At 46.4% G+C, this 61,357-nt stretch overlaps 2 protein-coding genes across 2 annotated transcripts; one reads left to right on the forward strand and one right to left on the reverse strand.

Annotated features, from left to right (window-relative positions):
- Window positions 1–20,704: 20,704 nt before the first annotated feature.
- LOC124018638 (beta-1,3-N-acetylglucosaminyltransferase manic fringe-like) lies at window positions 20,705–42,862 on the reverse strand. The gene is made up of 8 exons (XM_046333977.1): window positions 42,564–42,862; window positions 31,931–31,976; window positions 31,641–31,743; window positions 30,033–30,186; window positions 24,647–24,732; window positions 23,489–23,654; window positions 23,079–23,164; window positions 20,705–21,932 (listed from the first exon to the last, which is right to left on the reverse strand). Exons 1-8 carry the CDS (start codon window positions 42,765–42,767, stop codon window positions 21,881–21,883), a joined length of 897 nt encoding a protein of 298 aa, XP_046189933.1. The 5' UTR covers window positions 42,768–42,862; the 3' UTR covers window positions 20,705–21,880.
- A 7,954-nt stretch (window positions 42,863–50,816) lies between these two features.
- Window positions 50,817–60,413, forward strand: LOC124018620 (amine sulfotransferase-like). The gene is made up of 6 exons (XM_046333958.1): window positions 50,817–51,497; window positions 53,097–53,101; window positions 58,739–58,865; window positions 59,029–59,123; window positions 59,547–59,727; window positions 60,256–60,413. The coding sequence occupies exons 1-6, from the start codon at window positions 51,332–51,334 to the stop codon at window positions 60,381–60,383; spliced, it is 702 nt and encodes a 233-aa protein (XP_046189914.1). The 5' UTR covers window positions 50,817–51,331; the 3' UTR covers window positions 60,384–60,413.
- The last annotated feature ends 944 nt before the right edge of the window (window positions 60,414–61,357 follow it).

Consider the following 61,357-nt stretch of genomic DNA (forward strand, 5'->3'; position numbering starts at 1 on the left):
CCTGTCCTGTCGGTTCCTTGTTTAGAATTCACCGTGCTGTGATTGTGTATCGCCCTGTCCTGTCGTGTTTTTGCCTTCATCAGATGCTGCGTGTGAGCAGGTGTCTCTGTCAGCTACGGCCTGCGCCTACCCGAAGCGCCCTGCAGTCTGTGGCCGCTTCTCCTGTTATTCCCCTCTACAGACTAGAGGATTTCTGTTATTCCCTGTTTGGACATTTCCTGTTAAGGATTCAGGATTTGTCGTTTTCTGTTTGGACTTGAATAAACTCAGTTTCTGTTAAGTCGCTTTTGGGTCCTCTTTCACCTGCATGACACTCCTTCCCTCTTCCCCATCTGGCTCAGGGAGTTCATTTAGTCTCCAACACTCTCCCTCCTTCCCTCTTCCCCATCTGGCTCAGGGAGTTCATTTAGTCTCCAACACTCTCCCTCCTTCCCTCTTCCCCATCTGGCTCAGGGAGTTCATTTAGTCTCCAACACTCTCCCTCCTTCCCTCTTCCCCATCTGGCTCAGGGAGTTCATTTAGTCTCCAACATCTGGCTCCATTTAGTCTCCTTCCCTCTTCCCCATCTGGCTCAGGGAGTTCATTTAGTCTCCAACACTCTCCCTCCTTCCCTCTTCCCCATCTGGCTCAGGGAGTTCATTTAGTCTCGAATACTCTCCCTCCTTCTCCATCTGGCTCAGGGAGTTCATTTAGTCTCTAACACTCTCCCTCCTTCCCTCTACCTCATCTGGCTCAGGGAGTTCATTTAGTCTCTAACACTCTCCCTCTTCCCCATCTGGCTCAGGGAGTTCATTTAGTCTCCAACACTCTCCCTCCTTCCCTCTTCCCCATCTGGCTCAGGGAGTTCATTTAGTCTCGAATACTCTCCCTCCTTCCCCATCTGGCTCAGGGAGTTCATTTAGTCTCTAACACTCTCCCTCTGCCCCATCTGGCTCAGGGAGTTCATTTAGTCTCTAACACTCTCCCTCCTTCCCCATCTGGCTCAGGGAGTTCATTTAGTCTCTAACACTCTTCCCCATCTGGCTTAGGGAGTTCATTTAGTCTCTAACACTCTTCCCCATCTGGCTCAGGGAGTTCATTTAGTCTCCAACACTCTCCCTCCTTCCCTCTTCCCCATCTGGCTCAGGGAGTTCATTTAGTCTCGAATACTCTCCCTCCTTCCCCATCTGGCTCAGGGAGTTCATTTAGTCTCTAACACTCTCCCTCTGCCCCATCTGGCTCAGGGAGTTCATTTAGTCTCTAACACTCTCCCTCCTTCCCCATCTGGCTCAGGGAGTTCATTTAGTCTCTAACACTCTCCCTCTTCCCCATCTGGCTCAGGGAGTTCATTTAGTCTCTAACACTCTCCCTCTGCCCCATCTGGCTCAGGGAGTTCATTTAGTCTCTAACACTCTCCCTCTTCCCCATCTGGCTCAGGGAGTTCATTTAGTCTCTAACACTCTCCCTCTGCCCCATCTGGCTCAGGGAGTTCATGTAGTCTCCAACACTCTCCCTCCTTCCCTCTTCCCCATCTGGATCAGGGAGTTCATTTAGTCTCCAACACTCTCCCTCCTTCCCTCTTCCCCATCTGGCTCAGGGAGTTCATTTAGTCTCCAACACTCTCCCTCCTTCCCTCTTCCCCATCTGGCTCAGGGAGATCATTTAGTCTCCAACACTCTCCCTCCTTCCCTCTTCCCCATCTGGCTCAGGGAGTTCATTTAGTCTCGAATACTCTCCCTCCTTCTCCATCTGGCTCAGGGAGTTCATTTAGTCTCTAACACTCTCCCTCCTTCTCCATCTGGCTCAGGGAGTTCATTTAGTCTCTAACACTCATCTTCCTCATCTGGCTCAGGGAGTTCATTTAGTCTCTAACACTCTCCCTCTTCCCCATCTGGCTCAGGGAGTTCATTTAGTCTCCAACACTCTCCCTCCTTCCCTCTTCCCCATTCCCTCTCCCTCCTTCCCTCTTCCCCATCTGGCTCAGGAGTTCTACCTCATCTGGCTCAGGGAGTTCATTTAGTCTCTAACACTCTCCCTCCTTCCCTCTTCCCCATCTGGCTCAGGGAGTTCATTTAGTCTCTAACACTCTTCCCCATCTGGCTCAGGGAGTTCATTTAGTCTCTAACACTCTCCCTCCTTCCCTCTTCCCCATCTGGCTCAGGGAGTTCATTTAGTCTCTAACACTCTTCCCCATCTGGCTCAGGGAGTTCATTTAGTCTCTAACACTCTCCCTCTCCCCCATCTGGCTCAGGGAGTTAATTTAATCTCTAATTGTTATGCAGGTGAGTGAGGACCCAAAAGCGACTTAACAGAAACTGAGTTTATTAAAGTCCAAACAGAGAAAACATAATCCTCAATCCTTTACAGGAAATGTCCAAACAGGGAAAACATAAGTACTCTTTAGTTGTTGAGGAGAATTGCAGGATAAGCGGCAACAGACTGCAGGTCCCTTCGGGTAGGCGCGGGCCGTAGCTGACAGAGACACCTGCTCACACGCAGCATCTGATGAAAAGGCAAAACACGACAGGACGGAACAAGGACACAGCAAACAAGAATCCGACAAGGACAGAGGCAGAAACCGAGAGAGAAATAGAGACCTAATCAGAGGGCAAAATAGGGGACAGGTGTGAGAGAGTAAACGAGGTCGTTAGGAGAATGAGGAACAGCTGGGAGCAGGAACGGAACGATAGAGAGAGAGAGAGGGATAGAGAGAGAGAAAGAAACCTAATAAGAACAGCAGGGGGAAACGAATCTGGCTCAGGGAGTTTATTTAGTCTCTAACACTCTCCCTCCTTCCCTCTTCCCCATCTGGCTCAGGGAGTTCATTTAGTCTCCAACACTCTCCCTCCTTCCCTCTACCTCATCTGGCTCAGGGAGTTCATTTAGTCTCTAACACTCTCCCTCCTTCCCTCTACCTCATCTGGCTCAGGGAGTTCATTTAGTCTCTAACACTCTCCCTCCTTCCCTCTACCTCATCTGGCTCAGGGAGTTCATTTAGTCTCTAACACTCTCCCTCCTTCCCTCTACCTCATCTGGCTCAGGGAGTTCATTTAGTCTCTAACACTCTCCCTCCTTCCCCTATCATCTGGCTCAGGGAGTTCATTTAGTCTCTAACACTCTCCCTCTTCCCCATCTGGCTCAGGGAGTTCATTTAGTCTCTAACACTCTCCCTCCTTCCCTCTACCTCATCTGGCTCAGGGAGTTCATTTAGTCTCTAACACTCTCCCTCCTTCCCTCTACCTCATCTGGCTCAGGGAGTTCATTTAGTCTCTAACACTCTCCCTCTTCCCCATCTGGCTCAGGGAGTTCATTTAGTCTCTAACACTCTCCCTCTTCCCCATCTGGCTCAGGGAGTTCATTTAGTCTCCAACACTCTCCCTCTTCCCCATCTGGCTCAGGGAGTTCATTTAGTCTCTAACACTCTCCCTCCTTCCCTCTACCTCATCTGGCTCAGGGAGTTCATTTAGTCTCTAACACTCTACCTCTCCCCCATCTGGCTCAGGGAGTTCATTTAGTCTCTAACACTCTCCCTCCTTCCCTCTACCTCATCTGGATCAGGGAGTTCATTTAGTCTCTAACACTCTCCCTCCTTCCCTCTACCTCATCTGGATCAGGGAGTTCATCTAGTCTCTAACACTCTCCCTCCTTCCCTCTTCCCCATCTGGCTCAGGGAGTTCATTTAGTCTCTAACACTCTCCCTCCTTCCCTCTTCCCCATCTGGCTCAGGGAGTTCATTTAGTCTCTAACACTCTCCCTCTACCTCATCTGGCTCAGGGAGTTCATTTAGTCTCTAACACTCTCCCTCTACCTCATCTGGCTCAGGGAGTTCATTTAGTCTCTAACACTCTCCCTCTACCTCATCTGGCTCAGGGAGTTCATTTAGTCTCTAACACTCTCCCTCCTTCCCTCTACCTCATCTGGATCAGGGAGTTCATTTAGTCTCTTAACACTCTCCCTCCTTCCCTCTTCCTCATCTGGCTCAGGGAGTTAATTTAGTCTCTAACACTCTCCCTCTTCCCCATCTGGCTCAGGGAGTTAATTTAGTCTCTAACACTCTCCCTCTTCCCCATCTGGCTCAGGGAGTTCATTTAGTCTCTAACACTCTCCCTCCTTCCCTCTTCTCCATCTGGCTCAGGGAGTTCATTTAGTCTCTAACACTCTCCCTCCTTCCCTCTACCTCATCTGGATCAGGGAGTTCATCTAGTCTCTAACACTCTCCCTCCTTCCCTCTACCTCATCTGGATCAGGGAGTTCATTTAGTCTCTAACACTCTCCCTCCTTCCCTCTACCTCATCTGGATCAGGGAGTTCATCTAGTCTCTAACACTCTCCCTCCTTCCCTCTTCCCCATCTGGCTCAGGGAGTTCATTTAGTCTCTAACACTCTCCCTCCTTCCCTCTACCTCATCTGGCTCAGGGAGTTCATTTAGTCTCTAACACTCTCCCTCCTTCCCACTACCTCATCTGGCTCAGGGAGTTCATTTAGTCTCTAACACTCTCCCTCCTTCCCTCTACCTCATCTGGCTCAGGGAGTTCATTTAGTCTCTAACACTCTCCCTCCTTCCCTCTACCTCATCTGGCTCAGGGAGTTCATTTAGTCTCTAACACTCTCCCTCCTTCCCTCTACCTCATCTGGCTCAGGGAGTTCATTTAGTCTCTAACACTCTCCCTCCTTCCCTCTACCTCATCTGGCTCGGGGAGTTCATTTAGTCTCTAACACTCTCCCTCCTTCCCTCTACCTCATCTGGCTCAGGGAGTTCATTTAGTCTCTAACACTCTCCCTCCTTCCCTCTACCTCATCTGGCTCGGGGAGTTCATTTAGTCTCTAACACTCTCCCTCTTCCCCATCTGGCTCAAGGAGTTCATGTAGTCTCTAACACTCTCCCTCCTTCCCTCTACCTCATCTGGCTCGGGGAGTTCATTTAGTCTCTAACACTCTCCCTCTTCCCCATCTGGCTCAAGGAGTTCATTTAGTCTCTAACACTCTCCCTCCTTCCCTCTACCTCATCTGGCTCAGGGAGTTCATTTAGTCTCCAACACTCTCCCTCTTCTCCATCTGGCTCAGGGAGTTCATTTAGTCTCTAACACTCTCCCTCTTCCCCATCTGGCTCAGGGAGTTCATTTAGTCTCTAACACTCTCCCTCCTTCCCTCTACCTCATCTGGCTCAGGGAGTTCATTTAGTCTCTAACACTCTACCTCTCCCCCATCTGGCTCAGGGAGTTCATTTAGTCTCTAACACTCTCCCTCCTTCCCTCTACCTCATCTGGCTCAGGGAGTTCATTTAGTCTCTAACACTCTCCCTCCTTCCCTCTACCTTATCTGGATCAGGGAGTTCATCTAGTCTCTAACACTCTCCCTCCTTCCCTCTTCCCCATCTGGCTCAGGGAGTTCATTTAGTCTCTAACACTCTCCCTCCTTCCCTCTACCTCATCTGGATCAGGGAGTTCATCTAGTCTCTAACACTCTCCCTCCTTCCCTCTACCTCATCTGGATCAGGGAGTTCATTTAGTCTCTAACACTCTCCCTCTACCTCATCTGGCTCAGGGAGTTCATTTAGTCTCTAACACTCTCCCTCTACCTCATCTGGCTCAGGGAGTTCATTTAGTCTCTAACACTCTCCCTCTACCTCATCTGGCTCAGGGAGTTCATTTAGTCTCTAACACTCTCCCTCCTTCCCTCTACCTCATCTGGATCAGGGAGTTCATTTAGTCTCTTAACACTCTCCCTCCTTCCCTCTACCTCATCTGGCTCAGGGAGTTAATTTAGTCTCTAACACTCTCCCTCTTCCCCATCTGGCTCAGGGAGTTAATTTAGTCTCTAACACTCTCCCTCTTCCCCATCTGGCTCAGGGAGTTCATTTAGTCTCTAACACTCTCCCTCCTTCCCTCTACCTCATCTGGATCAGGGAGTTCATCTAGTCTCTAACACTCTCCCTCCTTCCCTCTACCTCATCTGGCTCAGGGAGTTCATTTAGTCTCTAACACTCTCCCTCCTTCCCTCTACCTCATCTGGATCAGGGAGTTCATTTAGTCTCTAACACTCTCCCTCCTTCCCTCTACCTCATCTGGCTCGGGGAGTTCATTTAGTCTCTAACACTCTCCCTCTTCCCCATCTGGCTCAGGGAGTTCATTTAGTCTCTAACACTCTCCCTCCTTCCCTCTACCTCATCTGGCTCAGGGAGTTCATTTAGTCTCTAACACTCTCCCTCTTCCTCATCTGGCTCAGGGAGTTCATTTAGTCTCTAACACTCTCCCTCCTTCCCTCTACCTCATCTGGCTCGGGGAGTTCATTTAGTCTCTAACACTCTCCCTCTTCCCCATCTGGCTCAGGGAGTTCATTTAGTCTCTAACACTCTCCCTCCTTCCCTCTACCTCATCTGGCTCAGGGAGTTCATTTAGTCTCTAACACTCTCCCTCTTCCTCATCTGGCTCAGGGAGTTCATCTAGTCTCTAACACTCTCCCTCTACCCCATCTGGCTCAGGGAGTTCATTTAGTCTCTAACACTCTCCCTCCTTCCCTCTACCCCATCTGGCTCAGGGAGTTCATTTAGTCTCTAACACTCTCCCTCTTCCCCATCTGGCTCAGGGAGTTCATTTAGTCTCTAACACTCTCCCTCCTTCCCTCTACCTCATCTGGCTCAGGGAGTTCATTTAGTCTCTAACACTCTCCCTCTTCCTCATCTGGCTCAGGGAGTTCATTTAGTCTCTAACACTCTCCCTCCTTCCCTCTACCTCATCTGGCTCAGGGAGTTCATTTAGTCTCTAACACTCTCCCTCTTCCCCATCTGGCTCAGGGAGTTCATTTAGTCTCTAACACTCTCCCTCCTTCCCTCTACCTCATCTGGCTCAGGGAGTTCATTTAGTCTCTAACACTCTCCCTCCTTCCCTCTTCCCCATCTGGCTCAGGGAGTTCATTTAGTCTCTAACACTCTCCCTCTTCCCTCTACCTCATCTGGCTCAGGGAGTTCATTTAGTCTCTAACACTCTCCCTCTTCCCCATCTGGCTCAGGGAGTTCATTTAGTCTCTAACACTCTCCCTCCTTCCCTCTACCTCATCTGGCTCAGGGAGTTCATTTAGTCTCTAACACTCTCCCTCTACCTCATCTGGCTCAGGGAGTTCATTTAGTCTCTAACACTCTCCCTCCTTCCCTCTACCTCATCTGGCTCAGGGAGTTCATCTAGTCTCTAACACTCTCCCTCCTTCCCTCTTCCTCATCTGGCTCAGGGAGTTCATTTAGTCTCTAACACTCTCCCTCTACCTCATCTGGCTCAGGGAGTTCATTTAGTCTCTAACACTCTCCCTCTACCTCATCTGGCTCAGGGAGTTCATTTAGTCTCTAACACTCTCCCTCTACCTCATCTGGCTCAGGGAGTTCATTTAGTCTCTAACACTCTCCCTCCTTCCCTCTACCTCATCTGGATCAGGGAGTTCATTTAGTCTCTAACACTCTCCCTCCTTCCCTCTTCCTCATCTGGCTCAGGGAGTTCATTTAGTCTCTAACACTCTCCCTCTTCCCCATCTGGCTCAGGGAGTTCATTTAGTCTCTAACACTCTCCCTCTTCCCCATCTGGCTCAGGGAGTTCATCTAGTCTCTAACACTCTCCCTCCTTCCCTCTACCTCATCTGGCTCAGGGAGTTCATTTAGTCTCTAACACTCTCCCTCTTCCCCATCTGGCTCAGGGAGTTAATTTAGTCTCTAACACTCTCCCTCTTCCCCATCTGGCTCAGGGAGTTCATTTAGTCTCTTAACACTCTCCCTCCTTCCCTCTTCCTCATCTGGCTCAGGGAGTTAATTTAGTCTCTAACACTCTCCCTCTTCCCCATCTGGCTCAGGGAGTTAATTTAGTCTCTAACACTCTCCCTCTTCCCCATCTGGCTCAGGGAGTTCATCTAGTCTCTAACACTCTCCCTCCTTCCCTCTACCTCATCTGGCTCAGGGAGTTCATTTAGTCTCTAACACTCTCCCTCCTTCCCTCTACCTCATCTGGCTCAGGGAGTTCATTTAGTCTCTAACACTCTCCCTCCTTCCCTCTACCTCATCTGGCTCAGGGAGTTCATTTAGTCTCTAACACTCTCCCTCTTCCCCATCTGGCTCAAGGAGTTCATGTAGTCTCTAACACTCTCCCTCCTTCCCTCTACCTCATCTGGCTCAGGGAGTTCATTTAGTCTCTAACACTCTCCCTCTTCCCCATCTGGCTCAGGGAGTTCATTTAGTCTCTAACACTCTCCCTCTTCCCCATCTGGCTCAGGGAGTTCATTTAGTCTCTAACACTCTCCCTCCTTCCCTCTACCTCATCTGGCTCAGGGAGTTCATTTAGTCTCTAACACTCTCCCTCTACCTCATCTGGCTCAGGGAGTTCATTTAGTCTCTAACACTCTCCCTCCTTCCCTCTACCTCATCTGGATCAGGGAGTTCATTTAGTCTCTTAACACTCTCCCTCCTTCCCTCTTCCTCATCTGGCTCAGGGAGTTAATTTAGTCTCTAACACTCTCCCTCTTCCCCTTCCCCATCTGGCTCAGGGAGTTAATTTAGTCTCTAACACTCTCCCTCTTCCCCATCTGGCTCAGGGAGTTCATCTAGTCTCTAACACTCTCCCTCCTTCCCTCTACCTCATCTGGCTCAGGGAGTTCATTTAGTCTCTAACACTCTCCCTCCTTCCCTCTACCTCATCTGGCTCAGGGAGTTCATTTAGTCTCTAACACTCTCCCTCTTCCCCATCTGGCTCAGGGAGTTCATTTAGTCTCTAACACTCTCCCTCCTTCCCTCTACCTCATCTGGCTCAGGGAGTTCATTTAGTCTCTAACACTCTCCCTCCTTCCCTCTACCTCATCTGGCTCGGGGAGTTCATTTAGTCTCTAACACTCTCCCTCTTCCCCATCTGGCTCAAGGAGTTCATGTAGTCTCTAACACTCTCCCTCCTTCCCTCTACCTCATCTGGCTCAGGGAGTTCATTTAGTCTCTAACACTCTCCCTCCTTCCCTCTACCTCATCTGGCTCAGGGAGTTCATTTAGTCTCTAACACTCTCCCTCTTCCCCATCTGGCTCAGGGAGTTCATTTAGTCTCTAACACTCTCCCTCCTTCCCTCTACCTCATCTGGATCAGGGAGTTCATTTAGTCTCTTAACACTCTCCCTCCTTCCCTCTTCCTCATCTGGCTCAGGGAGTTAATTTAGTCTCTAACACTCTCCCTCTTCCCCATCTGGCTCAGGGAGTTAATTTAGTCTCTAACACTCTCCCTCTTCCCCATCTGGCTCAGGGAGTTCATCTAGTCTCTAACACTCTCCCTCCTTCCCTCTACCTCATCTGGCTCAGGGAGTTCATTTAGTCTCTAACACTCTCCCTCTTCCCCATCTGGCTCAGGGAGTTAATTTAGTCTCTAACACTCTCCCTCTTCCCCATCTGGCTCAGGGAGTTCATTTAGTCTCTAACACTCTCCCTCTTCCCCATCTGGCTCAGGGAGTTAATTTAGTCTCTAACACTCTCCCTCTTCCCCATCTGGCTCAGGGAGTTCATCTAGTCTCTAACACTCTCCCTCCTTCCCTCTACCTCATCTGGCTCAGGGAGTTCATTTAGTCTCTAACACTCTCCCTCCTTCCCACTACCTCATCTGGCTCAGGGAGTTCATTTAGTCTCTAACACTCTCCCTCCTTCCCTCTACCTCATCTGGCTCAGGGAGTTCATTTAGTCTCTAACACTCTCCCTCCTTCCCTCTACCTCATCTGGCTCAGGGAGTTCATTTAGTCTCTAACACTCTCCCTCCTTCCCTCTACCTCATCTGGCTCAGGGAGTTCATTTAGTCTCTAACACTCTCCCTCCTTCCCTCTACCTCATCTGGCTCGGGGAGTTCATTTAGTCTCTAACACTCTCCCTCTTCCCCATCTGGCTCAAGGAGTTCATGTAGTCTCTAACACTCTCCCTCCTTCCCTCTACCTCATCTGGCTCAGGGAGTTCATTTAGTCTCTAACACTCTACCTCTCCCCCATCTGGCTCAGGGAGTTCATTTAGTCTCTAACACTCTCCCTCCTTCCCTCTACCTCATCTGGCTCAGGGAATTCATTTAGTCTCTAACACTCTCCCTCCTTCCCTCTACCTCATCTGGATCAGGGAGTTCATTTAGTCTCTAACACTCTCCCTCCTTCCCTCTACCTCATCTGGATCAGGGAGTTCATTTAGTCTCTAACACTCTCCCTCTACCTCATCTGGCTCAGGGAGTTCTTTTAGTCTCTAACACTCTCCCTCCTTCCCACTACCTCATCTGGATCAGGGAGTTCATTTAGTCTCTAACACTCTCCCTCCTTCCCTCTTCCCCATCTGGATCAGGGAGTTCATGTAGTCTCTAACACTCTCCCTCCTTCCCACTACCTCATCTGGCTCAGGGAGTTCATTTAGTCTCTAACACTCTCCCTCCTTCCCTCTACCTCATCTGGCTCAGGGAGTTCATTTAGTCTCTAACACTCTCCCTCCTTCCCTCTACCTCATCTGGATCAGGGAGTTCATTTAGTCTCTAACACTCTCCCTCTTCCCCATCTGGCTCAGGGAGTTCATTTAGTCTCTAACACTCTCCCTCCTTCCCTCTACCTCATCTGGCTCAGGGAGTTCATTTAGTCTCTAACGCTCTCCCTCGTTCCCTCCCCTCTTTCTTGTAATCTCTCCTTCACTCATTGCCTAATTTTCTCTCCTCCAATCTTGCCCAGACATTCAGTGTTGTGTGTGTGTGTACAGTATGTAGACATATCTTTATAGTTAGTCATGGCTATGAATATATATGCAATCTTTGTGTGCATATATTCATGTAGAATTTGTTTGTATGTTTACTTAGTCATGAACACGTCCCTACTTCTACACTACATGACCAAAAGTATGTGGACACCTGCTCATTGAACATCTTATTACAAAATCAATACATTAATATTGAGTTAGTCTCCCCTTTGCTGCTATAACAGCCTCCACTCTTCTGGGAAGGCTTCCCACTAGATGTTGGAACATTGCTGTGGGGACTTGCTTCTATTCAGCCACAAGAGCATTAGTGAGGTCAGGCACTGATGTTGGGCGATTAGACCTGGCCCTCAGTCTGCGTTCCAATTCATTCCACAGGTGTTCGATGGGGTTGAGGTCAGGTACTGATGTTGGGTGATTAGATCTGGCTCGCAGTCAGCTTTCCAAATCATCCCAAAGGTGTTCGATGGGGTTGAGGTCAGGGCACTGTGCAGGCCAGTCAAGTTCTTTCATACCGATCTCGTCAAACCACTTCTGGACCTCGCTTTGTGCACGGGGGCATTGTCATGCTGTAACAGGAAAGGGCCTTCCCCAAACTATCGCCACAAAGTTGGAAGCACAGAATTGTCTAGAATGTCATTGTATGCTGTAGCGTTAAGATTTACCTTCACTGGAACTAAGGGGCCTAGCCAGAACCATGACTCCATCAAACGTTACAGTTATCACTATGCACTGGGGCAGGTTGAGTTCTCCTGGGATCCGCCAAATCCAAATTCCTCTGTCGGACTGCCAGATGGTGACGCAAGATTCATCACTCCAGAGAACACGTTTCCACTGCTCCAGAGTCCAATGGCGGCGAGCTTTACACCACTCCAGCCGACGCTTGTCATTGCGCATGGTGATCTTAGGTTTGTGTGCGGCTGCTTGGCCATTGAAACCCATTTCATGAAGCTTCGGATGAATAGTTATTGTGCTGACGCTGCTTCCAGGGGCCGTTTTGAACTAGGTAGTGAGTGTTGCAACCGAGGATCAGTGGAGACCTGTCATTCAGGGCAGAGCCCCACTAGTTTTGAGTCACACATTTCTAGCAACAAAAACTCTAATATATATATAGAGAGAGTTTTTGGGGGAGGGGGCTTACATTTTCTGGATGTTATTCTGACATTAATACATGTGACATATCAGTTTGCAAACAATGTAAAAAAAAAAAAAACATTATAATCATTGAGTTAATACATCCACATTCAAACATGGTCTCTTTTTGCTTTGTTGAGTAAGGCAGCTCCAAAATGCAGGTGTTTCAGCCCAGCACAGTGGTGGTGGCGCAGCCAGCTGAAAATATGGAGTGTAGGGGTTGGTAAGGTTCTCTAGTTGCACCATGATTGGCTCAATGTTCTGTCACTCATGGGGACATTAAGTCAGCGCCAAGTCCAAGGGTAGAGGTCGAAAATTCAAGCTCCTTGGGTGCTGCAATAGAGTTACATTAGAAGTGCTCATCCAAGAAGGCTCAAGGTCATTGGCCATAGATAAAATCACATCAAATCACATTATATCTACAGCAGCTTTGATTGGACTGATCATGTCAACATCATACTTTCAAAATCTTCGCTAGCAGTATTCATCATGAATCAAGTCGACAATCTACTGGCAAATCCTTGTCATATGGAGAGAAATAATGGAGAAGAATTAAAGATGTATCGGTGCCTCAGCCTAATCATTTGGTCTATTTTCCACTCTTGATTCCACCTACTGTTCTGACTTGGTGGTGCACATGTAGCCTATAACCTGTTTTAGAGAAATGTAATTATCGAATGTAGCCGTGGTAAGGTGTTGGGACTGCTGTTGTGACTTACAGTTTTGGGCACCGTTTGTCACCGTTGTAGTGTAATTAATGTAGTGTTTAGTGTTGTGTCATGGCTTTGATGACATGCTTCCCACTTTTCTTGGTTTTGTTTGCCCCACCAGATTGACATGCTAAAATCACCACTGCCGAGGACAGATGGTTTTTACACGCTTCAGCACTTGGTGGTCCCGTTTTGTGAGCTTGTGTGGCCTACCACTTTGCAGCGGAGCCGTTGTTGCTCCTAGACGTTTCCACTTCACAATAACAGCACTTTCAGTTGACCAGGGCCAATCTAGTAGGGCAGAAAGTGATTTGTTGGAAGGGTGGCATTCTATGACGGTGCCATGTTGAAAGTCACTGAGCTCTTCAGTACGGACCATTCTATTGCCAATGTTTATCTATGGAGATTGCATGGCTGTATGCTCAATTCTTTGTATATACATTTGTATATATAGTGTATTTTCAAAATCTGTGTTTGTGAGATGGCGGAGGGAGGTAGAGGTAGAGATAGAGAGTGGTAGAGAGAAAGAGAGAGAGAGTGGTAGAAAGAGAGAGAGAGAGCAGAGCGGTAGAGAGAGAGAGAGCGGTAGAGAGAGAAAGAGAGAGAGAGAGAGAGAGAGAGAGAGAGAGAGAGAGAGAGAGAGAGAGAGAGAGAGAGAGGTAGAGAGAGCGGTAGAGAGAAAGAGAGAGAGCGGTAGAGAGAGAGAGCGGTAGAGAGAAAGAGAGAGGTAGAGAGAAAGAGAGAGAGAGAGAGAGAGAGAGAGAGAGCGGTAGAGAGAGAGAGAGCGGTAGAGAGAGAAAGAGAGAGAGAGAGAGAGAGAGAGAGAGAGAGAGAGAGAGAGAGAGAGAGAGAGAGAGAGAGAGAGAGAGAGAGAGAGAGAGAGAGAGAGAGAGAGAGAGAGAGGTAGAGAGAGCGGTAGAGAGAAAGAGAGAGAGAGAGAGAGAGAGCGGTAGAGAGAAAGAGAGAGAGCGGTAGAGAGAAAGAGAGAGGTAGAGAGAAAGAGAGAGAGAGAGAGAGAGAGAGAGAGAGAGAGAGAGAGAGAGAGCGGTAGAGAGAAAGAGAGAGAGCGGTAGAGAGAGAGGTAGAGAGAAAGAGAGAGAGCGGTAGAGAGAGCGGTAGAGAGAAAGAGAGAGAGCGGTAGAGAGAGAGGTAGAGAGAAAGAGAGAGAGAGAGAGAGAGAGAGAGAGAGAGAGAGAGAGAGAGAGAGAGAGAGAGAGAGAGAGAGAGAGAGAGAGAGAGAGAGAGCGGTAGAGAGAAAGAGAGAGAGCGGTAGAGAGAAAGAGAGAGAGCCCCAGCAGGGCCACAGTGCTGTGCTGTCTCCATGGAAGTAGCAGTGAGGGTTGTTGAGTTGGAACCTAATAAAGGGAGGACAATAAGCACACACACCCCACACACATACACACTCCCCCCAGCCTCATAAAGCAGCTTTGAATAGCCCTGAACTAGCCAGCAGCAATCTCTAAAAGGACTCTCCATCTCCGTTAGTGCAGCACACAACCTCTCAGTCTCGCTATTTCTCTCTCTGACACACACACACACACAAGTTTGAACACAAAAACTCTCTCTCACACACACACGCACACACAAACCATGCACCCATCAGTCAATTACCATCTCAATGAAGTGAACAGCTCACTCACTGATAAGTCAATGGCTCTTCTCGCTACTCTCTCCTCTCCGTTTCTCTCTTCTCTCTACTCTTTATCTCCATCTCTCCTCTCCGTTTCTCTCTTCTCTCTACTCCTTTTCTCCATCTCTCTTCTCTCTTTTCTCTCTCCTCTCCCCTCTTCTTCCCCACTCTACTGGAGCACACCAGCTACATGTGTCACTATGGCAACCTCTCCACTTGACAGCACTTTCTCTGCCAGTCCAGATGAGTCTGACGAGCCACTCCTCAAGCTGGACTAAGTTACCTAGTTACAGTATTTAGCCAATAAGGAGGTCTATCTCAGAAAGAACACCTACTGTAAATGAATCATTCTTTCATATTGCAGCCTATTTTTTGTTTAAGATTCCCACTTAGTTTTCTGCCAGTTTCTTTGTGGTATATTTCTGAGTACTCTCCCTATGCTCTCCCTATGCTCTCCCTATGCTCTCCCTATGCTCTCCCTATGCTCTCCCTATGCTCTCCCTATGCTCTCCCTATGCTCTCCCTATGTTCTCCCTATGCTCTCCCTATGCTCTCCCTATGCTCTCCCTATGTTCTCCCTATGCTCTCCCTATGCTCTCCCTATGCTCTCCCTATGTTCTCCCTATGCTCCCTATGCTCTCCCTATGCTCTCCCTATGTTCTCCCTATGCTCTCCCTATGTTCTCCCTATGCTCTCCCTATGCTCTCCCTCTCTCCCTATGCTCTCCCTATGTTCTCCCTATGCTCTCCCTATGCTCTCCCTATGCTCTCCCTATGTTCTCCCTATGTTCTCCCTATTCTCTCTCTATGCTCTCCCTATGCTCTCCCTATGCTCTCCCTATTCTCTCTCTATGCTCTCCCTATGCTCTCCCTATTCTCTTTCACTCTTGGTCTCTTCTCTCGCTCTCTCATGCTCTAATCTCCCTCTCTTTCTGTTAAGGGATTTTTTAAATCAATAATGACTAATTATGTATACATTTCAATCAGGACTGACTAATCAGAATACTATTATGTTACTGTATAGATATGTATTTTATTTGAATCCTAGTACTGAATATAATGTGTGTAATTACAATCAAGAATTAGAACAATCACTGTCTGTTCCTTGGTAGAAACGAATTAACTTATTGTCAGACTGGCTAGAATGCTTATCTACACAGGAAGACCTTGGCTTGGTCATAAATGATCAAGGAAGGCTTGAGAACTATACTGCCATTGTACCGGAGTGGAGGAGGAACGGGACAGTTTTAAAACTAATGACGTCACTTTTACCTGTGGTAAATTGTATCATGTTCAGTACTCTGGAGAATAAACACTAGTGCAGTTTATAACCTGTGGTAAATTGTATCATGTTCAGTACTCTGGAGAATAAACGCTAGTGCAGTTTAGAACCTGTGGTAAATTGTATCATGTTCAGTACTCTGGAGAATAAACACTAGTGCAGTTTATAACCTGTGGTAAATTGTATCATGTTCAGTACTCTGGAGAATAAACACTAGTGCAGTTTATAACCTGTGGTAAATTGTATCATGTTCAGTACTCTGGAGAATAAACACTAGTGCAGTTTATAACCTGTGGTAAATTGTATCATGTTCAGTACTCTGGAGAATAAACACTAGTGCAGTTTATAACCTGTGGTAAATTGTATCATGTTCAGTACTCTGGAGAATAAACACTAGTGCATGATTTTGAGACTGGTCTCCGCCCATTTTATGCAAATACGTTTCTTACAAATCCTTAGAAATGGACTGAGTGAATTAATTTAATTGGGTATTAAACATATAGGAATTGAATTGCTCTATCACTTTCTCAATTCAATTCTATTCAAAGGGCTTTATTGGCATGGGAGACATATGTTTACATTGCCAAAGCAATGTACACTGAACAAAAACATAAACGCAACATGCAACAATTTCAAAGATTTTAATGTTATAGTTTATATAAGGAAAAGGAAATCTGTCAGTTGAAATAAATTCATTAGGTCCTGATTTATGGATTTCACATGACTGGGAACACAGATATGCACCCTTTGGTCACAGATACCTTAAGAAAAGGTAGGATCAGTATCTGGTGTGACCACCATTTGCCTCATGCGGCGCGACACATCTCCTCCGCACAGAGTTGACCAGGCTGTTGATTGTGGCCTGTGGAATGTTGTCCCACTCCTCTTCAATGGCTGTGTGAAGTTTCTGGATTTTGGCGGGAACTAGAACACGCTGTCGTACACGTCGATCCAGAGCATCCCAAACATGCTGAATGGGTGACATGTCTGGTGACTATGCAGGCAATGGAAGAAATGGGACATTTTCAGCTTCTAGGAATTGTGTACAGATCCTTGTGACATGGGGCCGTGCGTTATCATGCTGAAACATGAGGTGATGGTGGCAGATGAATGGCACAACAATGTATCTTTGTGCATTCAAATTGCCATCAATAAAATGCAATTGTGTTAGCTGTCCGTAGCTTATCCCTGCCCATACCATAACCCTACCGCCACCATGGGGCTCTCTGTTCACAACATTGACATCAGAAAACCACTTACCCACAATACACGCTTTCTGCCATCTGCCTGGTACAGTTGAAACCAGGATTCATCCATGAAGAGCACACTTCTCCAGTGTGCCAGTGGCCATTGAAGGTGAGCATTTGTTCATTGAAGTCGGTTACGATGCTGAACTGCAGTCAGGTCAAGACCCTGGTGAGGATGACGAGCATACGGATGAGCGTCCCTGAGACGGTTTCTGACCGTTTGTGCAGAAATTCTTCGGTTTTGTGCAAACCCACAGTTTGATCAGCTGTCTGGGTGGCTGGTCTCAGACGACCCCGCTGGTGAAGAAGCCGGATGTGGAGGTCCTGGGCTGGCGAGGTTACATGAAATGAAAGTACTGATGAAAGTACTGCCTAATGAAAGTACTGATGAAAGTACTGCCTAATGAAAGTACTGATGAAAGTACTGCCTAATGAAAGTACTGATGAAAGTACTGCCTAATGAAAGTACTGATGAAAGTACTGCCTAATGAAAGTACTGATGAAAGTACTGCCTAATGAAAGTACTGATGAAAGTACTGCCAAATGAAAGTACTGATGAAAGTACTGCCTAATGAAAGTACTGATGAAAGTACTGCCTAATGAAAGTACTGATGAAAGTACTGCCAAATTCTCTAAAACGATTTTGGAGGCGGCTTATTGTAAATAAAAAATAAACATATAATTATCTGGCAACAGCTCTGGTGGACATTCCTGCAGTCAGCATGCCAATTACACGCTCCCTCAACTTGAGACATCTATGGTATTGTGTTGTGTAACAAAACCACACATTTTAAAGTGGCCTTTTATTGTCCTCAGCACAAGGTGCACCCGTGTAATGATCATGCTGTTGAATCAGCTTCTTGATATGCCACATCTGTCAGGTGGATGGATTATCTGGGAAAATGCTCACAAACAGGGATATAAACAAAAGTGTGCAAAAAATGTCCCATTCTGTCTTGTTACCCATTCTGTCTTGTTCCCCATTCTGTCTTGTTCCCCATTCTGTCTTGTTTGCCATTCTGTCTTGTTCCCCATTCTGTCTTGTTCCCCATTCTGTCTTGTTTGCCATTCTGTCTTGTTCCCATCTGTCTTGTTCGACATTCTGTCTTGTTCCCCATTCTGTCTTGTTGTTCTGTCTTGTTCCCCATTCTGTCTTGTTCCCATTTGTCTTGTTCCCCATTCTGTCTTGTTCGCCTTTGTCTTGTTCCCCATTCTGTCTTGTTCCCCATTCTGTCTTGTTTGCCATTCTGTCTTGTTCGTTCTGTCTTGTTCATTCTGTCTGAATTCTGTCTTGTTCCCATTTCTGTCTTGTTCCCCATTCTGTCTTGTTCGCCATTCTGTCTTGTTCCCCATTCTGTCTTGTTCGCCATTCTGTCTTGTTCCCCATTCTGTCTTGTTTGCCATTCTGTCTTGTTTGCCATTCTGTCTTGTTCCCCATTCTGTCTTGTTCCCCATTCTGTCTTGTTTGCCATTCTGTCTTGTTCCCCATTCTGTCTTGTTTCCCATTCTGTCTTGTTTGCCATTCTGTCTTGTTTGCCATTCTGTCTTGTTCCCCATTCTGTCTTGTTTGCCATTCTGTCTTGTTCCCCATTCTGTCTTGTTTGCCATTCTGTCTTGTTCCCCATTCTGTCTTGTTTGCCATTCTGTCTTGTTCCCCATTCTGTCTTGTTCCCCATTCTGTCTTGTTCCCCATTCTGTCTTGTTTGCCATTCTGTCTTGTTTGCCATTCTGTCTTGTTCCCCATTCTGTCTTGTTCCCCATTCTGTCTTGTTTGCCATTCTGTCTTGTTCCCCATTCTGTTTTGTTTGCCATTCTGTCTTGTTCCCCATTCTGTCTTGTTCCCCATTCTGTCTTGTTTGCCATTCTGTCTTGTCCCCCATTCTGTCTTGTTCCCCATTCTGTCTTGTTCCCCATTCTGTCTTGTTCCCCATTCTGTCTTGTTTGCCATTCTGTCTTGTTCCCCATTCTGTTTTGTTCCCCATTCTGTCTTGTTCCCCATTCTGTTTTGTTCCCCATTCTGTCTTGTTCCCCATTCTTCTTTAAACAACAGTTTAGGCTTGGAATTGTTGGTTAGTTAGGGTCAGTGGATACACAAATACTAAGAGATGAGAATATCTTTGTTCAGTCGTTCTCTCCAGACACACTCCGCTCAGCCGGGGGATGTAGAAAGGTCTAGAGAGGTCTCAAATGGAACATTGGCATTCGTTGAGACCCAGGGCAACTCTATTCTCTCCCTGACAACCTTTCAGAATCCTGTATAGCGGTTTTATGAGACAGAAGATGAAACTGCAGCGCTGAGAGCAACACAAACACAACAGTGAATGCTGCACTCCAACTATCACAGCCTGGGTCCTTTTTATCCCTACAGTGGGCCAATCGCTGCCTTTTATAGAGTACCAGTACAGACCTTTTATAGTATCTCTGTGCATCACACACACACGCTTGGTTCAGTTCCTAACATTTCACACTGTGGTCATTTAGCAGACGCTCTCATTCAGAGTTACTTACAGTAGTGAGTGAATACATTTTCCTCCTGGTCCCCCGTGGGAATCAAACCCACAACCCTGGCGTTGCAAGCACCCTGCTCTACTAACTGAGCTACACGGGACTGTCATGATGTCACGCCACCTCTGAGACCAGGGAGGATATGAGTCATACTGTGGAGAGTAAGTCCCTTCTCCTTGGTGAAACACACACAGAGGAACAGAGAGATACACATATTAACACACACACACAGAAACAGAGAGATACACATATTAACACACACACACACACAGAAACAGAGAGATACACATATTAACACACACACACAGAGAAACAGAGAGATACACACACAGAGATACACACACACAGAGAGATACACATATTAACACACACACACAGAAACAGAGAGATACACATATTAACACACACACACACAGAAACAGAGCGATACTCATATTAACACACACACACAGAGAAACAGAGAGATACACATATTAACACACACACACACAGATAAACAGAGAGATACACACACACAGAGAGATACACACACAGAGATACATACACACAAACACACACACACAGTGTGTGGCCTTGAGGTGACGGTTGAGTACACCCCTCACTGTTTCTGTGTATACCTCAGGGAGAACATGGGGGAAGAGTGGTGTCCATGCACCACTGGAGATAGACACACAGAGAGTACACACACTGAGAACACACACAGACTGTCAATCACAATCCCCAATCTTATTTAACCCTTCACCGATTCCCTGTATCCCTCTCAGTCCTCTGAGAGTTCTGAACCGCTACGACCCAGCGAATCACGCCTGTCATCTGTAGCTCAGATCTACTCACTCTCCTTCATATGACACACACACACACACACACACACACACACACACACACACACACACACACACACACACACACACACACACACACACACACACACACACACACACACACACACACACACACACACACACACGCACACACACGCACACACACACACACACCTGGCCTAAATCATTGCTCATAGCCTCACTGAATCTGAAGTGGTTGTGGTGTGTGCCGTCTGCTATGGCAGACTTACCATTAGGCAGAAGAGGGAATTGCCTGAGGCCTCACATTGTCCAGGGGCCTCATGAGCTGGGCTTCATTTAACAAAAGAATACTAGTAATATATAGATTTTAATATAATTTCTCCGCTTAAGCCCCCCCCCACACTCCGTTTGACACACTCTCCTTGTCTCACACACACACACACACACACACACACACACACACACACACACACACACACACACACACACACACACACACACACACACACACACACACACACACACACACACACACACACACACACACACACACCTCTCCTTCAAGGCTGTATAAACCATGTTGATTCTTTCAAGCTTTGCAGAAACCAGGAACTATGTACAGACAGCCCAGACTGGGACGTGAATACACTTTTAAAGTTTCACAAGGTGTTCAAATGAAATAAAAACACGCCTTTCCAACAATTTCAAAACAGTTTTCATAACAGAACAGATTCAAAAACGGCAGATATTTTACAGCAGTGAGTCTCACCAGAGGTCATCCATCATAGGAAGTTTTACAAATCTATTAAAAAAACTATATTCAAAATGATTTTGGTCTCTGTTCAACAAATATACACACCTGCAAATAAATGATGCAAGTGCAGTCTTGGTAAGGACTCTGGAGGGCTCCTAGTCTTGTTAAGGGCTCTGGAGGGCTCCTAGTCTTGTTAAGGGCTCTGGAGGGCTCCTAGTCTTGGTAAGGGCTCTGGAGGGCTCCTAGTCTTGTTAAGGGCTCTGGAGGGCTCCTAGTCTTGTTAAGGGCTCTGGAGGGCTCCTAGTCTTGGTAAGGGCTCTGGAGGGCTCCTAGTCTTGTTAAGGGCTCTGGAGGGCTCCTAGTCTTGGTAAGGGCTCTGGAGGGCTCCTAGTCTTGTTAAGGGCTCTGGAGGGCTCCTAGTCTTGGTAAGGGATCTGGAGGGCTCCTAGTCTTGTTAAGGGCTCTGGAGGGCTCCTAGTCTTGGTAAGGGCTCTGGAGGGCTCCTAGTCTTGGTAAGGGCTCTGGAGGGCTCCTAGTCTTGGTAAGGGCTCTGGAGGGCTCCTAGTCTTGGTAAGGGCTCTGGAGGGCTCCTAGTCTTGGTAAGGGCTCTGGAGGGCTCCTAGTCTTGGTAAGGGCTCTGGAGGGCTCCTAGTCTTGGTAAGGGCTCTGGAGGGCTCCTAGTCTTGGTAAGGGATCTGGAGGGCTCCTAGTCTTGGTAAGGGATCTGGAGGGCTCCTAGTCTTGGTAAGGGATCTGGAGGGCTCCTAGAACTCCTAGAATAAGTCGATAGGCTACAGGAAGTGCAAGCTGCATTCTGCACCAGACTAGTGCTTGTCGTCCCTGTTATTTCCATGTAAAACCAGGGCTGTGTCCCAATTATCTCTCCTTGCTCCCAAAGTTTGTACACTGATTTCAAAGTTAATGACCGGGGTAAGACGCAAGGGTGAAACTCCCACTAGCCCACACCTCGACCAAGCCATCACTTTTAGATTTGTTGGAAGTAGTAAACGACACTTCAGGAGAAAAGAGAGATTATTGAGACACACCCAGAGAATCCAGGAAGTGCTGACACCATTTGGGAAAGTCTCAGGAGGCACAGGTGCTGCTGGGAGTTGGACTCTTCAAGGGCACCAGCTGGTCAGTGGATAGAGTAGACAGTGGACCGTCTTAAACCTGTAAAGAATGACAGAACATTCAATATGACGAAATATATCATTATTAAACGTACAGAAATACAGTGAATGAACATTGAATTGACAAGTGAGATGATTGTTCTTTTTACAGCATCTGTAAAGGACACATGCATATACATGACAAGCCTTACCAGGACCCTGGACAGCGTCTACCCCCGAACCATGAGGCTGCTAAACCAGACTGGCTATCCAGACTACCTGCATTGACCCTTTTTTAAACTAACTCACTCGCACTGAATCTACACACACACACTCACACATACCGTATATACACACACATACCATATATACACACACACTACATATGCCCACACACACATTACATGCACACTGATGCCACACACACACACATACTTACACTGACACACACACACACACACCGTATATACACACACACACACACATACTTACACTGACACACCAACACACACACACACACGTTCACACTCACCACATAAACTGCTGCCACTGCCTATTGTCTATCCTGTTGCCTAGTAACTTTACCCCTACCTATATGTACAGCACATAGCTACCACAACAATGTCTCTGTTCTATTATAAATGTTGGGACATGTTGAATCCCAGCAGGCAGAGAAGAAGGATCTCCCCCTCTAGAGTCTGGTGTCGTGTTGCAGGATACCGGTAACTTTACCAAACGTTTTCCAGAATCCCGGTTGTAAAACGACAGGAATCAGGAGGGAAGAAGCAAGGAATTCCGTAATCCAGCAACCAGGATTTGTGGAAAGGGATTTCAGGGAACGTTACTGGCATATTGCAACCCTGGCGTGGTTTCTGTCAAGGTTTCTTATCCTGGTGACAGGTTGGTACTGACCTGGAGGGATCATCCTCCTTGGAGAAGGTTTCTTATCCTGGGGACAGAGTGGTACTGACCTGGAGGGATCATCCTCCTTGGAGAAGGTTTCTTATCCTGGGGACAGAGTGGTACTGACCTGGAGGGATCATCCTCCTTGGAGAAGGTTTCTTATCCTGGGGACAGAGTGGTACTGACCTGGAGGGATCATCCTCCTTGGAGAAGGTTTCTTATCCTGGGGACAGAGTGGTACTGACCTGGAGGGATCATCCTCCTTGGAGAAGGTTTCTTATCCTGGGGACAGAGTGGTACTGACCTGGAGGGATCATCCTCCTTGGAGAAGAGTCTATTCAGCTCCACACTGTTCATCTTGTTTTCAAACAGCCCATAACTAAGAGTCACCTAGAGAACACACACCATACAACTTAGAGGAGAGAAAACACATTACCTGAGGCAGAAATGATTTGTGTGAGTGTGTGTATGTGTGCGTTTGTACATCCATGGGTGTGTGTGTATCTAACCTGTAGAGGCATATGGCTAGGTGTGTGTGTGTGTGTGTGTGTGTGTGTGTGTGTGTGTGTGTGTGTGTGTGTGTGTGTGTGTGTGTGTGTGTGTGTGTGTGTGTGTGTGTGTGTGTGTGTGTGTGTGTGTGTGTGTGTGTGTGTGTGTGTGTGTGTGTGTGTGTGTGTGTGTGTGTGTGTGTGTGTGTGTGTGTGCGTGCCTGACCTGTAGAGGTATATTGCTGGGCGTCAGCAGTAGCAGGTTCTCCAGGTGAGAGTGGAACATTGAACTGTGGACCATGGATATCCCCAGTCTTCTCTCTACGATGAAGCCTACTGTACAGTCATCTGGCAGACGGATCACTGCTGACGTCTGCTCAAACCTGGGACCACTAGACACACAGGTAGACACACAGGTAGACACACAGGTAGACACACAGGTAGACACACAGGTATACACACAGGTAGACACACAGGTAGACACACAGGTAGACACAGAGGTAGACACACAGGTAGACACACAGGTAGACACACACAGAGTCAGATATAGATACACCCACATTGACTCAAACCCAGACCGGTCACTGTCACACATACAGTCACATAAAAAGACAAGCATATACACAGACTGTATGTCCAATGACCCAACACACACTGTCACATAAAGACAAGCATATACACAGACTGTATGTCCAATGACCCAACACACACTGTCACATAAAGACAAGCATATACACAGACTGTATGTCCAATGACCCAACACACACTGTCACATAAAGACAAGCATATACACAGACTGTATGTCCAATGACCCAACACACACTGTCACATAAAGACAAGCATAAAGACTGTATGTCCAATGACCCAACACACACTGTCACATAAAGACAAGCATATACACAGACTGTATGTCCAATGACCCAACACACACTGTCACATAAAGACAAGCATATACACAGACTGTATGTCCAATGACCCAACACACACTGTCACATAAAGACAAGCATATACACAGACTGTATGTCCAATGACCCAACACACACTGTCACATAAAGACAAGCATATACACAGACTGTCCATGTCCAATGACCCAACAGACTGTAGTCCACATACACACTGTCACATAAAGACAATATACACAGTATGTCCAATGACCCAAACACACATGTTCTTCAAGATGAAGAACACACAGTCACATACATTCACATATATAATGTACTCTCTGACTCTCCATCTTTCACAAAGATAAACCCCTACAAACATACCTGTTCTCATGGACTAGAGTTCCCTCTTGACCCAAACACACATGTTCTCATGGACTAGAGTTCCCTCTTGACCCAAACACACACACACATACACAGACACACACACACACACTCCTCACCTAGCCCATGGAGCCATCTTCTCAGCTAGTCTGCGACTCAGACAGAAGCCTGCTCCTCCCGTGGCAAACCAGAACTGCACTTCATTCTAGAAAGAAGAATACACACAGTCAATCACCAAGCAGAACGGCACCTCTTTCTAGAAACACACACAGTCAATCACCAAGCAGAACGGCACCTCTTTCTAGAAACACACACAGTCAATCACCAAGCAGAACGGCACCTCTTTCTAGAAACACACACAGTCAATCACCAAGCAGAACGGCACCTCTCTCTAGAAGAACACGCAGTCAATCACCAAGCAGAACGGCACCTCTTTCTAGAAGAACACGCAGTCAATCACCAAGCAGAACGGCACCTCTCTCTAGAAGAACACGCAGTCAATCACCAAGCAGAACGGCACCTCTCTCTAGAAGAACACACAGTCAATCACCAAGCAGAACGGCACCTCTCTCTAGAAGAACACGCAGTCAATCACCAAGCAGAACGGCACCTCTCTCTAGAAGAACACGCAGTCAATCACCAAGCAGAACGGCACCTCTCTCTAGAAGAACACACAGTCAATCACCAAGCAGAACGGCACCTCTCTCTAGAAGAACACACAGTCAATCACCAAGCAGAACGGCACCTCTCTCTAGAAGAACACACAGTCAATCACCAAGCAGAACGGCACCTCTCTCTAGAAACACACACAGTCAATCACCAAGCAGAACGGCACCTCTCTCTAGAAGAACACACAGTCAATCACCAAGCAGAACGGCACCTCTCTTTGGAACAGTTAGCTTCAACACAAGACATGAACAGAGCCCAGACTTCCACCTTCCAGACAGAATGAACCATGTAAAGATTGATGTGCTAGAACAGGTGGAGGAAACTCCCTCCATCCACAACGATGATACAACTCTCTCTGTGTCCTCAGTTTCCCTCAAACTCAGCTTATTCTGTGATGTACTTACAACGAGAGACTTTCTCAGTTCTCTCTAGAAGAACACGCAGTCAATCACCAAGCAGAACGGCTCTCTGACTCACTTTGCTATGAGTCTGGCATACGCTACTTTTACGCATTTATAGAAGTACTGACATATTTTGTGTGCTATTTACCTTGTACGTGATTAGCAAGGAGATCGTGTATGTTTATATTTGTGTAGCATTTGTCAAACGGACAATATATCTGTTATTTGTCTGGTATTTGTCATGAAAATCAGATGGGTGGAGTTGTTGTGTATCTCATCGATGAGGCTGTAGTGGAGCAGGTTGAGTAGTGGAGCAGGTTGAGTAGTGGAGCAGGTTGAGTAGTGGAGCAGGTTAGTAGTGGAGCAGGTTGAGTAGTGGAGCAGGTTGAGTAGTGGAGCAGGTTGAGTAGTGGAGCAGGTTGAGTAGTGGAGCAGGTTGAGTAGTGGAGCAGGTTGAGTAGTGGAGCAGGTTGAGAGATTCAAGTTTCTTGGTGTCCACATCACCAACAAACTAACATGGTCCAAGCACACCAGAAGAGGGCATGACATCACCTATTCCCCCTCAGGAGACTGAAAACATTTGGCAGATCCTCAAAAGGTTCTACAGCTGCACCATCGAGAGCAGCCTGGCTGGTTGCATCACTGCCTGGTACGGCAACTGCTCAATCTCTGAGCAGTTGCCGTACGACCCAGTACATCACCGGGGCCAAGCTTCCTGCCACCCAAAAATTGTCAAAGACTCCAGACACCCTAGTCATAGACTGTTCTCTCTGCTACCACACGTTAAGCAATACCGGAGCGCCAAGTCTAGATCCAAGAGGCTTCTAAACAGCTTCTACCCCCAAGCCACAAGACACCTGAACATCTAATCAAATGGCTACCGGACTATTTACACCCCCCCCCCCTCTTTTACCCTGCTGCTACTCTCTGTTTATTATCTATGCATAGCCACTTTAATAACTCTACCTACATGTGCATATTACCTCAATTACCTCGACTAACCGGTGCCCCCGCACATTGACCCTATTTTAATGCTGCTCTAATTATTTGCTACATTTCTCTCTTTCATGAACAGAGCCCAGACTTCCAGACAGAATTTTTGTAGGTGTTTTTCTTAAAACTGAATTTTTGGTTAAGGGCTTGTAAGTAAGCATTTCACTGTACGGTTGTAAGGTTGTACCTGTTGTATTCAGCATTTCACTGTACGGTTGTAAGGTTGTACCTGTTGTATTCAGCATTTCACTGTAAGGTTGTAAGGTTGTACCTGTTGTATTCAGCATTTCACTGTACGGTTGTAAGGTTGTACCTGTTGTATTCAGCATTTCACTGTAAGGTTGTAAGGTTGTACCTGTTGTATTCAGCATTTCACTGTAAGGTTGTAAGGTTGTACCTGTTGTATTCAGCATTTCACTGTACGGTTGTAAGGTTGTACCTGTTGTATTCAGCATTTCACTGTAAGGTTGTAAGGTTGTACCTGTTGTATTCAGCATTTCACTGTAAGGTTGTAAGGTTGTACCTGTTGTATTCAGCATTTCACTGTAAGGTTGTAAGGTTGTACCTGTTGTATTCAGCATTTCACTGTACGGTTGTAAGGTTGTACCTGTTGTATTCAGCATTTCACTGTAAGTGTCATGTTTTGTCATTAATTATCATGTCTTGTCCCTGTGCTTCCCCTTCTATTCGTTTCCCTCTGCTGGTCTTATTAGGTTCTTTCCCTCTTTCTATCCCTCTCTCTCCTCCTCCCTCTCTCACTCTCTCGCTCTCTCTTCTCTCTATCGTTCCGTTCCTGCTCCCAGCTGTTCCTATTCCCCTAATCAATCATTTAGTCTTCCCACGCCTGTTCCCGATCCTTTTCCCTGATTAGAGTCCCTATTTCTCTCCTTGTTTTCCGTACCTGCCCTGTCGGATCCTTGTCTATATTCACCGTGCTGTGTCTATGTTTTGCCCTGTTGTATGTTTCCCTCAGATGCTGCGTGGTGAGCAGGTGTCTGAGTCTGCTAGGTTCAAGTGCCTTCCCGAGGCAACCTGCAGTTCTTGATCAAGTCTCCAGTCTGTTCTCGTCTTTACGAGTAGTATTATGCCTTTTGTTTTGTTAAGTATCTTACTGGATTAAAAACTCTGTTTTCGCCAAGTCGCTTTTGGGTCCTCATTCACCTGCATAACAGTAAGGTTGTAAGGTTGTACCTGTTGTATTCAGCATTTCACTGTACGGTTGTAAGGTTGTACCTGTTGTATTCAGCATTTCACTTTACGGTTGTAAGGTTGTACCTGTTGTATTCAGCATTTCGGTTGCCGTGACAGCAGTGTAAATCACAACAGGTATGTGTATCATCTTTCTCCCAAGGTCCTCTCCTCCTTCCTCTCTGGAGTCCCCCTCTCCTCCTTCCTCTCTGGTTGTCCCCCTGTCCTCCTTCCTCTCTGTAGTCCCCCTCTCCTCCTTGTACCTCTCTGTAGTCCCCATTTCCTGTCCTCTGTGGTTGTCCCCCTTGTCCTTCCTCTCTGGAGTCCCCCTTCCTCCTTCCTCTCTGGAGTCCCCCTCTCCTCCTTCCTCTCTGGAGTCCCCCTCTCCTCCTTCCTCTCTGAGTCCCCCTCTCCTCCCTCCCCCTTCCTCCTCCTGGGAGTCCCCCTCTCCTCCTTCCTCTCTGGAGTCCCCCTCTCCTCCTTCCTCTCTGGAGTCCCCCTCTCCTCCTTCCTCTCCCCCTGAGTCCCCCTCTCCTCCTTCCTCTCTGGAGTCCCCCTCTCCTCCTTCCTCTCTGGAGTCCCCCTCTCCTCCTTCCTCTCTGAGTCCCCCTCTCCTCCTTCCTCTCTGAGTCCCCCTCCTCCTTCCTCCCCCCTCCTCCTCCTCTCTGGAGTCCCCCTCTCCTCCTTCCTCTCTGGAGTCCCCCTCTCCTCCTTCCTCTCTGGAGTCCCCCTCTCCTCCTTCCTCTCTGGAGTCCCCCTCTCCTCCCCTCCTCTCTGGAGTCCCCTCTCCTTCCTCCCCCCTCCTCCTCTGGAGTCCCCCTCTCCTCCTTCCTCTCTGGAGTCCCCCTCTCCTCCTTCCTCTCTGGAGTCCCCCTCTCCTCCTTCCTCTCTGGAGTCCCCCTCTCCTCCTTCCTCTCTGGAGTCCCCCTCTCCTCCTTCCTCTCTGGAGTCCCCCTCCTCCTCTCTGGAGTCCCCCTCTCCCCTCCTCTCATCCTCATCTTCTCTGACCTTGTGTTCCCTTTCTCTAGGGAGTGTGAGGCCTGTCCTACTGTCAATGCTAAATCTACTCTCTAACCAGGGAGGAGGAGGAGGAGGAGAGAGAGAGAGAGGGGGAGAGAGGGAGAGAGAGAGAGAGAGAGAGAGAGAGAGAGAGAGAGAGAGAGAGAGAGAGAGAGAGAGAGAGAGAGAGAGAGAGAGAGAGAGAGAGAGAGAGAGAGAGAGAGAGAGAGAGAGAGAGAGAGAGAGAGAGAGAGAGACACTCTCAGGAACCAAGATACACTTGGGCTCAATACAGTCATTCATTCTACTGTAAATGAGACACACACTTACTCACACACACACACATACAAGACACACGTTTATCTAGTGTGAGCATGTCTGTTTCTAAACCAATCGAATCGACCGATCCTGCTGGTTGACAGCCTATCCCCTGGGGTGTCTTTGACACGTCCACTTGATGACATGGTTCTTAGATCAATAACCAATAACATGCCAATCACCAATCAACCCTCTGGTTATAAAAACACTCCAGAGTGACTAAAACCCCATGAATGGATGGATCTACAATCATCCCTTCGTCCTTCCATCCCTCCATTCCTGATGAGAAGTGAATTGAAAGAGGAGAGATGTGGAATGACTTGAATAATTTATAGTGCTTGGCCAACTCTGTTTGAGGTTGAGAATTCCCATGGCAACCATCTTGGCATCAAACGGTCAAATATATCAGTGACCCCCTCAGGAAGGGAGACATAAAGACATATTCCAATGGCCACAGTAACATACTACTTAAAGAGATTCTCTGGTACTTTTCAGCCAGTAGTTCTGAAAGTAGTGTCCATAAGCCAAAAGGGGTCCCCTGAAAATGTGCAAAACTACGGCTCATATGTGCAGATATGGTCTCTCTCTTCGCTCTGCTGGGTGTGCATCTTGCTAGCTGCCACTCAAATGGCGAGGGGCTGAAGCTCATTGGCTGGAACAGGAAATACTAGAGGGCTGGCCCACGTGGGTTATGTTTAGTGAAATGTTTAAAACTAGGGGATTTCGTGACTAATTGACGTAAGACAGTCATTTTGGTCATACATTGTCCATGTATGAACTACACATTGACACATCCAGCCCAAAGTGGGAGGTTTAGAGACTACTTAGTAGGCCCCAAAGTTCTCAAACGTATCTTTAACATACCACGAGAACAAAGCATTGTATTGTTCATTGGAATATAGCTTTCGGCTCTATGCAGTGCATGGTGGGAGCGTACCGTCTTGTTGCCCTCCAGTAGTTCATGGGCCTTGATGGGGTGGTCGAGGCTGGGCTTGCCCACGTAGACATCACTGTCTTGGGGGAAGGCTGAGAGCAGGGAGAGAAGAGCTCCAGGATTCACGTAGTTATCATCGTCAACATGACACAGCCACCTGGAAGGAGAGGGGACAACACAGGAATCGGTTCCAAACTGAAGTGAACAGTTGATCCCTTTCCTCTGTTCTAATTACAACCAAGGCTTGATTCCAAACTAAACAATGGGACCTTGTCTCTGCCCTCTCTTCTATCAGGCTTGAAGTCAAACCCTATAGTTTTGTACAAAATGTTAATTAAAATGTCTGGGACTTTACAACTTCTACTTTTTAACGCGATCTCTGTGTCCTGTAAAGTGATAGTCGCTCTATGTCCTGTAAAGTGATAGTCTATCTATGCCCTGTAAAGTGATAGTCTCTCTATGTCCTGTAAAGTGATAGTCTATCTATGTCCTGTAAAGTGATAGTCTATCTATGTCCTGTAAAGTGATAGTCTATCTATGCCCTGTAAAGTGATAGTCTATCTATGTCCTGTAAAGTGATAGTCTCTCTATGTCCTGTAAAGTGATAGTCTATCTATGTCCTGTAAAGTGATAGTCTATCTGTGCCCTGTAAAGTGATAGTCTATCTATGCCCTGTAAAGTGATAGTCTATCTATGTCCTGTAAAGTGATAGTCTCTCTATGTCCTGTAAAGTGATAGTCTATCTATGTCCTGTAAAGTGATAGTCTATCTATGTCCTGTAAAGTGATAGTCTATCTGTGTCCTGTAAAGTGATAGTCTATCTGTGCCCTGTAAAGTGATAGTCTATCTATGTCCTGTAAAGTGATAGTTTCTCTATGTCCTGTAAAGTGATAGTCTATCTGTGCCCTGTAAAGTGATAGTCTATCTATGTCCTGTAAAGTGATAGTCTATCTGTGCCCTGTAAAGTGATAGTCTATCTATGTCCTGTAAAGTGATAGTCTCTCTATGTCCTGTAAAGTGATAGTCTATCTGTGCCCTGTAAAGTGATAGTCTATCTATGTCCTGTAAAGTGATAGTCTATCTGTGCCCTGTAAAGTGATAGTCTATCTATGTCCTGTAAAGTGATAGTCTCTCTGTGTCCTGTAAAGTGATAGTCTATCTGTGCCCTGTAAAGTGATAGTCTATCTGTGCCCTGTAAAGTGATAGTCTCTCTATGTCCTTTAAAGTGATAGTCTATCTGTGCCCTGTAAAGTGATAGTCTCTCTATGTCCTGTAAAGTGATAGTCTCTCTATGTCCTGTAAAGTGATAGTCTATCTATGTCCTGTAAAGTGATAGTCTCTCTATGTCCTGTAAAGTGATAGTCTCTCTATGTCCTGTAAAGTGATAGTCTCTCTATGTCCTGTAAAGTGATAGTCTCTCTATGTCCTGTAAAGTGATAGTCTCTCTATGTCCTGTAAAGTGATAGTCTATCTGTGCCCTGTAAAGTGATAGTCTATCTATGTCCTGTAAAGTGATAGTCTCTCTGTGTCCTGTAAAGTGATAGTCTATCTGTGCCCTGTAAAGTGATAGTCTATGTGTTCCTCTCTGTCTAGGTTGGGCTGGTCACTCACTTCTTATCGGAGGCCATGAAGTGGTCATATTCAGCAGACATCTTACAGGACAGAGCCTGGTGACTGTGGTCCGACGGACAATCTGTCACAATCACATTGTAACCTGTATGGAAAAAATCATTTCAGTCAGAGCACCTATCAATGTGTTCATTTTACAACACTCTGACATGAGACTTAAATGAGATTAAAACTGGAACTGTTGTCTAATAAACAACTATCACTATTAATCATTACAACTGTTAATACAACAAGTCTCTCCTTGCTTGTGATTGGTGGAGCTGAAGACCTACCTCTGGAGTTGATATCTTCATCCTCCGTGTCTGTAAAGATGAACGTCTAGAGAAGGAGGAGAGAGAGAGATATAACACACACACACACCCCACACACACACATACACACACAGACACCCCCTCACACAGACAGCCCCCCCCCATACGGACACACACGTAGCGAAATAATGGAGGACAGATTACTACTGACAGAAACCGGCTGCACCATTAGCTAGAGGGAAGACATGCACACAGTCACAGACCCACTTGACCCTTTGACCCTCGCTGTCATTACATTGAAGACAGTGTGACACAGCAACACTACCCTCCCATTGGGAGATGACAAAGCCTTGACTTCTGCTCCAAACACTTCCTCTGTAGATTCAGAAAGCTAGTTCTCTCTCTCTCTCTCTTCTCTCTCTCTCTCTCTCTCTCTCTCTCTCTCTCTCTCTCTCTCTCTCTCTCTCTCTCTCTCTCTCTCTCTCTCTCTCTCTCTCTCTCACCAACAGACTCAGTGATCTAAACGGTATGCTATCTATTTCCATTTCCCTACAGTAGTACAGCACTTTGTAGCTGGTCCACCACTGACCTCTGTTGGTCACAACTAGCAACAACAGCAACCACTGAAAATACAGATAGGCTATATATAGAAAAGTATGTGGACACCCCTTCAAATTTGTGGATTCGGCTATTTCAGCCACATCCGTTGCTGACTGGCCTGCACAGAGCCCTGACCTCAACCCCATCGAACACCTTTGGAATGAATTGGAACGCCGACTGGGAGCCAGGCCTCATCGCTCAACATCAGTGCCCAACCTCACTAATGTTCTTGTGGCTGAAAGCCTTCCCAGAAGAGTGGAGGCTGTTATGACAGCAAAGGGGAGACTAACTCCATATTAATGCCCATGATTTTGTAATAAGATGTTCAATGAGCAGGTGTCCACATACTTTTTGTCAGGTAGTGTAGAAGAGCCCTATCAGTGGGCTCCCACTCTAATATCGTGGAGTACAGGGAGTGAAAGGGGGACCGAGGGAAGATAGGAGAGGGAGAGGGTGGAGATGGGTGAGAGGGGGACCGAGGGAAGATAGGAGAGGGAGAGGGTGGAGATGGGTGAGAGGGGGACCGAGGGAAGATAGGAGAGGGAGAGGGTGGAGATGGGTGAGAGGGGGACCGAGGGAAGATAGGAGAGAGAGAGGGTGGAGATGGGTGAGAGGGGGACCGAGGGAAGATAGGAGAGGGAGAGGGTGGAGATGGGTGAGAGGGGGACCGAGGGAAGATAGGAGAGGGAGAGGGTGGAGATGGGTGAGAGGGGGACCGAGGGAAGATAGGAGAGAGAGAGGGTGGAGATGGGTGAGAGGGGGACCGAGGGAAGATAGGAGAGAGAGAGGGTGGAGATGGGTGAGAGGGGGACCGAGGGAAGATAGGAGAGGGAGAGGGTGGAGATGGGTGAGAGGGGGACCGAGTGAAGATAGGAGAGGGAGAGGGTGGAGATGGCTGAGAGGGGGACCGAGGGAAGATAGGAGAGGGAGAGGGTGGAGATGGGTGAGAGGGGGACCGAGGGAAGATAGGAGAGGGAGAGGGTGGAGATGGGTGAGAGGGGGACTGAGGGAAGATAGGAGAGGGAGAAGATGGGTGAGAGGGGGACCGAGGGAAGATAGGAGAGAGAGAGGGTGGAGATGGGTGAGAGGGGGACCGAGGGAAGATAGGAGAGGGAGAAGATGGGTGAGAGGGAAAAAGTGTTGTTCCCTCAGTGTCTGGTACTCTTTCATCTGAGAGAGAAGAGATAGCAAGACGAGGATGTGTGTCTGTTTCAACTCTCTCCTAAACATTTTCAAACCATTACAGTAAAGCTATAAAACGCCCCTGGGGTGACAGGACCGTCCCAAATGGCACCCTATTCTGAATATAGTGCACTGTCTAGGGAATAGGATGGCATTTGGGATGTAGCCTAGAGCAGCCTCTGGGGGGGTAAAACAGTGTTTTACGGGGTGTAATATAATAGAGCAGCCTCTGGAGGGATAAAACAGTGTTTTACGGGGTGTAATTCACCACGGTGTGTAATATAATAGAGCAGCCTCTGGGTGGATAAAACAGTGTTTTACGGGGTGTAATATAATAGAGCAGCCTCTGGAGGGATAAAACAGTGTTTTACGGGGTGTAATATAATAGAGCAGCCTCTGGGTGGATAAAACAGTGTTTTACGGGGTGTAATATAATAGAGCAGCCTCTGGAGGGATAAAACAGTGTTTTACGGGGTGTAATATAATAGAGCAGCCTCTGGGTGGATAAAACAGTGTTTTACGGGGTGTAATTCACCACGGTGTGTAATATAATAGAGCAGCCTCTGGGTGGATAAAACAGTGTTTTACGGGTGTAATTCACCACGGTGTGTAATATAATAGAGCAGCCTCTGGGTGGATAAAACAGTGTTTTACGGGGTGTAATTCACCACGGTGTGTAATATAATAGAGCAGCCTCTGGGTGGATAAAACAGTGTTTTACGGGTGTAATTCACCACGGTGTGTAATATAATAGAGCAGCCTCTGGGGGGATAAAACAGTGTTTTACGGGTGTAATTCACCACGGGTGTAATATAATAGAGCAGCCTCTGGGTGGATAAAACAGTGTTTTACAGGGTGTAATTCACCACGGTGTGTAATATAATAGAGCAGCATGTTCTGGGTATCATGATGTTCTTCTCCTTCCATGTTTCCCTCTGTGGTTTTAGGTTCTTTCCCACTTTCTATCCATGTTACCACTGTGAACCTCCCATCAGGTTACTCTCTGTCGTTCCTACCTGCTCCCAGCTGTTCCTATCACTGTAATCAATCATTTAGTCTTCCACACCTGTTCCCGATCCTTTTCCCTGATATAATAGAGCAGCCTCTGGGTTGATAAAACAGTGTTTTACAGGGTGTTTTCACCTGCAGGGGGATAAAACAGTGTTTTACAGGGTGTAATATAATAGAGCAGCCTCTGGGTGGATAAAACAGTGTTTTACAGGGTGTAATTCACCACGGGGTGTAATTCACCACGGGTGTAATATAATAGAGCAGCTCCTCTCCTCCTGTCTATATCTCTCTCTCCTTCTCTCTTCTGTGTGTGTGTGTGTGTGTGTGTGTGTGTGTGTGTGTGTGTGTGTGTGTGTGTGTGTGTGTGTGTGTGTGTGTGTGTGTGTGTGTGTGTGTGTGTGTGTGTGTGTGTGTGTGTGTGTGTGTGTGTGTGTGTGTGTGTGTGTGTGTGTGTGTGTGTGTGTGTGTGTGTGTGTGTGTGTGCGCCTGCCCACGGCTTTACATTAACCTAAGTGATCGCCTTAATAGCTTTAGTGCACTAGATGAACTGCATGTATCTATCATATAGCCCTGTCTTCCCACTACAACACACACACACACCCATGTGATCTGCACTCCATCTATCTCCATTGAAACAACAGTACAGCCTCCCTCTACCTCTCATATCGAGTATAGCTAACTCTAAATCTTCCCTTCAGCCATTTTACAGCCCTCCTCTTCCTCTCCTCCCCCAGCCCCCTGTGGGTATTTTTCTTTCTTCTCCTCCGCATCCCTCCATCCCATCACTCGTTCAAAGGAGGAGTAATTCACAGATCCATTCCCTGGTGATGAAACCAAAAGAGGCGCTGCTTGACTCAGGACCCAGAGGCCCCGTGTCATTAGTTTCCTCCCTGACAGTCATATTTCAGGCAACTGCACCAGCACCACGTCTCCATAATGTCCGCAAGGCCCCTATCATTCTGCCTGGGCTAAAGAGCCAAGATGGCTGGCAGTGGCTCTTAAACTACATTTACATTACAAACTAGACAGTGGGAGTTGACTGCGGGAGGGAGGGAGGGAGGGAGGAGAGGGAGAGAGAGAGAGAGAGAGAGAGAGAGAGAGAGAGAGAGAGAGAGAGAGAGAGAGAGAGAGAGAGAGAGAGAGAGAGAGAGAGAGAGAGAGAGAGAGAGAGAGATAAATCTGTCTCTTTTACTCATGCTGTAAAACATAGCTGGATAGATTTCTCTCCTATAGAGTGTAATGCAGCTGGGTCCTGTATCAGTGTACTACTGTGACTTTAAATCATCTGTCTCTTCTAATGGAGTATGGACAGGAGTACATGGATGATCTTTTGTGCTGTGTTGTTTTGACACACACACACACACACACACACACAAAAACACTACTACAGGATGCTGTGTGTGTCTGTGTGTCTGCTGTCTGTGCCAGGGTGACGCCACAGCCGCACGGCAACAAGGCTGAAACGGAAACTGATCTGAGAACAGGAAGTCTATGAAGAGAACATAGAACTGTGTGTGTGTGCGTGCGTGCGTGCGTGTGTGTGTGTGTTAGGGTCGAGAAAAACAAATAGCCAGAATCTTTGCGTTAAAGTTCCACTTGTAAGAAACGAAAATAAGCAACATTAGACTATATACACATCATCTGTAGATAGTAGCCATGACAACACTGTTGGAGGGAAAACATTTCCTCTGATGTTCAACAGAGCTTCCGTTCTGACTCTCAGCTGAATAGAGAGACGGGAGAGAGAGAGAGAGAGAGAGAGAGAGAGAGAGAGAGAGAGAGAGAGAGAGAGAGAGAGACGGGTGAAAGGGAGAGAGCTGATGATTTCACTTCTCTAAAACTAAGACTAAAGTTAATATCTGCTGAGGACCAAACCACGAGTCACCCTGTCTGTCCATCTGAATCACTAGCTGATGAGAAAGTCTAGAGATGTTTTTATGACCTGAAGAAATCGCTGACATTTGCCTACACTATCACTGTCTATGAGAACCAAACATGGAATGGGAACACTATCACTGTCTATGAGAACCAAACATGGAATGGGAACACTATCACTGTCTATGAGAACCAAACATGGAATGGGAACACTATCACTGTCTATGAGAACCAAACATGGAATGGGAACACTATCACTGTCTATGAGAACCAGACATGGAATGGGAACACTATCACTGTCTATGAGAACCAAACATGGAATGGGAACACTATCACTGTCTATGAGAACCAAACATGGAATGGGAACACTATCACTGTCTATGAGAACCAAACATGGAATGGGAACACTATCACTGTCTATGAGAACCAAACATGGAATGGGAACACTATCACTGTCTATGAGAACCAAACATGGAATGGGAACACTATCACTGTCTATGAGAACCAAACATGGAATGGGAACACTATCACTGTCTATGAGAACCAAACATGGAATGGGAACACTATCACTGTCTATGAGAACCAAACATGGAATGGGAACACTATCACTGTCTATGAGAACCAAACATGGAATGGGAACACTATCACTGTCTATGAGAACCAAACATGGAATGGGAACACTATCACTGTCTATGAGAACCAAACATGGAATGGGAACACTATCACTGTCTATGAGAACCAAACATGGAATGGGAACACTATCACTGTCTATGAGAACCAAACATGGAATGGGAACACTATCACTGTCTATGAGAACCAAACATGGAATGGGAACACTATCACTGTCTGTCTAGAGAACCAAACATGGAATGGGAACACTATCACTGTCTAGAGAACACCAAACATGGAATGGGAACACTATCACTGTCTATGAGAACCAAACATGGAATGGGAACACTATCACTGTCTATGGAATGGAGAACCAAACATGGAATGGGAACACTATCACTGTCTATGAGAACCAAACATGGAATGGGAACACTATCACTGTCTATGAGAACCAAACATGGAATGGGAACACTATCACTGTCTATGAGAACCAAACATGGAATGGGAACACTATCACTGTCTATGAGAACCAAACATGGAATGGGAACACTATCACTGTCTATGAGAACCAAACATGGAATGGGAACACTATCACTGTCTATGAGAACCAGAACATGGAATGGGAACACTATCACTGTCTATGAGAACCAGACATGGAATGGGAACACTATCACTGTCTATGAGAACCAAACATGGAATGGGAACACTATCACTGTCTATGAGAACCAAACATGGAATGGGAACACTATCACTGTCTATGAGAACCAAACATGGAATGGGAACACTATCACTGTCTATGAGAACCAGACATGGAATGGGAACACTATCACTGTCTATGAGAACCAAACATGGAATGGGAACACTATCACTGTCTATGAGAACCAAACATGGAATGGGAACACTATCACTGTCTATGAGAACCAAACATGGAATGGGAACACTATCACTGTCTATGAGAACCAAACATGGAATGGGAACACTATCACTGTCTATGAGAACCAAACATGGAATGGGAACACTATCACTGTCTATGAGAACCAAACATGGAATGGGAACACTATCACTGTCTATGAGAACCAAACATGGAATGGGAACACTATCACTGTCTATGAGAACCAAACATGGAATGGGAACACTATCACTGTCTATGAGAACCAAACATGGAATGGGAACACTATCACTGTCTATGAGAACCAAACATGGAATGGGAACACTATCACTGTCTATGAGAACCAAACATGGAATGGGAACACTATCACTGTCTATGAGAACCAGACATGGAATGGGAACACTATCACTGTCTATGAGAACCAAACATGGAATGGGAACACTATCACTGTCTATGAGAACCAAACATGGAATGGGAACACTATCACTGTCTATGAGAACCAAACATGGAATGGGAACACTATCACTGTCTATGAGAACCAAACATGGAATGGGAACACTATCACTGTCTATGAGAACCAAACATGGAATGGGAACACTATCACTGTCTATGAGAACCAAACATGGAATGGGAACACTATCACTGTCTATGAGAACCAAACATGGAATGGGAACACTATCACTGTCTATGAGAACCAGACATGGAATGGGAACACTATCACTGTCTATGAGAACCAAACATGGAATGGGAACACTATCACTGTCTATGAGAACCAAACATGGAATGGGAACACTATCACTGTCTATGAGAACCAAACATGGAATGGGAACACTATCACTGTCTATGAGAACCAAACATGGAATGGGAACACTATCACTGTCTAACAAACATGGAATGGGAACACTATCACTGTCTATGAGAACCAAACATGGAATGGGAACACTATCACTGTCTATGAGAACCAAACATGGAATGGGAACACTATCACTGTCTATGAGAACCAAACATGGAATGGGAACACTATCACTGTCTATGAGAACCAAACATGGAATGGGAACACTATCACTGTCTAGAGAACCAAACATGGAATGGGAACACTATCACTGTCTATGAGAACCAAACATGGAATGGGAACACTATCACTGTCTATGAGAACCAAACATGGAATGGGAACACTATCACTGTCTATGAGAACCAAACATGGAATGGGAACACTATCACTGTCTATGAGAACCAAACATGGAATGGGAACACTATCACTGTCTATGAGAACCAAACATGGAATGGGAACACTATCACTGTCTATGAGAACCAAACATGGAATGGGAACACTATCACTGTCTATGAGAACCAAACATGGAATGGGAACACTATCACTGTCTATGAGAACCAAACATGGAATGGGAACACTATCACTGTCTATGAGAACCAAACATGGAATGGGAACACTATCACTGTCTATGAGAACCAAACATGGAATGGGAACACTATCACTGTCTATGAGAACCAAACATGGAATGGGAACACTATCACTGTCTATGAGAACCAAACATGGAATGGGAACACTATCACTGTCTATGAGAACCAAACATGGAATGGGAACACTATCACTGTCTATGAGAACCAGACATGGAATGGGAACACTATCACTGTCTATGAGAACCAGACATGGAATGGGAACACTATCACTGTCTATGAGAACCAAACATGGAATGGGAACACTATCACTGTCTATGAGAACCAAACATGGAATGGGAACACTATCACTGTCTATGAGAACCAAACATGGAATGGGAACACTATCACTGTCTATGAGAACCAAACATGGAATGGGAACACTATCACTGTCTATGAGAACCAGACATGGAATGGGAACACTATCACTGTCTATGAGAACCAAACATGGAATGATAAGTGCCAACTGCCAATGAAGTATGTGTTTGACAACTTTTACAATAAAAAGTACCCCATGTATATCTGTGCGTGCGTGGTTGCGTGGTTGCGTGTGTGTGTGCGTGCGTGTGGGTAATTTGCTACCCTTACTATACAGCCAAACCTAACACAACATCAATGGGACTACTAGACTACTCCTCACATATGCTTCACTATAACTCTGATACACAGTCTGATAGTGAAAAGCGCCAGTCATGTTGACTCAGTGTAGAAAGTAGTGAAGTAGGAAGTGCTGCTTTGTTCTGTAAAGAACATGACTGTTCAAAACAGGAAGAGGACCAGCTGAGTTGGGCCATAGTGACTAAATTAGGTGTTTCTCAATCAACAGGCCCTCTGGCCCTAAGAACTGAACAATAACTGTTAGGTTCCCTACCATGTAATAACTGTAGACCTCTTCCCATGTTACCACTGTGCACCTACCATGTTACCACTGCACACCTACCATGTTACCACTGTACACCTACCATGTAATAACTGTAGACCTCTTCCCATGTTACCACTGTACACCTACCATGTAATAACTGTAGACCTCTTCCCAGGTTACCACTGTACACCTACCATGTAATAACTGTAGACCTCTTCCCATGTTACCACTGTGCACCTACCATGTAATAACTGCAGAACTCTTCCCATGTTACCACTGTGCACCTACCATGTAATAACTGTAGACCTCTTCCCATGTTACCACTGTGCACCTACCATGTAATAACTGTAGAGCTATTCTCATGTTTCCACTGTACACCTACCATGTAATAACTGCAGAACTCTTCCCATGTTACCACTGCACACCTACCATGTTACCACTGTACACCTACCATGTAATAACTGCAGACCTACCATGTTACCACTGTACATGTAATAACTGTAATGTTACCACTGTACACCTACCATGTAATAACTGTAGACCTCTTCCCATGTTACCACTGTACACCTACCATGTAATAACTGTAGACCTCTTCCCATGTTACCACTGTGCACCTACCATGTAATAACTGTAGAGCTATTTTCATGTTACCACTGTACACCTACCATGTTACCACTGTGCACCTACCTACACCTACCATGTTACCACTGTACACTACCATGTTACCACTGTACCTACCATGTTACCACTGTACACCTACCATGTTACCACTGTACACCTACCATGTTACCACTGTAGATCTATTTCCATGTTACCACTGTAGAGCTATTCCCATGTTACCACTGTACACCTACCATGTAATAACTGTGGAGCTATTCTCATGTTACCACTGTACACCTACCATGTTACCACTGTACACCTACCATGTAATAACTGTAGACCTTTTCCCATGTTACCACTGTACACCTACCATGTAATAACTGTAGACCTCTTCCCATGTTACCACTGTGCACCCACCATGTAATAACTGTAGACCTCTTCCCATGTTACCACTGTGCACCTACCATGTAATAACTGTAGAGCTATTCTCATGTTTCCACTGTACACCTACCATGTAATAACTGCAGAACTCTTCCCATGTTACCACTGCACACCTACCATGTTACCACTGTACACCTACCATGTAATAACTGCAGACCTACCATGTAATAACTGTAGACCTCTTCCCATGTTACCACTGTACACCTACCATGTAATAACTGTAGACCTCTTCCCATGTTACCACTGTACACCTACCATGTAATAACTGTAGACATGTTACCACTGTAACTGTAGACTACCATGTTACCACTGTGCACCTACCATGTAATAACTGTAGAGCTATTCTCATGTTACCACTGTACACCTACCATGTTACCACTGTGCACCTATGTTACCACTGTACACCTACCATGTTACCACTGTTACCATGTTACCACTGTACACCTACCATGTTACCACTGTAGATCTATTTCCATGTTACCACTGTACACCTACCATGTTACCACTGTAGATCATTTCCATGTTACCACTGTAGAGCTATTCCACTGTTACCATGTTACCACTGTACACCTACCATGTAATAACTGTGGAGCTATTCTCATGTTACCACTGTACACCTACCATGTTACCACTGTGAACCTACCATGTTACCACTGTCGAGCTATTCTCATGTTACCACTGTACACCTACCATGTTACCACTGTACACCTACCATGTTACCACTGTACAGCTATTATCATGTTACCACTGTACACCTACCAAATAATAACTGTAGACCTATTCTCATGTTACCACTGTACACCTACCATGTTACCACTGTACACCTACCATGTTACCACTGTGCACCTACCATGTGATAACTGTGCATATGGGACTGTTGAGGCTATTGGTTATCCAATGTCACTAATCAGTGATATCTGGGTTACTGCAATAAAATGACTCTAAACTAGGCCTACAGTAAAGCAAAAAGACAGTGATATGAGTATGTTTTACATTTGTAGGCTACTTTATCCCAAAAAAGTTCAATGTTACTTGATAATTGAATGGTCCCCCGTCAAAGTACCCTATAACATTAGGTAAAATTTAAAAAACGTTGATGAATACGTGCTGGACCAATCAATCACACTCACATGCTCCTTGGTCTTGGAGATCCACGTCTCGAGGAGGAGAGAGAGGCGCGTGCCATGGAACCTCCCGGTGCTCTTCACCGCGAGGAAGATGTCCGTTAACCTCAGCAGGGATGGAGTGATGACAACCCTTCTCTGTTCCAAAGCCCTCAACTTGTCTCTCCTTCTCTGTATCTCCGCTTGTAAGCCACCAACAGTCTGGTTCATAGTAGAGACAGCGGCGGGTTGTCGAGGAAACTTGGCCGGCTTTGGTGGCTCCTTTGCCGCGGAGAGAGGCGTCTCTTGAATCGAGCGCAGTAAGTCTCCCCGAACGGATTGTGAATAGAATTGAGTTTGTGGAGATTCCGCGTCCTTAGTTGAAAGTCCACTATTAAAACGACGAAGAACATTAATATAAAAACAGGAGTGCCCGAAGCATCCTCCTTCTATGCATGATGAACTGAGATTGTAGGCTATTTCATTTGAAGAGGGATAGAAAGTGTATGTGATCAAGGGAGTATTATGTCTCGACCCGTTGAACACATCCACAACTTCCTTCTGTCATGTATTCTGGTCTAATTTAGTGATCATCCTCCAATGACATGCGCCTTCCGTTGACAAATCATTCTGACACTGCCCCACGCGTATTTTATATGGGCTATAAATTCATTTTTGTTATGACAATTTTAAGTTTCAAGTTTGCCGTCCACTCATTGTGACCTTAAATATGAAATTATCCACATCGAAGTTGTAAAGTTTATTCTCAAACTAATATGCATTTCTCATGGCAACTTCCCATCAAACCTTTTATAAACGGTCTCTCTCACCAACTGTCGACTTTTCTATGAACCATTTTCTTTCATGAGTTTGACATTGTCTTATGTGAGTCTGTCTGGTCTCGTAGCTACACAACGGTCTTCCTACCTGTCACTTCTCTCTCGAGTTTCAGCGCCAGCGGAAGGGAGGAGATATGTGTCGTTCGTTCACTCACCACTGCAATCACTCCGCCTCTTCCCTTCGGTAAAGCGTCATTTGAATGGCAAATGAACATTAGTTACGACACAATAAATCCCGTTGGGATTTCGTAAAGTTTTTATTGTTTTAATCCACATACCAATTTTAACATTGTATTTGTAACAGAAAGTAACATAACCTTTGATGAATAATAACGTTTTAGTGACACTTCCACTAGTCAGTGCACATCTGCCAGAGCCTCCATCCATAGGCTATGACTCACCATTTTAAAGAACCCCCCACAAAAACTACATTGTAAAATAGAAAAGACAATTCCTGACAGCTTTCGAAACTGATGAGACACTACCGGTCAGACAAGCAATAGGGTGGGCTATTTTCTGAATGAGAACATTCATTGTAAAAACCCATCTAATCTTCCCTCTCTCTCCCTTTCTCTCTCACTCTCTTTCTCTCCAGGGAGAGAATCTCATACCAGAGATGAGTTCTTGCATGTGGCACAAAAGCCCAGACTGTTTATGGGTTAATCCTCAACAGGTTCTGTCCATTTCTGACATGACTAGGAGCTTAACTGTTATTGGCAATGCCCAAATAACTCTCCCGCCGCCTCCCAAATGGCACCCTATTCCCTAGTGCGTTATTTTTGGCCAGGGTCATAGGGCTCTGGGCAAATGTAGTGCACTGTGTAGGGGAAAGGATTCTATTTGTGATGGAGCCTTCATCTGTAGATGTGTGGGAAGGAAGCTGCAAGACAACTGCATAGCGTGCAGGGGCTTGATCTGAAGTATGACTAAATGAATAGTCCAGACTGATAAGGCCTTGTCAGAGGCTACAGGGGTTCATTTATGCAGAGAGAGAGAGAAGCACATAGGCTAGTAGAGGTTAATGAATGTCGTCACACCGGAGATGGATTTGATGAATTATCAATCATCATGCCCATTGCCCACATCATGTTCCCCAAGCGTTGCCAATTAGAGCCGTAATTATGGTGTGCAGTAGGGCCTAATCGCTGCAGAGGCCACAGTCAATCAGAAAAGGCCTGTCACAGATCAGACTCGTCCTAATTGCGGTGGGAGGGAAGCAGGGGTTCTCAGAAGAGTTGTGACATGCCCCAGGCAAAACTCTGGACCTTTGGCTCCAAATCAGATTCCGCTTTAGGCTAATATTCAGTTTTACAGTCTTGTATGCAATATTTCTGCTTGTAGAGTATTCACACAACACTGTCTGTATCCCAGTAAGCATCACATTACTTTACATTTACATTTACATTTAAGTCATTTAGCAGAGGCTCTTGTCTTTGTCTTTGCATACAGTATATAGGCTATCCTCCCCTTTCAGGGACAGCGTTTGATAACAGAGAGAAAGAGAAGTGGATAAAGAGAAAGAGGCTGATACAATTAATTCACCAGAGAATCAACGAGAGGGGACAAACGCGCAACCTTCATCCGCACCTTTGTTTGTTTGTCCTTTCTCAGCCTTCTCTTCTTACCATCCATCCCTCCATCCCTCGCTTCACTCCTACTGACCAGCTGCCTTCCTTCCTTTCTCTCTCTCTCTTTCTCCTCCACCTCTCCACCTCCCTCCCCCATTCCCACATCCCCCGGTCTCTTTCTTTCTCCTCCATCCCCTCCCCTCCACCCAATCCAACATCCACCCGCTCAGTCCCCCAGGTAAACCCTAGACGTCCTGGGCACACCCCAGCTAGGCAAGGCCCAGGATCGGTTTACGGCCTAGCTGAAAAGGCCCTTTCAAAACAGCAAGTACTTTGCTCTCCACTTTGAACAAAGACCCAGAGAGTCAAGGGAGCCTTTTAGCAGGGCTTTGTATCTCAGCCCCAATCTATACAGAGGACCAAGGATGCATCCTAAATGGTACCCTGTTACCTATAGGCCCCCTGGTAAAAAAAGTAGTGCACTAAATAGAGAATAAGGTGCAATTTGGAACGCAAACCAGACAGGGATTAGACTGAGTTCAAGTGTGGGTTTTTATTGGAGATACATAAAAGAGGTTTATCCTACAAGTCCTTTAGTATAGAAATGAATAAATAACTATTTATACACTTTCAAATGTGGCAAAGGTGTCATTTATATGAATTAGACAATGCACCTACAGCACTGCAGGCTACAGAGTCACATTCACATCCCATACATGACAAATGGTCTGATACCCATGAAGCCAATTTACAGTAATATGTAAATGTATAAGACTAAGCTATGGGTGGGCTCCGGTCCTATATAGCCATTTAGGTCAAGCCAGGCAATTCAAAGATCTGCACAAATTACCTGATGTGACTTTTACACAATCATTCATGTAACAAAAAGCTTCATTTCTTGTTTACGTGCAGTGCACTTTTGGGGCTAGTAGGTGTTGTAACGGCTGTCTTCCTCCTCCTCCAACGTCTTCAAGAGAGCGAGAGTTGCACCCCTTCTGAAAAAACCTACACTCGATCCCTCCGATGTCAACAATTACAGTCCAGTATCCCTTCTTTCTTTTCTCTTCAAAACTCTTGAACGTGCCGTCCTTGGCCAGCTCTCCCGCTATCTCTCTCTGAATGACCTTCTTGATCCAAATCAGTCAGGTTTCAAGACTAGTCATTCAACTGAGACTGCTCTCCTCTGTATCACGGAGGCGCTCCGCACTGCTAAAGCTAACTCTCTCTCCTCTGCTCTCATCCTTCTAGATCTATCGGCTGCCTTCGATACTGTGAACCATCAGATCCTCCTCTCCACCCGCTCCGAGTTGGGCATCTCCGGCGCGGCCCATGCTTGGATTGCGTCCTACCTGACAGGTCGCTCCTACCAGGTGGCGTGGCGAGAATCTGTCTCCTCACCACGCGCTCTCACCACTGGTGTCCCCCAGGGCTCTGTTCTAGGCCCTCTCCTATTCTCGCTATACACCAAGTCACTTGGCTCTGTCATAACCTCACATGGTCTCTCCTATCATTGCTATGCAGACGACACACAATTAATCTTCTCCTTTCCCCCTTCTGATGACCAGGTGGCGAATCGCATCTCTGCATGTCTGGCAGACATATCAGTGTGGATGACGGATCACCACCTCAAGCTGAACCTCGGCAAGACGGAGCTGCTCTTCCTCCCGGGAAGGACTGCCCGTTCCATGATCTCGCCATCACGGTTGACAACTCCATTGTGTCCTCCTCCCAAAGCGCTAAGAACCTTGGCGTGATCCTGGACAACACCCTGTCGTTCTCAACCAACATCAAGGCGGTGGCCCGTTCCTGTAGGTTCATGCTCTACAACATCCGCAGAGTACGACCCTGCCTCACACAGGAAGCGGCACAGGTCCTAATCCAGGCACTTGTCATCTCCCATCTGGATTACTGCAACTCGCTGTTGGCTGGGCTCCTGCCTGTGCCATTAAACCCCTTCAACTCATCCAGAACGCCGCAGCCCATCTGGTGTTCAACCTTCCCAAGTTCTCTCACGTCACCCCGCTCCTCCGTTCTCTCCACTGGCTTCCAGTTGAAGCTCGCATCCGCTACAAGACCATGGTGCTTGCCTCACGGAGCTGTGAGGGGAACGGCACCTCAGTACTTCCAGGCTCTGATCAGGCCCTACACCCAAACAAGGGCACTGCATTCATCCACCTCTGGCCTGCTCGCCTCCCTACCACTGAGGAAGTACAGCTCCCGCTCAGCCCAGTCAAAACTGTTCGCTGCTCTGGCCCCCCAATGGTGGAACAAACTCCCTCACGACGCCAGGACAGCGGAGTCAATCACCACCTTCCGGAGACACCTGAAACCCCACCTCTTTAAGGAATACCTAGGATAGGATAAGTAATCCCTCTCCCCCCCCCTTTAAGATTTAGATGCACTATTGTAAAGTGACTGTTCCACTGGATGTCATAAGGTGAATGCACCAATTAGTAAGTCGCTCTGGATAAGAGCGTCTGCTAAATGACTTAAATGTAAATGTAAATGAGGAGTAGTAAGGATCGGAGGACCAATGCGCAGCGTGATACATACTAAAGCAAAGACAAATCAAAGGAACTAAGGTCAGAACGTGACAGGTGTCATCAAATACCTCCATCACTCATGGGAAACATGGTCATCTGACCCTGAATACAGAGCAATGAGGCTGGGCTGAAGTCGAGCGCTAATTCCCTGTAGCATGGAGGGAACCACTCAGCAGGGGGGTCCTTACCTACAAGAAGGAGGGTAGATAGAGTGTCCTTCTGTGGGAAAGAGAGAGCTAAGCGATGGGGGGGTCAGGTCAAATCTTAAGTACCTGACAATCCACCTCTTCACCTCCAACCCTCCATCTGAACACACACACACACACACACACACACACACACGCACGCACACATGCACGCACACACACACACTCACACACACTCACACACTTAGTATCTTGTCCGTCACATGATCCTCCAACGATATGTGTGTAGGTAAGTGTGTGTATCACATTTCATTAAAGTAAGACCACATGCCTGAACAGGTGACATATGTGACTGGATACCTGAACAGGTGACCTATATGACTGGATACCTGAACAGGTGACCTATATTACATTAAGGTAAGACCACATGCCTGAACAGGTGACATATGTGACTGGATACCTGAACAGGTGACCTATATGACTGGATACCTGAACAGGTGACCTATATGACTGGATTCCTGAACAGGTGACCTATATGACTGGATACCTGAACAGGTGACCTATATGACTGGATTCCTGAACAGGTGACCTATATGACTGGGTACTTGAACAGGTGACCTATATGACTGGATACCTGAACAGGTGACCTATATGACTGGATACCTGAACAGGTGACCTATATGACTGGATACCTGAACAGGTGACCTATATGACTGGATACCTGAACAGGTGACCTATATGACTGGGTACCTGAACAGGTGACCTATATGACTGGATTCCTGAACAGGTGACCTATATGACTGAATACCTGAACAGGTGACCTATATGACTGGATTCCTGAACAGGTGACCTATATGACTGGATACCTGAACAGGTGACCTATATGACTGGATACCTGAACAGGTGACCTATATGACTGGATACCTGAACAGGTGACCTATATGACTGGGTACCTGAACAGGTGACCTATATGACTGGATACCTGAACAGGTGACCTATATGACTGTGTACCTGAACAGGTGACCTATATGACTGGGTACCTGAACAGGTGACCTATATGACTGGATACCTGAACAGGTGACCTATATGACTGGATACCTGAACAGGTGACCTATATGACTGTGTACCTGAACAGGTGACCTATATGACTGGGTACCTGAACAGGTGACCTATATGACTGGATACCTGAACAGGTGACCTATATGACTGGGTACCTGAACAGGTGACCTATATGACTGGATACCTGAACAGGTGACCTATGACTGGATACCTGAACAGGTGACCTATATGACTGTACCTGAACAGGTGACCTATATGACTGGGTACCTGAACAGGTGACCTATATGACTGGGTACCTGAACAGGTGACCTATATGACTGGATACCTGAACAGGTGACCTATATGACTGGATACCTGAACAGGTGACCTATATGACTGGATACCTGAACAGTGACCTGACTGAACAACAGGTGACCTATATGACTGGGTTAGAGTCTAGTGGATGTTCAGTTCAAAAAGTAGCTGCTCCTTGACAGTTGGGGGTAAAATAGGTTCTCACACACACACACACACACACACACACACACACACACACACACACACACACACACACACACACACACACACACACACACACACACACACACACACACACACACACACACACACACACACACACACACACACACAGTAATGCTAAATGACTTAAATGTAAATGTAATAAGTGACTGACAAGTCTCTTCTCTTACAGTAATCTGAATCGACAGCACTTGGTTCACGTGAATTTAATTACAATCCAAGTTAAATTGCCGAATGGTAATTGACTCGTTCTTGTGTAATTCGGTGTCTTTCCGAGTTCTTACAGAAGATGGCAGTATAGTACAATCATTTAGAAAAAAGAGAGTCAGCGAGAAAGAGAACGTGTGTGTGAGAGAGAGAGAGAGAGAGAGAGAGAGAGAGAGAGAGAGAGAGAGAGAGAGAGAGAGAGAGAGAGAGAGAGAGAGAGAGAGTGTGAGTTTTGCGAGACACTCTCGGGAATCAAGATACACTTGGGCTCAATACAGTCATTCATTCTACTATAAATGAGACACACACTCACACACACACATACAAGGCACACGTGTATCTAGTGTGAGCATGTCTGTTTCTAAACCAATCGAATCGGCCGATCCTGCTGGTTGACAGCCTATCCCCTGGGGTGTCTTTGACAAGTCCACATGATGACATGGTTCTTAGATCAATAACCAATAACATGCCAATCACCAATCAACCCTCTGGTTATAAAAACACTCCACAGTGACTAAAACCCCATGAATGGATGGATCTACAATCATCCCTTCGTCCTTCCATCCCTCCATTCCTGATGAGAAGTGAATTGAAAGAGGAGAGATGTGGAAGGACTTTAATAATTGTCAGTGCTTGGCCAACTCTGTTTGAGGTTCAGAATTCCCATGTCCACTGGAAGTTCAAAAAGTCATAGCAACAATGACACAATACATGTAGTCTACTGCTCAACCAGCAACAGCTACAAAATGACTCCCCTATTTGGGCAAACAGATCGCTATTTCTTTTTTCATTCAACCCCCTTCCATAAAAGGGCAGACCTGGGACGCCGCTCATGTGCACCTGCAACAGGCCGTGAGGTGTCAGAAGGCGAGTGCCGATCGCCACCACAGTGAGGCCCCAGTGTTCGCACCGGGGGACAGGGTCTGGCTCTCGACCTGCCCTTCCGCCTGCCCTGTCGGAAGCTGGGCCCGCAGTTTTAGGGACCATTTAAAGTCCCGAGGAGACTGAACGAGGTTTGCTACAGGTTACAGCTTCCCCCAGATTACCGTATTAACCCCTCATTCCATTTGTCTCTCCTCAGGCCGGTGGTGGCTGGTCCGCTCCGGGAGTCTGAGGTTCGGGAGGTTCCTCCGCCCCCTCTGGACATCGAGGGGGCCCTGGCGTATGCTGTTCAATCCATACTGGACTCGATGCGTCGGGCGAGGGGCCTTCAGTACCTCGTGGAGTGGGAGGGGTACGGTCCGAGAGATGCTGGGTGTCGGTGGAGGACCTTTTGGACCCTTCGTTGCTACTGGAGTTCCACCGTCTCGCCCTGCGCCTCGTCTTCGGGGTCGTCTCCGGAGCCGCGCGTCGAGGGGAGGTACTGTCACGGTTTCTATTCCGCAATTACATGTTCATTATTTAACCCTTGGTTTTTTTCCCCCATGGTTTTTGTGCGTGATTGTTTAAGGATCTGGGTGTAGCTGGTGCAGAGGAGTCAAGCGCAGGACAGCAGAGATGAGTAACACAAGAAACTTTACTCAAAATGTCCATATACATGAAGTAATACCAAGCCCACAAACATCGGACCGAACTTACAATAAAACAATCACTCACAAAAACCATGGGGGAAAACAGAGGGTTAAATAATGAACATGTAATTGGGGAATAGAAACCGTGACAGACAGGCTAGAAGGCCAACCGTAGAGTTACAACAGGACAATGCAACTGTACGGTTAACTGAAGAAGCCTACTCTCGTTAACCCGTAAACAAAAAAATTGACACGGTTTACGTGACTTCACTTATAAAAATCTAATCGAATTCTTAGAAAACGTCCTCGGTCACCTTCCCTCACTCTCATTTTCCTATTGACCACAATTGGTTTCAGCTGTTTTTCCCCTTATCAACCGTTTTCCGATAACGTTTTTTTTTAAATGGCTCAACAAGTGTATAAGCTTCTCGGTGAGCAGTTGTTTACGTATAAAGGCCAGGTGTTTCCCGTGGCTGACACGCATGAATTAACCACGGAATATATCGACAGCTTGGAACACTTTGAGATCAAGGACAGTGATGTTTTCCTTGTCACTTTCCCCAAATCAGGTAAGTAAATGATTGAAAAGTCTTACTTTCACACGGACAGTAGCTACAGAGGTATAATAAACAGGACTGGTGCTTGAACGTCTATTACAAACTGAGTAGGTTGTAATTAAAGCATGAATAAGCCAACGTTCGCAGTAAACACATTAACAGCTGACTTTCAGCATTCTCATAGGGAAGATTTATGGCACTTACACAAATGATGATTGGCTGAAAGAAATTGACAATAAGAAGATTGTGGGAGCTGTGTTGATTGACTTCAGTGCAGCTTTTGACTTTATCAATCATAGTCGGCTGCTGAAAAACATGTGTTATGGCTAAACATCCCCTGCTTTATAGTGGTTCAGAGTTACCTGTCTAACAGAACACAGAGGGTGTTCTTTAATGGAAGCCTCTCCAACATAATCCAGGTAGAGTCGGGCATTCCCCACAAGACATGCCACCAGGGGTCTGTTCAAACAGCGAACACACAGCTCAGATAACCATGCATTCCCCACAAGACATGCCACCAGGGGTCTGTTAAACAGCGAACACACAGCTCAGATAACCATGCATTCCCCACAAGACATCTCTGTTCAAACAACAGACCATCATTCCCCACAAGACATGGAAAGTCTCCAAGTCTACAGACTCTGGGAAAGGCACAGTACATAGAGCCATGAATACATGAACTACACCTTATGGGACAACTTGGACTGTGAAGAGACACACACACACAGGCACACACACACGCATATGCACACACAAGCTAACACGCGCTCTACACACAAGTACATTGTGATGTTGATATATTGTGGTATTATAAATGTTGCAGTGTAGATATGTAGTGGTAGAGTAGTGGTGTAATAATGTGTTTGTTGTATTATGTAGTTTAAAAAAATAAAACCATTGTGATGTAAATGCCTTAATCTTGTTGGACCCCAGGAAGAGTAGCTGCAGTCAAAACAGCAGCTAATGGGGATCCTTAATACATACAACAACAAAACAATATCATAATATAACTATTTGTGGTAGGCTATTTCATCTCAAGCATATTGGTTAAAGTTTGCCTTGCTTTGACAACAAACTGTACCAAAATGGACATTTACAGTCTCTCTCTACCTCTCTCTCTACCTCTCTCTCTCTCCTCCTCTCTCTCTCTCTACTCTCTCTCTCTCTACTCTCTCCTCTCTCTCTACTCTCTCTCTCTACCTCTCTCTCTCTACCTCTCTCTCTCTCTCTCTCTCTCTCTCTCTCTCTCTCTCTCTACTCTCTCTCTCTCTCTCCTCTCTCTCTCTCTCTCTCTCTCTCTCAGAAAATAACTACAGGCATTGGTTGAGAGTCAGGTGAACTATTGTTCGGTGGTCTGGGGAAATGCATCATCTAGTTAACTATAATATACTGAACATGGCTAAAATATATAACCTATCTAGAAGTTACCTGTGCTCAGGTAACAGTATGTAAGGTCAGTGCAGTACTGTACAAGCAGCCTTATTGACAGAACCTGTAAGGTGGGGTTAGGCTTTCTCCCTCTCTCCATTTTTTGGAGGACAAACTACATTCACCTTCACTGCCACTTTTCTCTCACTCTCTTGCTCTCTCTCTCTCCCTCTCCTCTCCCAGGTACAGTATGTTGTTTGATCCAGCGTAACAGACCACCTCACCCTGTTGTTTGAGGATGACTTCCCAGGGCCTGCAGAAGAGGGTCTAACCAGATTACCTTTGGTGAGGAGATGGTAGCCCTGGTAGTGAGTGGGGCTAGATGGTAGTGAGTGGGGTTAGATGGTAGTGAGTGGGGTTAGATGGTAGTGAGAGATGGTAGTGAGTGGAGAAGGGGAAGACCTACACTGAGAGACCCTCTCCACGCCTTTCTGCTCCCATCTACACCAGGAACTTATGCCCAAGGGCCTTTAAATGCAGAAGATGAGTGAGTCCAGATGGTAGTGAGTGGGGCTAGATGGTGGGGCTAGATGGAGTGGGGTTGAGTGGGGCTTGGTAGTGAGATGAGTAGTGAGTGGGGTTAGATGGTAGTAAATGGGGTTTAAATGTGGTTAGATGGTAGTGAGGGGTTAGATGGTAGATGGTTAGATGATGGGGGGTTTATGGTAGTGAGTGGGGTTAGATGGTAGCATTGAGTGCCTTCAGTGAGTGGGGTTTAAATGGTAGTTAGATGGTAGTGAGTGGTTAGATGGTAGTGAGTGGGGTTAGATGGTAGTGAGTGGGGTTTAAATGGTAGTGAGTGGGGTTTAATGGTAGTGAGTGGGGTTAGATGGTAGTGAGTGGGGCTAGATGGTAGTGAGTGGGGTTTAGGTGGGGGGGTAGTGAGTAGGTATGGTAGTGAGTGGGGTTAGATGGTAGTGAGTGGGGCTAGATGGTAGTGAGTGATGGGTGAGTGGGGTTAGATGGTAGAGTGGGGTAGATGGTAGTGAGTGGGGTTAGATGGTAGTGAGTGGGGTTAGATGGTAGTGAGTGGGGTTAGATGGTAGTGAGTGGGGTTAGATGGTAGTGAGTGGGGTTAGATGGTAGTGAGTGGGGTTAGATGGTAGTGAGTGGGGCATACAGCATTATGCCTTCAGTGAGTGGGGTTAGATGGTAGTGAGTGGGTTAGATTAAATGGTTCCTCCATACACACTACACATATACATTACATTTAGATGGTAGTGAGTGGGGTTTAGATGGTAGTGAGTGGGGTTAGATGGTAGTGAGTGGGGTTTAAATGGTAGTGAGTGGGGCTAGATGGTAGTGAGTGGGGCTAGATGGTAGTGAGTGGGGTTAGATGGTAGTGAGTGGGTTTAGATGGTAGTGAGTGGGGTTAGATGGTAGTGAGTGGGGTTAGATGGTAGTGAGTGGGGTTAGATGGTAGTGAGTGGGGTTAGATGGTAGTGAGTGGGTTTAGATGGTAGTGAGTGGGGTTTTAAATGGTAGTGAGTGGGGTTTAAATGGTAGTGAGTGGGGTTAAATGGTATTTAAGTCATTTAGCAGACGCTCTTATCCAGAGCGACTTACAAATTGGTGCATTCACCTTATGACATCCAGTGGAACAGTCACTTTACAATAGTGCATCTAAATCTTAAAGGGGGGGTAGTGAGAGGGATTACTTATCCTATCCTAGGTATTCCTTAAAGAGGTGGGGTTTCAGGTGTCTCCGGAAGGTGGTGATTGACTCCGCTGTCCTGGCGTCGTGAGGGGAGTTTGTTCCACCATTGGGGGCCAGAGCAGCGAACAGTTTTGACTGGGCTGAGCGGGAGCTGTACTTCCTCAGTGGTAGGGAGGCGAGCAGGCCAGAGGTGGATGAACGCAGTGCCCTTGTTTGGGTGTAGGGCCTGATCAGAGCCTGGAGGTACTGAGGTGCCGTTCCCCTCACAGCTCCGTAGGCAAGCACCATGGTCTTGTAGCGGATGCGAGCTTCTGGAAGCCAGTGGAGAGAACGGAGGAGCGGGGTGACGTGAGAGAACTTGGGAAGGTTGAACACCAGACGGGCTGCGGCGTTCTGGATGAGTTGAAGGGGTTTAATGGCACAGGCAGGGAGCCCAGCCAACAGCGAGTTGCAGTAATCCAGACGGGAGATGACAAGTGCCTGGATTAGGACCTGCGCCGCTTCCTGTGTGAGGCAGGGTCGTACTCTGGGATGTTGTAGAGCATGAACCTACAGGAACGGGCCACCGCCTTGATGTTGGTTGAGAACGACAGGGTGTTGTCCAGGATCACGCCAAGGTTCTTAGCGCTCTGGGAGGAGGACACAATGGAGTTGTCAACCGTGATGGCGAGATCATGGAACGGGCAGTCCTTCCCCGGGAGGAAGAGCAGCTCCGTCTTGCCGAGGTTCAGCTTGAGGTGGTGATCCGTCATCCACACTGATATGTCTGCCAGACATGCAGAGATGCGATTCACCACCTGGTCATCAGAAGGGGGAAAGGAGAAGATTAATTGTGTGTCGTCTGCATAGCAATGATAGGAGAGACCATGTGAGGTTATAACAGAGCCAAGTGGCTTGGTGTATAGCGAGAATAGGAGAGGGCCTAGAACAGATCCCTGGGGGACACCAGTGGTGAGAGCACGTGGTGAGGAGACAGATTCTCGCCACGCCACCTGGTAGGAGCGACCTGTCAGGTAGGACGCAATCCAAGCGTGGGCCGCGCCGGAGATGCCCAACTCGGAGAGGGTGGAGAGGAGGATCTGATGGTTCACAGTATCGAAGGCAGCCGATAGATCTAGAAGGATGAGAGCAGAGGAGAGAGAGTTAGCTTTAGCGGTCAGGGATGAGTTAGCCAGCGGTCAGGGATGAGTTGATGAGCGAGGTGAGGTAAGGGAGAAGGTCTCCGGAAATGGTCTGGAGAAGAGAGGAGGGGATAGGGTCAAGTGGGCAGGTTGTTGGGCGGCCGGCCGTCACAAGACGCGAGATTTCATCTGGAGAGAGAGGGGAGAAAGAGGTCAGAGCACAGGGTAGGGCAGTGTGAGCAGAACCAGCGGTGTCGTTTGACTTAGCAAACGAGGATCGGATGTCGTCGACCTTCTTTTCAAAATGGTTGACGAAGTCATCTGCAGAGAGGGAGGAGGGGGGATTCAGGAGGGAGGAGAAGGTGGCAAAGAGCTTCCTAGGGTTAGAGGCAGATGCTTGGAATTTAGCGTGGTAGAAAGTGGCTTTAGCAGCAGAGACAGAGGAGGAAAATGTAGAGAGGAGGGAGTGAAAGGATGCCAGGTCCGCAGGGAGGCGAGTTTTCCTCCATTTCCGCTCTGCTGCCCGGAGCCCTGTTCTGTGAGCTCGCAATGAGTCATCGAGCCACGGAGCGGGAGGGGAGGACCGAGCCGGCCTGGAGGATAGGGGACATAGAGAGTCAAAGGATGCAGAGGGAGGAGAGGGGGGTTGAGGAGGCAGAATCAGGAGATAGGTTGGAGAAGGTTTGAGCAGAGGGAAGAGATGATAGGATGGAAGAGGAGAGAGTAGCGGGGGAGAGAGAGCGAAGGTTGGGACGGCGCGATACCATCCAAGTAGGGGCAGTGTGGGGGGTGTTGGATGGTCGGAGACTTGGAGGGGAGTTGCAATGAGGTTAGTGGAAGAACAGCATCTAGTAAAGATGAGGTCGAGCGTATTGCCTGCCTTGTGAGTAGGGGGGGAAGGTGAGAGGGTGAGGTCAAAAGAGGAGAGGAGTGGAAAGAAGGAGGCAGAGAGGAATGAGTCAAAGGTAGACGTGGTGAGGTTAAAGTCGCCCAGAACTGTGAGAGGTGAGCCGTCCTCAGGAAAGGAGCTTATCAAGGCATCAAGCTCATTGATGAACTCTCCGAGGGAACCTGGAGGGCGATAAATGATAAGAATGTTAAGCTTGAAAGGGCTGGTAACTGTGACAGCATGGAATTCAAAGGAGGCGATAGACAGATGGGTAAGGGGAGAAAGAGAGAATGACCACTTGGGAGAGATGAGGATCCCGGTGCCACCACCCCGCTGACCAGAAGCTCTCGGGGTGTGCGAGAACACGTGGGCGGACGAAGAGAGAGCAGTAGGAGTAGCAGTGTTGTCTGTGGTGATCCATGTTTCCGTCAGTGCCAAGAAGTCGAGGGACTGGAGGGAGGCATAGGCTGAGATGAACTCTGCCTTGTTGACCGCAGATCGGCAGTTCCAGAGGCTACCGGAGACCTGGAACTCCACGTGGGTCGTGCGCGCTGGGACCACCAGATTAGGGTGGCGCGGCCACGCGGTGTGGAGCGTTTGTATGGTCTGTGCAGAGAGGAGAGAACAGGGATAGACAGACACATAGTTGACAGGCTACAGAAGAGGCTACGCTAATGCAAAGGAGATTGGAATGACAAGTGGACTACACGTCTCGAATGTTCAGAAAGTTAAGCTTACGTAGCAAGAATCTTATTGACTAAAATGATTAAAATGATACAGTACTGCTGAAGTAGGCTAGCTGGCAGTGGGTGCGTTGTTGACACTACACTAATCAAGTCGTTCCGTTGAGTGTAATAGTTTCTGCAGGTGCTGCTATTCGGGGGCTAGCTGGCTAGCTAGTAGTGTTGTTTACGTTACGTTACGTTAAAAGAACGACAATAGCTGGCTAGCTAACCTAGAAAATCGCTCTAGACTACACAATTATCTTTGATACAAAGACGGCTATGTAGCTAGCTATGTAGCTAGCTACGATCAAACAAATCAAACCGTTGTACTGTAATGAAATGAAATGAAAATGTGATACTACCTGTGAATGCGACCGGGTTGTGAGTCTATTCGGTAGACGTCGGCTAGCTGTTGGCTAGCTGTTGGCTAGCTAGCAGTGTCTCCTACGTTAAGGACGACAAATAGTTGGCTAGCTAACCTCGGTAAATTAAGATAATCACTCTAAGACTACACACTCTAAACCTAAACTACACAATTATCTTGGATACGAAGATGCAAAGACAGCTATGTAGCTAGCTAACACTACACTAATCAAGTCGTTCAGTTGAGTGTAATAGTTTCTCCAGTGCAGCTAATCAGTGGACGTTAGCTAGCTGGCTAGTGAAGACTACGTTAGGACGGCGAAATACGATAATTACACAATTATCTTTGATACAAAGACGGCTATGTAGCTAGCTGAGAAGAAATTGCTAAGATTAGACAAATTAAACCGTTGTGCTATAATGAAATGTAATGTAATGTACACACTGTTAACCCTATATCACCCCTATCTCCTCCATACACACTGTTAACCCTATATCACCCCTATCTCCTCCATACACACTGTTAACCCTATATCACCCCTATCTCCTCCATACACACTGTTAACCCTATATCACCCTTCTCCTCCATACACACTGTTAACCCTATATCACCCTTCTCCTCCATACACACTGTTAACCCTATATCACCCTTCTCCTCCATACACACTGTTAACCCTATATCACCCCTGTCTCCTCCATACACACTGTTAACCTTTTACTGCAGTGGGCTAAATCAGGGTCACACAGAGTATTTCTTGGTAGTCAAACGAATCTACTTTGAAACAAAAGTATACACCTCACATATATGGTTATGGGCTTACAAAAAGAGGACACCTGTACCATGTCATATATAGAGTTGAAATGTATTCCATTTTGAGTTTGCATCCCAATATTACACTTGATATACATCACAGAAGACTGAAATGTAACAAAACGATGTGACGTAAAAACACCGGATTTTCGTCTTGTGAAAAATATGAATAACATTCCACCCATGAGGCCACTAGAGGGCGCTTTTGGTCATTCGACTGCAGGAAAGAGCTACTATATCTCCCCTATCTCCTCCATAGGTAATCTATGTGACCAGGAACCCTAAAGACATCCTGGTGTCCTACTTCCACTTCACTAAATTCATGAAGAATCTGGACAGTCCAGAAGACTATGACGAGATGCTGGACAAGTTCTTCTGTGGATGGAGTGAGTGCCACTGTTCACCCTCCCTCCATCACATGGCACTTCTTTGGCCAAATTGGCTTCATCAGTGTAACACAGTATCAGACAAAACCGTAAGCTAATGAACAACTAACACGCACTGACTAGCACTTACTGTCTGCTGTCCTATGTGAACCCATCTCTTCAGTGCTTGGTGGCTGCTGGTTCGACCATGTCAGAGGATGGTACAACAACCAGGACAAATACAACATCCTGTTCCTCAGCTATGAAGAGATGATCAAGGTAACATGACATTTACACTGATTAACGCTGTATGTGCCACATGAATACCTACAGCACTGCACTGACCCGTTATAAGATGCAGTAGCCTACATCAACGATGCATCTGATACTACTGCAACAAGTCGCGCAACAGATGCAGTATTACCTGTGTAATGATCATGATCATGCTGTTTAATCAGCTTCTTAAATTGCTCACCTGTCAGGTGGACGGATTATCTTGGCAAAAGATAAATGCTCTCTAACAGGAATGTAAACAAATGTGTGCACAAAATTTGAGACAAATAAGCTTTTTGTGCATATGAAAGATTTCTGGGATTTTTTAAATTTCAGCTCATGAAACATGGGACCATCACTACAAATGGTTTATATTTCTGTTCATTTTACATGCCATATTGGTTTTATTTCATGTCCTGCTTACAACAGGACCTGAGATCGGTGGTAGAGCGTCTGGCTGAGTTTGTTGGGAAGAGCCTATCTGATGCAGCTATAGACAGCATAGTGGAGAAAGTCACCTTCAATAACATGAAGAAAGATGACAAGGACAACTATGAGTTCTTGCCTGAGATCGTCAATGACAAGAAGAAGGGGAAGTTCCTACGCAAAGGTGAGGAAAAGAAGAAATGTTCAGAGGCTTTATTGTTGAAATTGATTCATGAAAAACATGAGTATAGGTTTGTACTGGTAGTGAGTGGGGTTAGATGGTTTTGGGGGCAGAAGGGGTGGGGGCAGAAAAGAGAGGGGGTGTATTTAAGGAGGTTTTCAGAACTTCCCGTCTGAAAGTGAGCCCCCTAACCCCCCTTCCAGTGTCAATGTATCTGAAATACATCAAGCATAGCTTTATCTATTTCATAGCTTTATTGGCAGGTAGCCTAGAGGTTAGTGCGTTGGGCCAGTAACCGAAAGGTTGCTAGATCGAATCCCCGAGCTGACAAGGTACAAATCTGTCGTTCTGCCCCTGAACAAGGCAGTTAGCCCACTGTTCCTAGGTCGTCATTGTAAATAAGAATTCGTTTTTAACTGACTTGCCTAGTTAAATAAAAGGCTACATAAAAATAATGAACAAAACAATCTCTCTCTCTCTCTCTCTCTCTCTCTCTCTCTCTCTCTCTCTCTCTCTCTCTCTCTCTCTCAGGTACCATAGGAGACTGGAAGAACTCGTTGACGGTGGCTCAGAGTGAACGCTTTGACCAGATCTATCAGGAGAGGATGAAGGACCTGTCTCTCACCTTCGTCTGGGACATCACAGAGCTTCACGGCTGATACAGACACACAGTGGTGGTTCTAGTTTTTATTTTTGATTTTACCTTTATTTGACTTATTTTACTAGGCAAGTCAGTTAAGAACACAGTTAAGAACACAGTTAAGAACACAGTTAAGAACACATTCTTATTTTCAATGTTTGTACGGCTCCTTGGGCTAACTGTCCCTTCAGCATCATTCAGCACTAAATAAATCATTACAACATATAAAAATACTCAAATAAGACTCAGAAATATCAAAAAGAAGTAACAAAGACAACAAAAAATATTGTAGAATATAAATACAATTAAAAAGAGAATTGAATTATTAGCCCATTGCTAACAAAAACACACAAATAAAACTCAATTGCACAAATCCTATATCACACAAATCCACAAATAGAATAACACATGAATAAAGAAGAGAACCTGATTATTACACTACTGAACTTCAAACAAGAAACACACAACTAAATTGCACAAGTACTTGCATTACTAATTGCATTAGTACTGTACTAAGTTAGAGGTGCGCTATTTGATAGATTCCTCCCTCTGGCTTCCAGTGGGGAGACCTGAGGTCAACCTACATTTACATTTACATTTAAGTCATTTAGCAGACGCTCTTATCCAGAGCGACCTACCCCCGCCCCCCTCCCCATCTCGTACTTCTGAGTGGGAGGCCTGCCCAGCTCACAAACTAGAATCAGGGTGCCCACTCCGACAAGGTTCATTTACCCACAGTCCCACACGGTGACATGATATCATTGATCTAATGAGCGATGGAAAACCGATCATGTCACCATTCAGAATATAATTATTATTTTTTATTTTGTGTGGGTGACCCATGCTGCCCCCGGCAAGATGCCACCCTGGGCGGCTGCCCATGTCACCTATGCCTAAATCCTCCACTGCATAAACAATACTTTCTCTCACTCACTCACTCACACACACACACACACACACACACACACACACACACACACACACACACACACA

The sequence above is a fragment of the Oncorhynchus gorbuscha genome, unplaced genomic scaffold (genome assembly GCF_021184085.1).
Source record: "Oncorhynchus gorbuscha isolate QuinsamMale2020 ecotype Even-year unplaced genomic scaffold, OgorEven_v1.0 Un_scaffold_552, whole genome shotgun sequence".
NCBI classification, from domain to species: domain Eukaryota; kingdom Metazoa; phylum Chordata; class Actinopteri; order Salmoniformes; family Salmonidae; genus Oncorhynchus; species Oncorhynchus gorbuscha.

What these genes read in the sequence shown, in the direction of transcription:
- LOC124018638 (XM_046333977.1), bottom strand. Translation starts at nt 42,767, where the DNA reads ATGAACCAGACTGTTGGTGGCTTACAAGCGGAGATACAGAGAAGGAGA. An exon ending in TACTGGAGGGCAACAAGACG is followed by an intron (nt 24,733 to 30,032) that starts GTACGCTCCCAC and finishes TCTTCTTTCTAG; the next exon opens with AATGAAGTGCAGTTCTGGTT. An exon ending in AAGGAGGATGATCCCTCCAG is followed by an intron (nt 21,933 to 23,078) that starts GTCAGTACCACT and finishes CATTCTTTACAG; the next exon opens with GTTTAAGACGGTCCACTGTC.
- LOC124018620 (XM_046333958.1), top strand. Translation starts at nt 51,332, where the DNA reads ATGGCTCAACAAGTGTATAAGCTTCTCGGTGAGCAGTTGTTTACGTAT. An exon ending in GCTATGAAGAGATGATCAAG is followed by an intron (nt 59,124 to 59,546) that starts GTAACATGACAT and finishes TGCTTACAACAG; the next exon opens with GACCTGAGATCGGTGGTAGA. An exon ending in GGGGAAGTTCCTACGCAAAG is followed by an intron (nt 59,728 to 60,255) that starts GTGAGGAAAAGA and finishes TCTCTCTCTCAG; the next exon opens with GTACCATAGGAGACTGGAAG.